Genomic DNA, 72,089 nt, shown 5'->3' on the forward strand with positions numbered 1-72,089 from the left:
GAGAAAGAATTGCTCAGCTCTTGATTTTGCCTAGTAAGCATGATAACTATGCACCTACGGGTCTTCAAAGAAAAGGAGGGTTTGGGTCGACAGGGGATTCTTTAGCATGCTTAACTATGGATATGAAACATAGGCCTATGTTACCCTTAAAGATAAGGGGAAGGAAGTTCAATGGACTATTGGATACAGGAGCTGACAAAAGCATCATTAACCAAAGAGACTGGCCAAAAGATTGGGCACTAGTAAAAGCAAATCAAACACTAAGAGGTCTTGGAGTGGCCACGAGTCCAGACCTTAGTGCCTCTTCATTAGAGTGGGAGGATGAGGAGGGACATAGCGGAGTCTTCCGACCTTATGTGCATCCCCTTCCCGTAACGCTCTGGGGACGAGATGTCTTGGAACAAATGGATATTGTGATAACCACAGAGAAATTATATAGTGATCCTGCAAAGCATATAATGGAGAATATGGGATATAAACCAGGAGAAGGACTAGGAAAGCAAAGGCAAGGAGACCCTAGGCTACCATCTATGGGGGGCCAGGGTTTTTTCCAGCGGCCACTGGGGCAATAAGAATTAAATGGAAGGACGACACGCCTCGGTGGGTGCCTCAGTGGCCGCTGACAAAAGAGAAATTGATGGCAGCTAGAGAACTTGTCCAAGACCAATTGAAGGAGGGTCATTTGCATGAATCCACATCTCCTTGGAATACTCCTATATTTGTCATAAAGAAAAAGTCAGGTAAGTGGAGGCTGTTGCATGATCTCAGGCAGATAAACAAGCAAATGCAGTTAATGGGACCCATTCAATTGGGACTTCCCGTAGTCACTGCATTGCCAAAAAATTGGCCGTCCTTAGTTATTGACATCAAAGACTGCTTCTTCTCCATACCCCTACACTCAGAGGACACAGAAAGGTTTGCATTTACCCTCCCATCTGTTAATCATGCCGAGCCTGATCAAAGATATGAATGGGTTGTCCTCCCACAAGGGATGGCCAATAGTCCTACAATGTGCCAATTGTATGTCAGCAATGCCCTTCAGTCTTTTCAAAAAAGATTCACATATATTCATTGTTATCATTACATGGATGATATTTTTACTTTTGTGGAGAGGATCCGCAGACACTCCCTGAGGCATTGACTTACATGCAACAACAGCTTGCCACATGGGGGCTAGTAATCTCCCCTGAGAAGATTCAAGCAGGAAACCTGAAGGAATATTTAGGTCTGAGGGTTTCAGACACGATGATATCATCCCAGAAAATGAGCATACGAAAGGACCACCTTAAAACCCTAAATGATTTCCAAAAACTCCTAGGAGATATTAACTAGATAAGACCATATATTAAAGTCACCACAAGTGAATTACAGCCTTTATTTGATATTCTACGTGGGGATCCAGGTTTCGATTCTCCTAGATCCCTCAGCCCTGAGGCTGTTAAGACTTTAAATTTGATTGAAGAGAGAACGTCTAACACGACTGCAGATAGATGTAACCTTGCAGCTCCAGTGATGGCTACAGTCATCCCATCGCCAGGCTCCCCTACAGGAGTGCTCTGGCTAGGAGGGCCTCTCCAGTGGGCTTACTTCCCACATAATCTCTCCCGTGCTGCTACTACATGTCCAAATGCTGTTGCTAGCCTAACTGCCAAAGTCATAAGGATGTGTCTTAGCATTCTTGGACGATGACCTGATACTTGCATTATTCCCTATGATAAGGGTCAAGTGAATATCCTTGTAAATTCCAATGATGATTGGGCTATTTTAGTGACTTCTTACCCTGTAAAGTTTGATAATCTCTATCCCTCTCATCCTCTAATTGACTTCTGTAAAGAAGCATATTTCATATGGCCAAAGGTATGTCACTTAGAACCTTTAGCAGGAGCTACCACTTTTTTCACTGATGGTAGCAAAGCTGGAACGGGTGCGTATGTTATAGATGGACAAGTAACACCTGTGGTGGTACCAGCAAATACAGCACAAAGGACAGAATTGCTGGTAATTACTGTGGTCCTACAGTCATTTGCTGACACACCCCTCAACATAATGTCAGAAGCAAATATGCAGTCGCTGTTACTCGCTCGATAGAAACAGCTATTATTTCTCCATCTCAATCTCCCATCTCCTTATTATCAGACTTAAGGAGCACTATAAGAGCCCGATATGCACCCTTTTATATTGGCCATATGAGAGCTCACTCGGGGATGCCTGGACCTTTGACAGAAGGTAACAACTTGGCAGATGCAAATGCTAAGTTTGATCTCTGCTGTACTATAGAAGAAGCAAAGCACTATCATCAAAAATGGCACGTGAACCCTGATACCTTGAAAATGCGATTTAACATATCCAGAGCAAACGCGCGGGAGATTGTGCGAAGTTGTGGTAATTGTTCTGTACATCTTCCAATGCCCTCATGGGGTGTTAACCCTAAAGGCCTGCTCCCCAATCATTTGTGGCAGATGGATGTGACACATGTTCCATCCTTTGGACTTCAGAGATAGCTGCATCTGTCCATAGATACTTGCTCGGGAATAGTAACGGCCACACCACTAAGAGGAGAAAATGTTAAAAATGTAATAACCCATTGTTTACGAAGCTTTGCATGCAGGGGTGACCCAAAAGTTTGAAAACAGATAATGGGCCTGTTTATACGTCTAAAACATTCAAGAGCTCTTTAACCTGCTACGGTATTCAACATAGCACAGGAATCCCTTATAATCCACAAGGCCAAGGAATAGTGGAGAGAGCCACTTTACCTTCAAGACCACATTACAAAAAATAAAAAGAGGGGGAGCAGGGGAAGAATACACCACCCCCAGAGATCTCACCAATTTAGTAACATTTATTTTAAATTTTCTGACGCTAGATACGGATGGCCTGTCCGCCGCAGAAAGGCACTGGGGCCAGCACAAGCAGTCACAGATGATGGTTAAATGGAAAGATATCCTTACTGGGATATGGAAAGGCCTGGACCTGGTGCTCCGGTGGCACCGAGGATGTCTCTGTGTTTTTCCACAGGATGCCGCGACTCCTGTGTGGGTTCCTGAGAGGCTCATGAGGATGGTGGCAATGGAGCCTGTGGATGACAATGGTGATGATCCTGAGCCAGGACAGCACGATAGAGGCGAGCCAATGACAGATGTGGGCGCTGGTGAAGGCCTGGCCTGTCCCAATGCCACTGACAAATGAGCCGGAGATCCTCCCTCCTATCTTCACAACCAATGCTACTACCGGCGTGCCTTGGGTGACAGGTGCTGGTTGTCTGAATGTTGGAACAGCTCGACAGGGGACTCTGCTTTGATAACAAGAATACCAACATACATTCCTATGCCGGTGTTGGTTAACACAGACGAACGGCCTGTGTTGCTGCGACCTAGAAGGGACTTTGGAATTACAGCCACAATCGTGGCTGCAATAGCAGCTTCGGCAGCTGCAGCCACGGCAGCTATAGCCCTGACTACATCTGTACAGACTGCCGCAGCACTCAACAATGTGACAACTAACAGAGGCATTGGCTACCCAGGAACAGATCAATGGACACTTACATGCATGGATCCTAATTGTAAATCAGAGAGTGGACTTGCTACAAGAACAAATGGAGATTCTAGAGGGACTTCTGGCGGTGGGATGTATAAGCAATATGAAGGGAATCTGTGTTATGCCAGTAGAGTATCATAACTTCACCAGAGCTGCCAATATCTCCAAAGAGTTAGGAAAAATGCTCAATGGGACTTGGTCCACCAAATTTCATAACCTTACGAGGCTGCTTAGATCCCAAATTGTAAGCCTAAATGCCACCAAAGTGTCCCTGGCTTCCATAGGAGACTGGGTTAAATTGATTCAAAGCTCATTGACCTTCCTGAAGGAATGGGCAGGCATAGGAGTATTTTGTGCTCTTATGGTGGGAGCGTCTGTACTTATGCTAAGATACCTCTGCCGTCTAGGCCGCCAACAACGACATCAACAAGAAATGATTGTACAAGCTATAATGGCCCTCGAGGCTGGGACCTCCCCCCAAATATGGCTCAGCATGCTGGACCGGTAGTCAAAGACGGGTAAGACTGGTCCCACATCCATAGCAACCTAAGACGGGCTCCTCGACCAGGGGGAGTACCCAATGACCGGTAAGCATGGAAAGTGAGGATCGGCAACCTAAGACAGGCACGGTCCCTGCCATATATATAAAAGAAAAGGGGGAGCTGTCAGGGGCAGCTATGTACATAATACGCAACATGGCGCTTGCGCCTGCGGCCAGGCAGAGGACCTGCGCACCACCTGAAAGATGATTGGCTATGCCCAGAACAGGAAGCCCGTGGACACTGCGTGCTTTCTATCATGCTAAGTGTTGATCACGCTCCCTTTCACGTGTACAGCCTGCTGATTGGAGGAGAGGGGATATAAATAGGGGTAAACATCGGGGTAGAGAGAGAACAATAAAGATTCGCAAGCTTGTCACTCCGTGGCTCCTGATCGTTCTTGCTGGCGAGAGTGACAAACAGACACATGAAAAATCATCAACTTCATCCAGCATCAGGGAAAACAAATCAAAACCACAATGCAATCCCACTTCACCCCAGTCAGAATGGCTAACATGAAGAAGTCAGGAAATGACAGATGCTGGCGAGGATGCGGAGAAAGGGGAACCCTCCTACACTGTTGGCGGGAAAGCAAGCTGGTGCAGCCGCTCTGGAAAATGGTATGGAGTTTCCTCAAGAAGTTGAAAATAGAGCTATTCTATGACCCAGGAATTGCACTACTGGGTATTTACCCCAAAGATATAAATGTAGGATCCAAAGGAGCACCTGCACCCCAATGTTCACAGCAGCAATGTCCACAATTGCCAAACTATGGAAAGATTCCAGATGTCTACCAACAGATGATTGGATAAAGAAGATGTGGTACATACATGCTATGGAAGACTATTCAGTCATCCAAAAAGTGAAATCTTGCCATTTGCAATGATATGGACAGAACTAGAGGGTATGATGCCAAGTAAAGTAAGTCAATCAGAGAAAAACATTATTGGGGCGCCTGGGTGGCTCAGTGGGTTAACACCTCTGCCTTCGGCTCAGGTCATGATCTCAGGGTCCTGGGATCGAGTCCCGCATCGGGCTCTCTGCTCAGCAGGGAACCTGCTTCCTCCTCTCTCTCTCTCTCTGCCTGCCTCTCTGCCTACTTGTGATCTCTGTCTGTCAAATAAATAAATAAATTCTTTTTTAAAAAAATGAAAAAAAGAAAGACATTATCATATGATCTCAGTGATATTTGGAAGTTAAGAAACACAACAGAAGATCAGAGGGAAGAGAAGGAAAAATAAAACAAGATGAAACTAGTGAGAGACAAACCGTAAGAGACTCTTAATCGTAGGAAACAATCTGAGGGCTGCTGGAAGGCGGGGAGGGGAGGGTGGAGTCACTGGGTGATGGGCATGAAGGAGGCGTCTGGTACAATGAAATTAATTAAATTCAATTAATTATTTTGTTTTTTTTTTTTTTAAGATTTTATTTATTTATTTGACAGAGAAATCACAAGTAGATGGAGAGGCAGGCAGAGAGAGAGAGAGAGGGAAGCAGGCTCCCTGCCGAGCAGAGAGCCCGATGCGGGACTCGATCCCAGGACCCTGAGATCATGACCTGAGCGGAAGGCAGCGGCTTAACCCACTGAGCCACCCAGGCGCCCCAAATTCAATTAATTAACATAAAATGTATTATACGTATATTACCTAAGACTGATGCGGGGCGCCTGGGTGGCTCAGTCGTTAAGTGTCTGCCTTCAGCCCAGGTCATGATCCCAGGGTCCTGGTCAGCAGGAAACCCGCTTCTCCCTCTCCCGCTCCCCCTGCTTATGTTCCCTCTCTCGATGTGTCTTTCTCTGTCAAACAAATAAATAAATAAAATATTTAAAAAAAAAAAAAGACTGATGAGTTACAAGCATGTACCTCTGAAACGTATAATACATTTTATGTTAATTAATTGAATTTGAATTTTAAAAACGTTTTAAAAAAAGAAGTTTGACTACCATGTCTGAGGGATTATGTGGAGAGGTCCTACGAGAACAGGTGGGTGGAATGGAATCCAGAAGAACCAAGACTTACGGTTGAACACACCAAGGTACTAATCATAGGAGTAAAGCTGTCTTTGGCTCTGGAGCAGTCCATTTCCTGGCCGAACCCCTCCAAGTGATCCCAGATGATGCTACAAAAGAAACACCAGCCAAACATTCCCCGTGTCTGGCTCACATTATGAGATACCGTTAAATAGTTGTTGGCCTAAGTCACCAGTTTTGGGAGCAGTTGGTTACGCAGCAGTAGGCAACTTGGAACACCCCCAGGGCAGCCACCGGTGTGAGTAAAGCGAGGGGTAGAAGCAAGAATGTGGAGGGCGAGGAGATCTGACCCACCTGCTCACAGGCCTTGTGCAGCATTCGGCTGCTCGTTTTTGATCTGGGACATGGAATTTCTATCCAGCGGTGATTCAAGCTGGAACTCCTGAGCGTATCCCTTGATTGGTCTGCTAGAACCCAGCTCATCATGGGCAGTTCCCAACGCCCCCATGGGTACTCGCTGTCCCGTGTCAGGAGCCCTGTCTCTGCTAAAGCCCAGTAGTGGGCCAGGAGCTCTCCCCTAATAGGACACGCCCCTTCGCAGTAGACAGCACGGCTTGATCAGGAACCTGGGGGTGTGTGTCGTGCCTCTCTGTTGGGGGCCTTACCAGCAGGAACACCACACTGCCTCTTGTCCCACCTCGGCGACCTCTACAGCCTGGGCGTCTCTTGGCTGTGGTGGAGCTCCTCCAGAGCCCCGTTCTGTTCTGGGCTCCAGTCAGTCCCTGGAAATGGTCTCGTGAACGCAAACATGGAGGGTGTCCAGGCATTAGTGGTGTTACCATCAACTGTGTTAAATATGACAAGGAATAATCTGTTATTTACCTTAGAGCAATGACCTGGCATGCTCCAGACCACTGGCCTTCTAGAAACTTCAGGGATGTGGAGGGCCTTGAAACATAACAGGGTTTCTCTCCCAATCTCAGGAGCCCACTGCCTTACCAACACCACCAACATATTCACCAATCCTGGCTCATCCTGCTTGTGTAATTATATATCATCAATCTGGTGGAACCAAGTGAGGTTCTGTGGCATGTCCAGAAGGCCCATACCCGGAGGCCGCCCGAGTGGCCTCATATTTTCTCATGAGAGCAGTTAGATTTTCAGGCATTTTGCAAACCACTTGTTAAAACAGCCACTATTAAAAACAAGTCATTATAAACTTTGTAAATTATATTAAAAGCAGAGATAATATTTTAAAGTCATCATTTCCTAGTTATTTTTACTATATTTTGTTTTTTTTTTTTCTTTTATTTGTATTTATTTTATGCAGAATTTACTCCCAGGCCATACACTGTTGCTTCTTCAGTTCTTCTGGGACAGCTTTTTCTTCTGGGCAGCCTCCTCTTCTGCTTCAGGAGCAATCTGCTCTTTCTCAGTAAGGATCATCTCAGTGTGGCAGGGAGAGCTCACGTGTGGTTGAATCTGACCATGAACCCAGTAACTTCTGTGCCACATCTTGGGGCTTTGTTCACCTGGATGTGCTCAGGGGGCCAGAGAATCTACTAAACTCTTAAGCTCAGCATTACTCTCTGCAGTTTTAAGCGTGTGCAGTAAAATCTGGCACTCTTTTTGGGCCACTGGCCCTGTGTCCACCCCACTGTTTGGCCTGGCGACACCTCCCAACACCACCATTGTACCCAGGGAGCCGTGCACGCTGCTTCTGCAGTGACGTCCTTCAGATACTTGGTGGCTTTCCTGATACGCATATTTCTGATGATCTGGGCAGTTTCGGGTGTGATCTTAAAGTAAACACAAAGATTCGAGCTTCTTTTTTTTTTTTTTTTTTTTAAGAATTTATTTATTTATTTGTCAGAGAGAGAGAGCGAGCACAGGCAGACAGAGTGGCAGGCAGAGTCAGAGGGAGAGGCAGGCTCCCTGCAGAGCAAGGAGCCCGATGTGGGACTCGATCCCAGGACGCTGGGATCACGACCCGAGCCAAAGGCAGCTGCTTAACCAACTGAGCCACCCAGGCGTCCCAAGATTCGAGCTTCTTGATTTGCATCATTTTGTAGGGTTTTCTGGGTCAAGTGAATAGTGAACTATTTTCAGAGATAACCTCAGACTGCTTATGGGACGAGCTATATTTTATGCTAAACTATACTTATTGACATCTATTGTGTCTGTATGATTAAAAAAAATACAAGAATACACTGGATGGGGGTGTGTTACTGTGTACAGCTCTCCAAATCTGCATTTTCAGCAAAGTCACACTTTTACTGGCAGCTTAAAATCAGATGTGGTAGAAACAGTCACACTACAAGGGCACCTGGGTGGCTCAGTGGGTTAAGCCTTTGTCTTCAGCTCAGGTCACGATCCCAGGGTTCTAGGATGGAGACCCACATCAGACTCTTTGCTCAGTATGGAGCCTGCTTCCCTCTCTCTCTCTGCAAACCTCTCTGCCTACTTGTGATCTCTCCCTCTCTGTCAAATAAATAAATAAAAATCTTTTTTAAAAATTAAAAAAAAAAGAAACAGTCACAGTACAGAAATCACCAAACAGGACAAATGATGCTTTTCTGCCTATAGTACCAGCACATGCTGTCCACGTCCCTTTGGGCCACATTACGATGCCAGAGTTGATACAGTAACATAAATGTGTAGTTGTACACATGTCATGCAGAGGCGAACTGCTCCTCATCCTCCATCCTGACACTATTTAAAAACACATTCATCAGTAGCCAAGAGCCACATGTCAGAGCCCCAAACTCTGTTAATGAGGCATGACAGCTACCATTAGGACAACCACCTGGTTGAGTTCCTCATGGCCTACTGTCACCTTCCAGGATCTGGTCTGGTATTTGTAGGGACCAGAGGGTCAATGAAGGAGACAGGACAGGAACAACCACCTCCTGCATCCATTTAGGCGGCATCAACCTCCACCATTTCCTTTGGACTGTGATATTGCTCTAGACTTAGTGTCTTTGTGGAGAAGGAGGTACAGATTTGGGGCTCCCACTCAGCCTCCTCCTACCATATCACTTACTCCACTGGTCCAAGAACAAGTGTGGCGATTCTGCCAAATACCGGGTGTTCCAACTAGACATTCAGGGACTGTAAGAATGACTACTAAGGGGCGCCTGGGTGGCTCAGTTGGTTAAGCGACTGCCTTCAGCTCGGGTCATGACCCTGGAGTCCTGGGATTGAGTCCCGTATCAGGCTTCCAGCTCCATGGGGAGTCCAATTCTCCCTCTGACCTTCTCCCCTCTCATGCTCTCTCTCTCAAATAAATAAAATGTTAAAAAAAAAAAGAATGACTACTAGGTAGGTCCACAGACTTCACAGAGCCACTGTGATTTGGGCCAGGGTGCCACTGATCAGCCGCTCCCATGATTCCCTACTGCAATGAAGGACAGGCATGTTCATGACTCAGCTACGCTGTATGACCTTTAGACTGCTCCAGCCCTAGGGTTTTGTAGTTCTGTGCTGCTGCAATCAGTCCGACTCAGAAAGAAGTCAATGGGACAGGAGGAAGTTGAGCACTTTAAAAAGTAGGATCCTACATAGTTGGATCAGAGTCTTTGAGGAACATCTAGAAGCCCGGGGGAGTCTCTGGAGTGGGAGGGTGGAGACCTCCTCGTTCTTCCTGACAGAAAGAAGCAGTGGGGGACCTCTTTACCCTCCACGGGGATAAATGCTGGCACGGTTCCTCTAGATAGTCCCCTGCCTCTCTACAATAATCAGGGGCTAATTGTCTTTTGACTATGGGACCCTAGGGTCTTAATAACATTAATGAGCTCTTTCCCCCATGGGATGGGGGTCATGCAATCTCTCCCTCCGGCACCAGATCAACACTTTTTCCTCCTACACCCATGAAACAGCCTACCTTCTCCCCAGCCAAGGGAAAAGGCTGCTCACAAGCAGGGGCCTCGGACCCCTGGGGCCTCCCCTTCCCTGGAGGGACGCAGTGGGCTGAGGTTGGCACGCAGCCCCTGCAGCCAGCCCACTGAGGTTCAGATGTCAGCTCTTGAGCTCACTGATCAGACTGAGGCAAGGGATCTCATCTGTCTCTGCTTCAGACTCTACGTCAGAGGGAGAGGGTGCCCAGAGTCGCTGTGTGGGTGATGAGGGGCGTGCTGATGTTTGGCAACCAGCTTAGCTGGGGCAGATACAGCCCCCCATTGAAGGGCTGGCCAATTTCTGTGGCATAAATGTTCCCACAATGGCTAAGCCAAGCTACCAATGGTTTAACTCTCTCACAAAAGTCCCCAAAATTTAACAGTCAAGAGCTGTTACGAGCAGTTCCAACACATCTCCTGTCCGTGTGCCTAGAGAAGTGCCTGCTGGCAAGCATTAGCAGCCCTCCATACGACCAGGGACCCAAGGGCCCATTCCAGGCTACCCACTCCTGTCTGGTACGTCTCCCTCTTGATGTCCACAAGGAGGCACCAGTGGAGAGTTTTGCCATCACAGGCAGCAGAGGGGACTTCTTTTCACCCTCTTAACATTTTTAATAACAATAAACCACTCAAAAGAAGAGATATAGGGCTTACACTTTTATATTACAAAGGTATTTCATTTCTTCATCAATATTGGTATTTACATAATAGCCTGGAATTGTGAAATGAAAAACCAAGCCAAAGCAAATCAAAAGAGAAACAATGTTAAAGTAAAAGGCAACATGGTGATACTTTACATATGAAATAGAAAATGAAGTTGATGGGCAGACAAATTCTGATTCTGCAACAGATGAATACGAAAACTTCTAAGGGATTCACATCAATCAAACATGTTAGTTAATGAAAATAACAGCATTGTCTGGAGGCAAACGTTCTGGACTCAGTAGGTAGAAGTAAGGACCGCAAATCAACCAAACATCATCATCAGGACCCTACTTCCCTTCTACTATCTTTTTTTTTTAAGATTATTTATTTATTTATTTGTCAAATAAATAAGAGAGATCACAAGTAGGCAGAGAGGCAGGCAGAGAGAGGAGAGGAGGAAGCAGGCTCCTGCTGAGCAGAGAGCCCGATGCGGGACTCGATCCCAGGACCCTGAGATCATGACCTGAGCCGAAGGCAGCGGCTTAACCCACTGAGCCACCCAGGCGCCCCCCCTTCTACTATCTTTAATGAAGGAAGAAGTGAAAGAGGTGGTAATCCATCTTCAGGATGGGTGAAAAGGTTCAGGACCCTTAGCAGGAAATGCTGGAAATTCCAAAAGACACATCATGCCCTTGCTTATTTCTTATTTTGTTACCCGTAGCCTATCCATACTCACAGACAACCAGACTATGCTCAATGGCCTAGCAATGAACTTGTAAATTACTATATACTGGTGCTATGGATAAGTATTATTTGGGGTATACAGATACTAATAAGCAGGACTAAACCACAGAATTTATGACAAATCTCGCAGCCTTCCAAAGGCAATACGTTTTTTAAAACATACTCAGGGTAAATATTAAACAAAAAAGTTTAATAAAACATATTCATTTTTATTCCCAGCTAAATCTTATTTCATTTTCTTCTTATTATTATTATTATGTTCAGTTAGCTAACGTACAGTACATGATTAGTTTTCGAGGTAGTGTTCAATGTTTCACTAGCTGCATGTAACACCCAGTGCTCGTCGCACACGTGCCCTCCTATTGCCCATCACCCGGCTACCTCACCCCTCCACCCAGCTCCCCTCCAACAACTCTTTGTTTCCCGGGGGGGGTTAAGAGTCTCTCGTGGCTTTTTCTCCCGCTCTGACGGCTTCCCATTCCGTTTTTTCCCTCCCTTCCCCCGCGCTCCTCCACTCTGTTCTTTCTGTTCCACATATGAGTGAGACCATACAGTTGTCTTTCTCTGCCTGACTTATTCAACTCAGCATAATAACCTTCCAGTTCCATCCACGTCAGAGTAAATGACAAGTATTCATCCTGTCTGATGGCCGAGGAATAGCCATTGTATATATGGATCACATCTTCTTTACCCACTCATCTGTTGAAGGGCATCTCAGCACCTTCCACAATTTGGCTATTGTGGACATGGCTGCTATGAACATTGCGGTGCAGGTGCCCTTTCAAATCAGTACATTTGTATCTTTAGGGTAAATACCTAGTAGTGCAATCCTGGGTCATAGGGTAGCCTATTTTTAACATCCTGAGGAACCTCCATACTGTTTTCCAGAGTTGCTGTACCAGCTCACATTGCCACCAACAGTGTAAGAGGATTCCCCTTCTCCACATCCTCACCAACATTTGTTGTTTCCTGTCTTGTTAAATTTTGCCATTTCAACTGGTGTAAGATGATATCTCAATGAGAGGTTTTGATTTGTCTTTCCCTGACAGCTAGTGATATGGACGATTTTGTCATGTGTCTGTTGGCCATTTGTATGTCTTCTTTGGAGAAGTGTCTGTTCATGTCTTCTGCCTCTTTCTTGAGTGGATTATCTGGTTTTGGGGTGTTGAGTTTGAGAAGTTCTTTATAGATCTTGGATACCAGCCCTTTATCTGAAATATCATTTGCAAATATGTTCTCTCACTCCGTACATTGTTTCTTTGTTTTGTTGATTGTTTCCTTTCTGTGCAGAAGCTTTTTTTTTAAAGATTTTATTTCTTTATTTGACAGACAGAGATCATAAGTAGGCAAAGAGACAGGCAGAGAGAGGAGAGGGAAGCAGGCTCCCCACTGAGCAGAGAGACTGATGCGGGGCTTGATCCCAGGACCCTGGGATTGTGACCTGAGCTGAAGGCAGAGGATTTAACCCACTGAGCCACCCAGGCGCCCCTGTGCAGAAGCTTTTTATCTTTTTGTTTCCCTTGCCTTTGAAGATGTGTCTTGCAAGAAGTTGCTGTGGCCAAGGTGGAAGAGATTGCAGCCTGTGTTCTCCTCTAGGATTTTTATGGATGCCTGTCTTACAGGGAGGTCTCTCATCCATTTTGAGTTTATCTTTGTGTATGGAGTCCGAGAATGATCCAGTTTCATTCTTCTTCATGTGGCTGTCCTATTTTCTCAGCACCATTTATTGAAGAGACTGTCTTTTTTCCATTGGATATTCTTTCCTGCTTTGTCAAAGATTAGTTGACCATAGAGTTGAGCATCCATTTCTGGGCTCTCTATCCTGTTCCATTGATCTATGTATCTGTTTTGTGCCAATACCATTCTGTTTGGTGACCACAGCTTTGTAACAAAGCTTGAAGTCAGGCATTGCTATGCCCTTAGCTTTGGTTTTTTCTTTTTCAGCATTCCCTGGCAATTCAGAGTCTTTTCTGGTTCCATACAAGTTTTAGGATTTTTGGCTCGAGCTCTGTGAAAAATGTCAATGGCATTTTGATAGAAATGGCATTGAATGTGTAGTTTGCTCTGGGTAGCATAGACATTTTCACAGTGTTTATTCTTCCAACCCATGAACACAGAATATTTTTCATTCCCTTTGTGTCTTCATCAATTTCTTTCATAAGTGTTCTGTAGTTTCTAGAGTAAAGTATGTTTACCTCTTTGGTTAGATTTATTCCTAGTTATCTTATGGGATTTTATGCTATTGTAAATGGGATGGATTCATTAATTTCTCTTTCTTCTGTCTTGTTGGTGGTGTACAGAAATGCAACTGATTTCTGTGCATTGCTTTTGTATCCTGCCACATTGCTGAACTGCTGTATGAGTTCTAGTAACTTAGGGGTGGAGTCTTTAGGGTTTTCTACATAGAGTATCATGTCATCTGGGAAGGGTGAGACTTCTTGACTTCTTCTTTGCTGATTCAGATGCATTTTATTTCTTTTTGTTGTCTGATTGCTGAGGCTAGGGCTTCTAGTACTATGTTGACCAGCAGTGATGACAGTGGACAGCCCTGCCATGTTCCTGACCTTAGGGAAAAGCTCTCAGTTTTTCCCCATTGAAGATGATATTCACTGTGGGTTTGCCATAGATAGCTTTCATGATATTGAGGTATGTACCCCCTACCATACACTGTGAAGAGTTTTGATCAAGAAAGGATGCTGCACTTTGTCAAATGTTTTTTCAGCATCTATAGAGAGTATCATATGGTTCTTGTTCTTTCTTTTACTAAATGTATTGAATCACATTGATTGATTTGCAGATGTTGAACCAACTTTGCAGCCCAGGAATAAATCCCACTTGGTCATGGTGAATAATCCTTTTACTGTACTGTGGGATCCTATTGGCTAGTATTTTGGTGGGAATTTTTTCATCCATGTTCATCAAGGATACTGGTCTGTAATTCTCCTTTTTGATGCAGTCTTTGTCTGGTTTGGGGATCAAGGTAATGCTGACCTCATAAAATGAGTTTGGAGGTTTTCCTTCCATGTCTATTTTTTGGAACAGTTTCAGGAGAACAGGTATTCATTCTTCTTTAAATGTTTGGTAGAATTCCCCTGGGAAACTGTCTGGCCCTAGGCTCTTGTTTCTTGGGAGATTTTTGATGACTGCTTCCATCTCCTTACTGGCTATGGGTCTGTTCAGGTTTTCTATTTCTTCCTGATTTAGTTTTCATAGTTTATATGTCTCTAAGAAGGCATCCATTTCTTCCAGATGGTCAAATTTGCTGGTGTATGTTGCTCATAATATGTTTTCATAGTTGTATTCCTTTGGTGTTGGTTGTGAACTCTCCTCTTTCATTCATGATTTTATTTATTTGGATCCTTTCTCTTTTCTTTTTGATAAGTCTGGCCAGGGGGTTATCAATCTTATTCTTTCAAAGAACTAGCTCCTAGTTTTGTTGATCTGTTCTATTCTTTCAGTTTCTATTTCATTGATTTCTGCTCTGATCTTTATGATTTCTCTTCTCCTCCTGGACTTCAGCTTTCTTTGCTGTTCTTTCTCTAGCTCCTCTAGGTGTAGGGTCAGGCTGTGTACTTGAGAGCTTTCTTGTTTCTTGAGAAAGGCTTGTATTGATATATACTTTCTCCTCAGGACAGTCTTTGCTGCATCCCAAAGGTTTTGAACAGCTGTGGTTTTATTTTCATTTGTTTCCATTATTTTTTTTTTAAATTTGCTTTGATGATTTTTTTAATTCTTCTTTAATTTCCTGGTTGACTCATTTTTTTCTTTAGTAGGATGTTCTTTAATCTTCATGTATTTGAGTTCTTTCCAATTTTGCTCTTGTGGTTGAGTTCTAGTTTCAAAGCATTGTGGTCTGAAAATACACAGAGAATGATCCCAATATTTGGTACCAGTTGAGTCCTGATTTGTAACCCAGGATGTGATCTATTCTGGAGAATGTTCCATGTACACTAGAGTACACTGTGTATTTTGTTGCTTTGGGATGGAATGCTCTGAATATATCTGTAATGTCCATCTGATCCAATGTGTCATTTGAAGCCTTTATTTCCTTGTTGATCTTCTTTAAAAAGATTTTATTTATTTCTTTGAGAGTGAGATCACAACTAGGCAGAGAGGCAGATGGGGGTGGGGGAAGCAGGCTCCTTGCTGAACAGAGAGCCCAACATGGGGCTTGATCCCAGGACCCCAAGACCATGACCTGAGCTGAAGACAGGGGCTTAACCCACTGAGTCACCCAGGCCCCCCTCCTTGTTGATCTTTTAATTAGATGATCTGTCCATTTCAGTGAGGGGAGTGTTAAAGTCTCCTACTATTATTGTATTATTGTTGATGTGTTTCTTTGATTTTGTTATTAATTGGTTTGTATAATTGGCTCCTCCCATATTAGGGTCATAGACATTTAAAAAATTATTGATGTATTCTTGTTGGATAGACCCTTTAAGCATGATATACTGTCCTTCCTCATCTCTTATTATAGTCTTTGGCTTAAAATCTAATTTATCTGATATAAGGATTGCCACCCCAGCATTCTTTTGATGTTCATTAGCATGGTAAATGGTTTTTCATGGTTTTTCACCCCCTTACTTTAAATCTGGAGGTGTCTTTGGATCTGAAATGGGTTTCTTGCCAACAGCATATTGGTTGGCCTTGTTTTTTAATTTAATTTTGTATATTTATTTGACAGAGAGAGCAAGAGACACAAGCAAGCAGAGCAGCAGAGGGAGAGGGAAAAGCAGGCTACCCACTGAGCAGGGATCCCAATGCAGGGCTCAATTCCAGGACCCTGGGATCATTACCCTGGGATCAGGACCCTGGGATCATGAACTAAAGGCAGTCACTTAATCAAATGAGCCACCCAGGTGCCCCTGGGTCTTGTTTTTTTAATCCATTCTGATACCTCATGTCTTTTGATTGGAGAATTTAGCCCATTTACATTCAGGGTAACTAAAAAAATTTATCAATTTAGTACCACTATATTGCCTGTAAAGTGACTGTTACTGTATATTGTCTCAGTTCCTTTCTGTTCTTGGGCTCTCTCTTTGCTAAGAGGATCACTTTCAATATTTCCTTTTGGCATTTGCAAATTATTTTCATTTTTGATTGGCCTAGAAGCTTTTTATTTCTCCTCTGATATTCAATGACAGCCTAGCTGGATATATTATTCTTGGCTGCATGTTTTTCGCATTTAATGCTCTGAATATATCATGCCAGTCCTTTCTGGCCTGCCAGGTCTCTATGGACAGGTCTGGTTCCAATCTAATATTTGTACCATTGTATGTTACAGACTTCTTTTCCTGGGCTGCTTTCAGGATTTTCTCTTTGTCACTGAGACTTGTAAGTTTTACCGTTAGATGATGGGGTATTGACATTTTTTTATTGATTTTGAGGGGCGTTCTCTGTGCCTCGTGGGTTTTGATGCTTGTTTCATTCGCCAAATTAGGGCAGTTATCTGCTATAATTTTCTCCAATATACCTCTCTGCCCCTCTCTCTCTTTCTTCTTCTTCTGAGATCCCAATTATTCTAATATTGTTTCATCTTATGGCATCACTTTTCTTTTGAATTCTCCCCTCATGATCCAGTAGTTGTTTATCTCTCTTTTTCTCAGCTTCTTTATTCTCCTTCATTTGGTTTCCTATATCATTATTAGTTCTCTCTTCTGCCTCATTTATCCTAGCAGTAAGAGCCTCCATTTTTTATTACACCTTCTTAATAGCTTTTTAAATTTCAATTTGGTTAGATTTTAGTTCTTTTATTTCTCCAGTAAGGGATTTTATTTCTTCAGAAAGGGATTATCTAGTATATTCTATGCTTTTTTCAAGCCCAGCTAGTATCCCCTTTTTTTTTTTAAAGATTTATTTATTTATTTATTTATTTGACAGAGATCACAAGCAAGCAGAGAGAGAAGAAGCAGAAGCAGGCTCCCTGCTGAGCAGAGAGCCTGATGCTGGACTTGATCCCAGGACCCTGGGATCATGACCTGAGCTGAAGACAGAGGCTTTAACCCACTGAGCCACCGAGGTGCTCCCAAGCTAGCATCTTTATAATCATCATTCTTTTTTTTTTTAAGATTTTATTTATTTATTTGACAGAGAGAGATCACAAGTAGGCAGAGAGGCAGACAGAGAGAGGAGCAAGCAGGCTCCCCACTGAGCAGAGAGCCCGATGCGGGACTCGATCCCAGGACCCTGAGATCATGACCTGAGCCGAAGGCAGCGGCTTAACCCACTGAGCCACCCAGGCGCCCTATAATCGTCATTCTTAAGTCTACTTCTGACATCTTACTAATGTCCATATTGATTAGGTCCCTAGCAGTCAGTACTCCATCTTGTTTGTTTGTTTTTTTTTTTAAGATTTTATTAATTTACATTCCAGAGAGAGCTCAAGATTATAAGCAGGATCCCTGCTCTTGTGGGACTTGATGTGGAGGAGCCCAATGTGGGACTCAATCCCACAGCCCTGGGATCATGACCTGAGCTGAAGGCAGATGCTTAACCAACTGAGCCACCCAGGTGTCCCAATTGTTTTTTTTTTTTTTTTTTTTTTAAGGTAAGTTTTCCACCTTGTCATTTTGTCCAGAGAAGAATAGATGAATGGGAGAAAAAAATGCTAAAATGGTAACAACTAGCCCAGAAAAATATACACTAACCAAATCAGAAGAGACTCAAAACTGGGGGCAGAAGAAAGGGGAAGAAAAAAAATATTTAGGCTGGTGAATAGAACAGAGCCACAGGCTTGATTTTGAATGTAGTATGGTCTGTTAGAAGAATTTGCCTCCCAAAATTTTAAAGAAAGAAAAACTTAAATATATACAAAAATAAGGGTAAACATGATGAAGGGATAAATTATGACTATAAAGATGAAAATTAAAAAGATGTCACAGGGGCGCCTGGGTGGCTCAGTGTGTTAAAGCCTCCACCTTTGACTCAGGGCATGATCCCAGGGTCCTGGGATGGAGTCCTGCATTAGGCTTTCTGCTCAGCAGGGAGCCTGCTTCTTCCTCTCTCTCTGCCTGCCTCTCTGCCCACTTGTGATCTCTGTCTGTAAAATAAATACATAAAATCTTTTAAAAAAAGATTTTATAAAAAGAACTGGAAAATAAGTTGGCTGGAAAAAAAAAAAAAAGTAGAGAATGTGACCAGGCTAGAGACTAGACCAAAGCCATACATTAGATTTAAGGTATATTATGGTCTGTTGGAAGAAACTGTATCCCAAAATTTAAAGAAAGAAAAACTTATACAAATACAAAAAATAAGGTTAAGTACAATGAAGGGATAGACTATGACTATAAAAATGAACATTATAAAAGGTATCGATAAGGGATGCCTGGATGGCTCAGTTGGTTAAGCAACTGCGTACAGCTAGGGTCATGATCCTGGAGTCCTGGGATCAAGTCCCGTATCAGGCTCTCTGCTCAGAAGGGGTCTGCTTCTGCCTTTGACCCTCTCCCCTCTCATGCTCTCTCTCTCACTCTCTCAAGTAAATAAATAAAACGTTTTAAAAAATAAAAAATAAAAAGTTATTGATAAGATAAACTAGTTAAAATAGAAAAGAGGAAAAATTCAAAAAAATAGAGAGAAAAGTAAAATTTTTAAAAATTTAACTTTGAAAGACTAAAGGATCATGGGGGGAAAATCCATGAATTCTGTGTGCTGCATTCCTGTATCTCTGGAGTTCCACCATTTTCATTGATCTGTGAACTTGGTCTTGGCTGGATGTTCTTGCTGATCTTCTGGGGGCCTGTCACCGTGACTCTCAAATGTCTTTGCAGAACTGCACCGCCCTTGCCAGGGGCCAGGCTAAGCAATCTGTGTGGTTATGGTCTTGGAGCTTTTGTTCCCTGAGCGCTTTCTGTAGAGTTCCCGCGGACAGGAATGAAAATGATGGCCTCCCAGTCTCCCACCTGGAGGAGCCAAGAGCTCAGGGCCCCAGTCCTCAGTGCGCGCTCAGAGAAAAGCGTTCAATCCCTCCCATCTCCCTGGTTTCTGGCCACGCGCTGAGCTCCCCCGGCATGTAGCCGAGCATTTCTGTCTCAGGCGCACGGCCCTGTTTGGAGTCTCCAAACCCAGCAGATTCCTGCCACGCCCTCCTGCACCACTCCTCCTGGAAAAGGAGGGGGTGTCCCCAGATCTGCCACTTGTGGGGTCCCTGCTCCAAGAGCAGGGGTCAAATGTGCCTTGTATCACAGTTTAAGGTAATCCTGAGCTGAAAGCCCCCGCCTTGGCTCTGTCTCTGGAGCCGGCTTCCCTACTCTGATGCCTGGGGTCTCTGTCACACTCAGACACCCCTGGTCTTTCTGTGACCCCACGGGTCCTGAGACCACACAGTCCCCACGAGGGCTCCGCCCCCACTTAGCCTCTGGGGCCGCGTCTCTCAGTGGAGCAGACTTCTAAAAGTTCAGATTTTGTGCTGCCCTGCTCTCTACCACTTGCTGGGAGCTGGCCCCTCCCCCTCCCCAGGTCTATCTTCCTGTATGTCACTTTGGCTTCACTTCACACATCCTACCTACCAAAAAGGGGTCACTTTTCTGTTTCAAGAGTTGTTGATCTTCTCTTCACTCTCTTGTTGAGTTTGTAGGTGTTCAGAGTGGTTGGATAACTATCCAGCTGGATCCCTCGGACCAGATGAAATTTAGGTCTCCTACTCCTCCGCCGTCTTGCTCTTCCTCTGAAAAGCTCTCAGCTTTTCCCTGTTGAGGACCATACTTGCTGTGGGCTTTTCATAGATAGCTTTTATGTTATTGAGCTATGTGCCCTCTATCCCAATATTTTGAAGAGTTTTAATCAGGAAAGGATGCTGTATTTTGGTCAAATGCCTTTTCTGCTTTAATTGAGAGGATCATAAGGTTCTTATTTCTTCTTTTGTTAATGTGACCCATCACACTGGCAGAGGGGATTTTAATCTGACTGACGGTGAGTAGAGAATTTGTTTTTTTTTTTTAGGAGACCTCAGCTCCTACCAGCCCCCAGCAGTGGAGCACCAGAGTGGAAGTTAACCACGGTCTACACTCCTGGCCCTGGGCACCCACTGGCTGGGTCCCCTCAGCCATGTCTTAACCTCTGAAACTGTTTACTTCCTGATACAGATAGAGTAAGAGCGTCTTGTTTGCAGGGCTGCTGAGAGATCCAGGTGACTGGGCAGCTGTGAGGCACGTAGGGAGCATTCCACACCTCCTGGTTACTGATAGCTCTGGATTATCACAAACTCCTTTGTGTTGGTCCCCACCCGCCCCTGGTGCCTTGGCTCCCAGTACACGGCTGGCGGGTGCTCGTGGAGCCCAGGGAAGGCTCAAATGCAGAAACCACTGAATGACTGTGTCACGGGCAAGAGCCAGGAGCAAAATGGTAAGTGAGAGCGTGGAGAAGACAAAGACAGGGAGAAAAGGTGAGGGGTCACTAAGGAGAGGCCGTTCTACAGAGACTCGGGAAGGAGGTAGGGGAGCACCAGGAGAATGAGAAATTCAGAAATGCAAACAAAGCGATTAGGGTGAGAGCTGAGGAATCACAAGAACCACGGGCTGCTGTTTCAGTGATAGTAACTGCCTATTACAGAGCAAGCAAAGGAAGGGAGACTGCTTCTTGGCATGAGGTTTTGTTTGGGGGTGATGAGATGTTCTGGAGGCTGACAGTATTGCTTGCACAATAGCGAATATACTAAAACCACTAAATTATACATTTTTTTAATTGGGTCTATGTAAACTCTATCTCCAGACAGTAAAAGGAATAAGGGGAAATGCAGCGTGCTGGTCCCATCTGGGGTGTGTGCGCGCGGGAGCACTGAAGATACTCGAAACATGTGCTCGGTTCTTCATGGTCATGCCAGGGGTTGATTTTCTTACTCATTAAACTGTAGAGATATGCTTTACTTATGCTTTTTTGATTGTATAAAAATATGACAAAAAGTTAAAATGCGTCCTATAAGGGAGAAAAGCATGGGAGAAAACGAACAAACCGAGGAAGATACCGGAGCAGAAATATCTAGGAGAAGAGATGGAGCGGGATGGGAACCTGCGTCAGGAGATGCTCAGGCCACCCTGTAGGCTGCCCAGGCACTTCTGCCAGCCGGCCCCACCCCACGCCCTCCCTGAGGCTGGAGGTCGGCTAAGCTTAGCTGGGGAGCTGCCAATGGCCTCAGCCTCCTGCCCCAGCTCTCACTTGGCTTTCTATGCCCAATGTTCCTCTTTTTTTATATAAAATATACAGCCACCTCCTCCAGGATGTTTTCCCTGATATAGCCAACCAAACTGGTCCCTTGCCACCTTATAGACCCTACTCCCTCACTCGGGATGCTGGTGTCCCGACCTTGAAGGCTTGGGGTCTTTGATATTGTCTCTGTGAACTGCTCAGTGGTTTTAATATGCTCGGGGTCATGCCTGCCTCCCACCTGTAAGCGTCTCAGGGCAGTGACTGAACATGTGGGCCAGTCCCCCCAGCCAGACAGCCAGCTCAGCTACTTGAGCAACCAAACGGCTCTGTGAATGGTGTCCTTACACACAAAGGGAAAACCTCTCTCCCAGATACAACACTCTGTCTCTAAGGCTCCCCTGCAAAAAAGATGCACAGAATATAATGTGGTATAAAGAGCTCCACAACAGTCACCTGACAGAGAAATGATGAACTCTATGTAGATAGCTTATAACCTGAAAATCCACTTGAAAATACATGACTTTGCTGGCTCTTCCAACAAACATAAGGACAACGAAACACTTAACACTTAGAACAGGATGCAGAGGCGCTCCGTACAGGCGGTGCTGAAGTGCTCCGTCAGCTCACACCTGCTTGCTTTCCACCAGCCTCCTTTATGCTCAGCCAGCAGCCCAGGGCCCCAGCAGACAGCTCTGTCCATCTGCCAGCATGTCCTGCTGCCCCCACGCCTGCTAGCCCACACTGACCAGGAGGGATGAGAAGGGACGAGCTGCTGAGGGTGGTGTCCAGGAGAGTACACTGGTGGGACGATGGGAAGAGAAAGGTGCACCTGCTGTGGCCTGACCAGTACCAGCTGGGGTCTCAGACGATAGACGTCCCTCCAGACTGGGGCAGGAAGAGGTCATGGCCACCCAGAGCTCCCCTGGCGGCTTCCTCCTTCGGGGTTTCTCTGAACGCCCAGGACTTGAAAGAATCCTCTTCGCGGTTGTCCTACCTTCTGAATCAGGTGGGCAACACCCTCACCATTCTGCTGTCTGACCTTTTTCCTCTCTGACCTGTCCTTCTTGGACCTTCTTGGGTGAGTTCCATCCTCCAGATGCTGGTCAACCCCTGGGGCCCAAAACCCATCAGCTTCCTTGGCTGCTCTGTTCAGCTCTTCATCTTTCTCTTCCCGGGGACCACTGAGTGCACCCTCCTGGCAGTGATGGCCTCCGACTGCTATGCGGCCACCTGCCAGCGCCCCCACTACACCACCATCATCTAGCCCTGCCGGTGCCAGCAGCTGGCATCCGTGGCCGGGGTCATCGGGCTGCTGGAGTCAGTAGTCCAGACACCACCCCCTCTCCGCCTGCCCCTCTGTCCCCATCGGCAGATGGATGACTTCGTGTGTGAGGTCCCAGCTGTAATCACATTGTCCTGTGGGACCACCACCTACAATGAGACCCGGAGGGCTGTGGCCAGCGTCCTCATTCTGGTCGTGCCCCTCGGCCTCATCCTTGTCTCTTACTGTGCCATCGCCTGAGCAGTGCTGAGGATTAACTTGGCGCAAGATGTTTGGGACTTGGAAGATGTTTGGGACCTTCCTCTCCCATCTCACAGCGGTCACCCTCTGGTACAGCTCAGGCATTGTCGTCTCCCTCCAGCCCCAGAGTTCCTATGCTCGCAAATGGGGCAAGTTCTTTGGTCTCTTCTATGCCGTGGGCACCCCAGCACTTACCCTCTCACCTGAGGAACAAGGAAGTCAAGAGAGCCTTCAGGAGACTGCTGGGGAAGGACAGGGACACAAAGCGGAGCTGAGTGCGGTTCCATGTGCTGCCCAGTCCAGAAGAGGTCCTCGTGCCGCTGGCAGGAAGCCTGTGTTCCCCGCACCTGTGCCCTCCCCCACGGTGCCACGCCAGTGGATGATGGCCACGTGTGTGCACGCAGGGGTGCTTGCATGTGCCCTATCTGTAAGGCAGGGACAGGAAGTGGGCTGAGGTGCGGAAGGCACCGATACGTGAAACAGGAGAGATTTCAGATGATCTCCTCTTTGATCTATTTTGTCTTTAATGGTCTTTGCCTTCACCACGATGTGTCTACACCATCTGTCCTAATGGTTTCACACCCATTTCTGATCCCTGCCACACCATTGTGCTTCTCCCTTCAGTTTTTCCCACACTTCCTGGAGTCAGTAGTCCAGACACCACCCCCTCTCCGCCTGCCCCTTCCTTCTGTGTGTTTTGCATTGTTCATTCATTTCATCCTCCCAAATGACAGCAGGAGGGGGAGCTGAGGTCAGGCAAGCTCTGAAACCAGCCCAGGAGCACAGACTTTAGATCTAAGATCTAAGCCACGCAACCTCTCTTAGGGTACTCAGATGTCCTCGCACCATCAGCCTGGGAACAGAGCAGCCTCGGGACAGAGAGGGGAGTCACTTAATGCCTGCATTTCACACACACACACACACACACACACGCGCACACACACACACACACACACACACACACCATGGGTCACATCAGCACCTGCATTTTACCCCCCCATCCCCACCCTAGAGGTCACCTCGGCCCCAGCATTGCTTTCCCTGGTGTCCACAGGAAACCTTGGTGTGGACATTCTTTCCTCCAGCATTCACAGGTCACCTCGGTGTGGACATTCCTTCTCTCAGTGTCCACAGGCCACTTTGGTGTAGACATTCCTTCCCCTGGCATCCATGGGTCACCTCAGTGTGGACATTCACTCCCCTGGTGTCCACAGGTCCCCTAAGTGTGGACATTCCTTCCCTTGGTGTCCAAGGGTCACCTCGGTCCCTCCATTCCTTCCATCAGCATCCACAGGTCTCCTTGGCTTCTCCATGCCTTTCCCCCAGTGTCCACGTGTCATCTCAGTGCAGGCATTCCTTCCTCCAGCATCCATGGGTCACCTAGATTTCTCCACTCCTTCCCCAGCACCCATGAATCACTTTGGCATGGACATTCCTTCCCCCCACGTGCACGGGTCACCTAGGTGCGGGTGTTATCCTCTGGGCAGAGGAAAATCTCAGAGCCAGGAGCGCCCCCACCGTGGGCACTGAGCAGGAACGTGTCCACCAGGTGGACCCACAGGGATTCTCCTGGAGGTCATCATCAGCCCCGCATTCTGCTCAGACCGTTGTCGTCACTGAGTGTGCACTGATTAGGTACCAGGTACCATGTACGTGATTTACGCGTATCAATGCATTGTACCATGTACGTGATTTATGCGTATCAATGCATTGTACCATGTACGTGATTTACGCATATCAATGCATTTAATCCCTGTCACACCATGAGGTGGATCCTAGCTTTTTCAGATGCACAGAGTCTTTTTCATAAGACACAGAGCTAAGCAGCAGCTTCAGGTCAGCAATCTGTCCCCAGGAGGCTGACTCAAGTCTCTACGTCCTTAACCCTGTCTTTTGGTAGAAACAGTGCTTCTACTGCCCAGGTAAGAAGTCTCAGCTTCTCAGTAAACTTTGAGGAACTCATCCCAATCTAGAAACAAATCTAAACCAATTTTGCATCCAAGGGAAGTTTCCTTCCTGGGAATAAGAAATTATTGAAGGCCTCAAAGCATCCCATGTGATCAAGACGCCGCAGTAAGTGGTTGGAAGTTTTGTTACGGCTCATGGTATGCATTCCTGGCTTAGATGCCCCAGAAGGCTTCAGACTCCCAGAAGGCAAGGGCCAAAATGTTGTGGAAAATTGGCACCCAATTAATTCTATGAATGAACGAATGAATCTCTCCAAAGAATGCATATGGCTTTCTGGAGATCCTAATCGCACACATGCTGTCTCTCAGCTTTTCCGTGGCAATGACAACACCAAATTCTCTTTGGCGCATGCTGATGAAATAAGAAAATGGGAAAATCCTACTTTTATTCTAACCCCAGCACAAAATGGCTTTGGCGGAACATTTTCTCCCTGCAGCAGCAGCACACCACAGCAGACTTAACTCCGTGTTCATCTTGAGCCTCCCAGCAAGCCACGGGCAGTACCCTTATGTCCCTCATGCTCCTCTCAGACCACGTCCCGCTCTTAATGTAGATCCCCCAGCTGGTAGTAATATCCTCATCTCATCCCTGCAAGTACTACTGACCCTGATCTCACTTTTCAGATCATGTCATTTCTTTTTCTCCTGACCCACCACCTTTTCTCGCCTGCACCCGCTCTTCAGCTCTGGTCGTACAGAAGCCTGTGGGGGACACAACAGAGCCTGACATGAAGCAGTCTGAAAGGAACTGTTTTAATGAAACCTGACGTGTTTGAATAAAGGGCTTAACACAGGCTTTAGAACTAGCATTTCAGTCTGAATTAATTCTCCCTGTGACGTTATCTACTCAAAACGTCAGGAGGAAATCTATGCTAAACTTAACAATAACCCTCGAAGTGTGCAGGGAAGACAGAGGTGGTCGGAGACAGATTTCCAGCTTATGTAACTGAGTGTGAGGCTGTTAGCCTTACGAGTCAAACCCATCAGTTATCTCACCAGCACGAGATGGGTTTACTCAGGGATTAAAAAAAAAAAATGCAGGGGCGCCTGGGTGGCTCAGTGGGTTAAGCCTCTGCCCAGGTCATGATCCCAGGGTCTCAGCAGGGATCCTATGTCCCCCTGTCTCTGCCCACTTGTGATTTCTGTCTGTCCAATAAATAAATAAAGTCTTTAAAAAAAAAGAATTATAATCCAGGACAAACGAGATTCAGCAAAACGGTACGCAAGTCCAGGAAACACAGGAGAGTTACACTTTTTTCTTCTTAAGGATTAAAGGACTGAGTGGAGAATGCTGTTAGGAACTACCAGTCCCTTGCGGTAAGCTGGGGATTCAAAGCGTGGTTGCTTTTCACTGCCTGAGCGGCTCTAGGGGCGGGGCTGAGAAGGCTCCGTCCATCCTGCTGGAATAGTAGAGGGGCGTCCACAGAGAGCTCCCCTCCCTGTCTTCCTGTCAGGTCTGCTGGTCACCAGGAGAGGCGGGGCTGACAGCTCACACTGTTGGCCTCCCAGCCCAGTGGGGGTGAGCTGTCCCATCACCCCTCACAAGAAGCCCAGAACAAAAGAACAAAGTGTGTGAGTGCCTAGGTGTGTGGGAAGCAGAGGTTTCTTCCTAGAGGTCTGAACCTCTGCAGAGGGAACAAAATTAATACAAAATATTTGCCAATGCCTCACGTGTAAAGAGCTAAACGGTCTTGCGCATGAGTGACCCCGGAGTGGCAGGCAAGCTGAGGACAAAGCGGGCGCTGGCGCCCCACCATCCCCCTGCCGTGGGTATGTGTGACATTCAGGCACTCTGGTGGCCCTAAAGGAAGAACTAATAGTTAGCTTGTAGATCACAGTCCTGCAAGACGAGTCTCCTTCAGTTTACAAATGTCTTAGCGATCCACAAGAACAAAGTATTTCTGTCAATGGCTTAGCTTCCAGAAGGAAATGTAGATACAGTTAAATGTCCTTGGAACCTGCAGCCCATGACAGATTCTTGAAGCAGGCATAGTGCAGTGTTTCTCCAGGAAGCTTCCTACTGTCTTCTTGTTAATGCCTTGCTAGAGGGGGAAACAACCTTAACTTGACAATGGCAAGGCCTCCCAGCGTCCTGCAAGTCTTCTTTAACACAGGAAAATCCTTTTGAAACCCCCCTCTTCCTTACCTCCCCAGCCCCATAGTATATAATCACCAGCCCTGGAAACCCCAGGGCAGCTGCTCTTTCTGCCCACAGGTCCTGTCCCTGTGCTTGGTACCAGCACAAAAACAGACATGTAGACCCACCATTTTGCACCAAAGATGTCTCAAGAGTTCATTCTTGGCTCCAGACCTCACCCCAGTGAACCCCACCTATATTCTGAAATCCCATCATGAGGCTGGGATGCTGTGGGAGAAGGGTCACACCAGGAACCCAATGATTGAGGAGGAAGGTAGGGATTGTGAACTGGATTGTGAATTGGTCCCTCCTCAATGCTTGAAGCCTGTAAGATTTAGGTCCCATGAGGACAGGCACGTAGCTGCCCAACTCAAGTACAGTACTTGAGTTGGAAGCCTTTGAGGGATGGCCTTCAAGAACTCGGTTTTAGCTGCCTACTCAAGTAGGGACAGCAGCTCCTTCCGACGGCCTCCCTGAATCATGAGTAGACACGGGTGCACAGAGCCCAGTTCACACTGCACCCCCTGGCCACTGTGGAGCCAGGCTCCTATTCTATGCAGAGTTAATCATGCTGGAGAGTACCAGAGGTCACCTCCAAGAGAGGCCTCTTTGGCATGTGGATTATTTTGAGCTAAGGCCTGTTGAGGATTCAATAACAGGCAAAGTCTCCCTTTTGCAAAGCAAAATCACATTTCTAAAAGGGCCTTCCTCCCTGAACTCCTGGAGGAATCTTCACACCTTCTGTCAATGGGGAAGTCATCAACTTAAATCTGGGTAACAAACCTAACTATGCAGCCCTCTTCACAACTACTTCCCTGACTTCCTTCCTTAGCTGTCCTCAACCACCCTTTCCCTTTGTTTGGCCTAAAGTGGTTAAGCCCCACCAGTAACTGGCCGCTAGGGTCCCTCATCACTGGGGGCTCCTTGTGTGTGTGTGTGTGTGTGAGAGAGAGAGAGAGAGAGAGAGAGATGCAGGGTTCAAGATGTATTTGACCATAGCATTGAGGGTCCATATCTGGGCTCTCTACTCTGTTCCACTGGTCTATGTGTCTGTTTTTTGTGCCAGTACCATGCTGTCTTGGTGATCACAGCTTTGTAATAGAGCTGGAAGTCAGGCAACGTGATGCCCCCAGCTTTGGTTTCTTTTTCGACATTTCCTTAGCAATTCGAGGACTTTCTGGTTCCTTACAAGTTAGGGTTGCTTGTTCCAGCTCTATGAAAAATGCTGTTGATATTTTGATCAGGATGGCATTGAAAGTGCACATTGCTCTGGGGAGCACGGACATTTTCACAGTATGTATTCTTCCGATTCCCTCTCCTGGTGACCAGCAGACCTGAGAGGAAGACAGGGAGGGGAGCTCTCTGAGGACGCCCCTCTACTATTCCAGCAGGATGGACGGATCTCCCTGATATGAGGAAGTGGAGATGCAACATGGGGGCTTAAGTGGGTAGGAGAAGAATCAATGAAGCAACATGGGACTGGGAGGGAGACAAACCATAAGTGACTCTTAATCTCACAAAACAAACTGAGGGTTACTGGGGGAGGGGGGTTGGGAGAAGGGGGTGGGGTTATGGACATTGGGGAGGGTATGTGCTTTGGTGAGTGCTGTGAAGTGTGTAAGCCTGGTGATTCACAGACCTGTACCCCTGGAGATAAAAATATATGTTTATAAAACATCCATGTCGATAAAAAAAGGGGTATTCATCATTTCTGATGGGATGCTCTTCCATGTCTTTCACGAGACAGATCCTTTACCTCTTTGGTTAGGTTTATTCCCAAGTATCTTAGCTATTGTAAATGGAATTGATTCTCTAATTTCTCTTTCTACAGTTACATTCTTAGTGTACAGGAACGCAACTGGTTCCTATACACAATGGAATAGTCCTCAGTCATCAGAAAGGATGAATACCCAACTTTTTTTATTGACATGGATGGGACTGGAGGAGATCATGCTGAGTGAAATAAGTCAAAGCCTGGATAAGGGGATCCCGGTCCCTGTGCCCAAGCACGCAGCACCTGCCTGACAGGGATGCCCGGGGCCTGGGAGCTGATGACGGCCGAGCCCAGCACACCAGGTCGCTCTCCCACCAACCTTGTTTCTTTTTTTTTTAATGATCTTTAAATTTTTTTTATTTTTTATAAACATATAAAATGTTTGGGAAGAATCCTGGTTTGGGCAGAACGCTCGTGAGAATAGGCGGGAAAACGCCCGGCGAAGTAATTCGGGCGCCGCACGTCTGCTGGACCGCCCCCCCCCGGGGGCCTTGAAGGGCATTGTGAGTGCCCGCACCCGATCGCCGCCAAGAGGCACTCCACAAGATGGAATGCAGCGTGGTCAACGCCCGTGGAACCTCGACCTGCGGGGGTCCCATCCCTGGCCCTCAACCATGGGGCCAGGCCCATCACGAAGTCCGGTCTGGAACGCTCGCCTGCTTCCCCAACCTTCTGCGTCCGGGGTCCTGTCCCTCATAGCCTCCATATCGGAAACCCTTAGTCCCACAACCACGCATTTCCAAACAACGCAGTCTCCATCGGCGCCTCCTGGTTCTTCGGACAACCCTCAGAGTGAGATAAACCTTTATGACCAAAATGAGGTCATCCCCATCCTTGGCCGGCCCATCTACCCGAAAGACAGAAGCGCACACCAGGCCACCACCCGTTTTTCAACTCTGCTCCGGACGCTCCACTGCGCCGGTGTGCCGGTGTGGGCCGAGTCTTTTCCCAGCCATTTCATGGCGGCAGCAACATGCCCTGGGGGAGAAAGGGCCCTGGGCCATGGAGAGCACGGCGGTCCGCAGGGCTGACCTACGTCGGCCAATTCTCACGAGCGTTCTGCCTGGTTTGGGCAGAACGTTCGTGAGAATTGGCCGGAAAAAGCCCGGCAAAGTCATACGGTCACCGCACGTCTGCTGGGCTGCCCCCCCCCCGGGGCCTTGAAGGACATTGTGAGTGCCCGCGCCCGATCGCCACCAAGAGGCACTCCGCAAGAAGAAATGTAGCGAGGACAATGCCCGTGGATCCTCGACTTGCAGGGGTCCCATCCCTGCGCTCTACCATGGGGTCAGGCCCATCACGAAGTCCGGTCTGGAACGCTCGACTGCTTCCCCAACCTTCAGCTTCCGGGGTCCTATCCCTCATGGCATCCATATAGGAAACCCTTAGTTCCGCAGCCACGCATCTCCCAACCACGCAGTCTCCATCGGCCCCTCTGGTGCTTCGGACAATCCTCAGAGTGAGATAAACCTGTATGACCAAGATGAGGTCATCCCCATCCTTGACCGGCCCATCTACCCGAAAGACAGAGGTGCCCACCAGGCCACCACCCGTTCGTCAACTTGCTCCGGGAATGCTCCAATGCGCCGGCGTGCTGGGGTGGGCCGCGTCTTTTCCGAGCCATTTCTTGGCGGCAGCAACATGCCCTGGGGGAGAAAGTGCATGGCTGCACTATGCCGGCCAATTCTCACGAGCGTTCTGCCCAAACCAATCCTGGTTTGGGCAGAACCCTCGCGAGAATTTGCCGGAAAACGCACGGCGAAGTCATTCCGGCGCCGCATGTCTGCTGGTCCGCCCACCCCCCGGGGCTGTGAAGGGCATTATGAGTGCCCGCACCTGATCGACGCCAAGTGGCATTCCACAAGATGGAATGCAGCGAGGACAACGCCCGTGGACCCTCGACCTGCGGGGGTCTCATCCCTCGCGCTCTACCATGGGGCCCGGCCCATCACGAAAACCGGTCTGCAACGTTCGCCTACTTCCCCAACCTTCTGCTTCCAGGGTCCTGTCCCTCATGGCCTCCATATCGGAAACCCTTAGTCCCGCAGCCACGCATCTCCCAACCACGCAGTCTCCATGGGCCCTCTGGTGCTTCGGACAACCCTCAGAGTGAGAGAAACCTGTATGACCAAGATGAGGTCATCCCCATCCTTGGCCGGCCCATCTACCTGAAAGACAGAGGCGCACAGCAGGCCACCACCTGTTCTTCAACTCTGCTCCGGGAACGCTCCAATGCGCTGGCGTGCCGGGGTGGGGGCGTCTTTTCCGAGCCATTTCTTGGCGGCAGCAACATGCCCTGGGTGAGAAAGGGCCCTGGGACATGGTGAGCAGGGCGTTACGCAGGGCTGCCCTACGCCGGCCTTTTCTCACAAGCGTTCTGCCCAAACCAGGATTGGTTTGGGCAGAATGCTCGTGAGAATTGGCCGGAAAACGCCCGGCGAAGTCATTCTGGCGCCGCATGTCTGCTGGTCCGCGCACCCACCCGGAGCTGTGAAGAGCCTTGTGAGTGCCCGCGCCCGATCGCCGCCAAGAGGCACTCCACAAGAAGGAATGTAGCAAGGACAATGCCCGTGGATCCTCGTCTTGCAGGGGTCCCATCCCTGTGCTCTACCATGGAGCCAGGACCATCACGAAGTCCGCTCTGGAACGCTCGCCTGCTTCCCCAACCTTCAGCTTCCGGGGTCCTGTCCCTCATGGCCTCCATATCGGAAACCCTTAGACCCACAGCCACGCATCGTCCAACCACGCAGTCTCCATCGGCGCCTCCTGGTGCTTCAGACAACCCTCATAGTGAGATAAACCTGTATGACCAAAATGAGGTCATCACCATCTTTGGCCGCCCCATCTACCCGTAAGACGGAGGCACACACCAGGCCTCCACCCGTCCTTCAACTATGCTCTGGGAACGCTACACTACGCCGGCGTTCCCGGGGGGGGGGGGCGTCTTTTCCGTGCAATTTCTTGGCGGCAGCAACATGCCCTGGGTGAAAAAGGGCCCTGGGCCATGTTGAGCAGGGCTGTACGCAGGGCTGCCATACGCCGGTCCATTCTCACGAGCGTTCTGCCCAATCCAATCCTGGTTTGGGCAGACGCTCGTGAGAATTGGCCGGAAAACGCCCGGAGAAATCATTCCGGCGCCGCACGTCTGCTGGGCCGCCACCCCCCACCGGGGCCTTGAAGGGCATTGTGAGTGCCCGCACCCGATCTACGCCAAGAGGCATTCCACAAGATGGAATGCAGCGAGGACAACGCCCGTGGATCCTCGACTTCCAGGGGTCCCATCCCTGCGCTCTACCATGGGGCCAGGCCCATCACGAAAACCGGTCTGCAACGTTCGCCTGCTTCCTTAACCTTCTGCTTCCGGGGTCCTGTCCCTCATGGCCTCCATATCGGAAACCCTTAGACCTGCAGCCACGCATCTCCCAACCACGTAGACTCCATCGGCCCCTCTGGTGCTTCTGACAACCCTCAGAGTGAGAGAAACCTGTATGACCAAGATGAGGTCATCCCCGTCCTTGGCCGGCCCATCTACCCGAAAGACAGAGGCGCACACCAGGCCACCACCCGTTCTTCAACTCTGCTCCGGGAACGCTCCAATTCGCCAGCGTGCCGGGGTGGGCCGCGTCTTTTCCGAGCCATTTCTTGGCGGCAGCAACATGCCCTGGGTGAGAAAGGGCCCTGGGCCATGGTGAGCAGGGCGGTACGCAGGGCTGCCATACGCCGGCCTATTCTCACGAGCGTTCTCTCCAAACCACGATTGGTTTGGGCAGAACGCTCATGAGAATTGGCCGGAAAAAGCCCTGCGAAATCATTCCGGCGCCGCATGTCTGCTAGTCCGCCCACCCCCCAGGGGCTCTGAAGGGCATTGTGAGTGCCCGCACCTGATCGACGCCAAGAGGCATTCCACAAGATGGAATGCAGAGAGGACAACGCCCGTGGATCCTCAACCTGCGGGGGTCTCATCCCTGGCGCTCTACCATGAGGCCAGGCCCATCAAGAAGTCCGGTCTGCAATGTTCGCCTACTTCCCCAACCTTCTGCTTCCGGGGTCCTGTCCCTCATGGCCTCCAATTCGGAAACCCTTAGTCCCGCAGCCACGCATCTCCCAACCACGCAGTCTCCATCGGCGCTTGTTGGTTCTTCGGACAACCCTCAGAGTGAGAGAAACCTATATGACCAAGATGAGGTCATCCCCATCCTTGGCCGGCCCATCTACCCGAAATACAGAGGCGCACACCAGGCCACCACCCGTTCCTCAACTCTGCTCCGGGAACGCTCCAATGCGCCAGCGTGCCGGGGTGGGCCGCATCTTTTCCGAGCCATTTCTTGGCGGCAGCATCATGCCCTGCGGAAGAAAGGACTCTCGGCCATGGAGAGCACGGCGGTCCACAGGGCTGCCCTACGCCGGCCAATTCTCACGAGCATTCTGCCCAAACCAGGATTGGGCAGAATGCTCCTGAGAATTGGCCGGAAAAAGCCCGGCGAAGTCATACGGGCGCCGCACGTCTGCTGGGTCGCCCCCCTGGAGAATTGAAGGGCCTTGTGAGTGCCCGCGCCCGATCGCCGCCAAGAGGCACTCCACAAGAAGCAATGAAGCAAGGACCATGCCCGTGGATCCTCGACTTGCAGGGATCCCATCCCTGCGCTCTACCATGGGGCCAGGCCCATCACGAAGTCCGGTGTGGAACGCACGCCTACTTCCCCAACCTTCAGCTTCCGGGGTCCTGTCCCTCATGGCCTCCATATCGGAAACCCTTAGTTCCGCAGCCACGCATCTCCCAACCGCGCAGTCTCCATCGGCACCTCCTGGTGATTCAGACAACCCTCAGTGTGAGATAAACCTGTATGACCAAAATGAGGTCATCCCCATCTTTGGCCGCCACATCTACACGAATGACGGAGGCACACATCAGGCCACCACCGGCCTTCAACTATGTTCCGGGAACGCTACACTACGCCGGCGTACCGGGGGGGGGCACGTCTTTTCCGTGCAATTTCTTGGCGGCAGCAACATGCCCTGGGTGAGAAAGGGCCCTGGGCCATGGTGAGCAGGGCGGTCCGCAGGGCTGCCCTATGCCGGCAAATTCTCACGAGCGTTCTGCCCAAACCAGTAGTGGTTTGGGCAGAACGCTCGTGAGAATTGGCCGGAAAAAGCCCGGCAAAGTCATACGGGCGCCGCACGTCTGCTGTTTCGCCCCCCCCCCCCGGGGCCTTGAAGGGCATTGTGAGTGCCCGCGCCCGATCGCCGCTAAGAGGCACTCCACAAGAAGGAATATAGCGAGGACAATGCCCGTGGATCCTCGACTTGCAGGGGTCCCATCCCTGCGCTCACCATGGGGCCAGGCCCATCACGAAGTCCGGTCTGGAACACTCGCCTGCTTCCCCAACCTGCTTCCAGGGTCCTGTCCCTCATGGCCTCCATATCGGAAACCCTTAGACCCGCAGCCACGCATCTCCCAACCACGCAGTCTCCATCGGCCCCTCTGGTGCTTCGGACAACCGTCAGAGTGAGAGAAACCTGTATGACCAAGAGGAGGTCATCCCCATCCTTGACCGGCCCATCTGCCCGATAGACAGAGTCGCACACCAGGCCACCACCCGTTCTTCAACTCTGCTCCGGGAACGCTCCAATTCGCCAGCGTGCCGGGGTGGGCCGCGTCTTTTCCGAGCCATTTCTTGGCGGCAGCAACATGCCCTGGGTGAGAAAGGCCCCTGGGCCATGGAGAGCATGGTGGTCCGCAGGGCTGCCCTACGCTGGCCAATTCTCACGAGCGTTCTGGTTTGGGCAGAACGCTCATAATAATTGGACGGAAAACGTCCGGCGAAGTCATACGGGCGCCGCACGTCTGCTGGGCCGCCCCCCCACCCGGGGCCTTGAAGGGCCTTGTGAGTGCCCCCGCCCGATCGCCGCCAAGAGGCACTCCACAAGAAGGAATGTAGCGAGGACAATGCCCGTGGATCCTCGACTTGCAGGGGTCCCATCCCTGCGCTCTACCATGGGGCCAGGCCCATCATGAAGTCTGGTCTGGAACACTCGCCTGCTTCTCCAACCTTCTGCTTCCGGGGTCCTGTCTCTCATGGCCTCCATATCGGAAACCCTTAGTCCCGCCGCCACGCATCTCCCAACCACGCAGTCTCCATCAGCGCCTCCTGGTGCTTCGGACAATCCTCAGAGTGAGAGAAACCTGTATGACCAAAATGAGGTCATCCCCATCCTTGGCCGCCCCATCTACCCAAAGACGGTGGCGCACACCAGGCCACCACCCGTTCTTCAACTCTGCTCCGGGAACGCTCCACTGTGCCGGCGTGCCCGGGTGGGCCGCATCTTTTCCGTGCCATTTCTTGGCGGCAGGAACATGCCCTGGGCGAGTAAGGGCCCTGGGCCATGGAGAGCACGGCAGTCCGCAGGGCTGTCCTACGCCGGCCAATTCTCACGAGCGTTCTGCCCAAACCAATCCTGGTTTGGGCAGAACGCTCGTGAGAATTGGCCGGAAAACGCCCGGCGAAGTCATTCGGGCGCCGCACGTCTGCTGGGCCGCCCCCCCTCCGGGCCATGAAGGGCATTGTTAGTGCCCGCACCCGATCGCCGCCAAGAGGCACTCCACAAGATGGAATGCAGCGAGGACATCGCCCGTGGAACCTCGACCTGCGGGGTTCCCATCCCTGGCGCTCTACCATGGGTCCAGGCCCATCACGAAGTCCGGTCTGGAACGCTCTCCTGCTTCCCCAACCTTCTGCTTCCGGGGTCCTGTCCCTCATGGCCTCCATATCGGAAACCCTTAGTCCCGCAGCCACGCATCTCCCAACCACGCAGTCTCCATCAGCGCCTCTTGGTGCTTCGGACAACCCTCAGAGTGAGATAAACCTGTATGACCAAAATGAGGTCATCCCCATCCTTGGCCGCCCCATCTACCCGAAAGACGGAGGCGCACACGAGGCCACCACTGGTTCTTCAACTCTGCTCCGGGAACGCTCCACTGCGCCGGCGTGCCGGGGTGGGCCGCGTCTTTTCCGTGCCATTTCTTGGCGGCAGCAACATGCCCTGGGCGAGAAACGGCCGTGGGCCATGGAGAGCACGGCGGTCCACAGGGCTGCCCTATGCCGGCCAATTCTCACGAGCGTTCTGCCCAAACCAATCCTGGTTTGGGCAGAACGCTCGTGAGAATTGGCCGGAAAACACCTGGCGAAGTCACCTCGGGCGCCGCACGTGTGCAGGGCCTCCCCCCGGGGCCTGGCTGGGCATTGTGACTGCCTGCACCCGTACCCGGCCCAGAGGCACTCCATGAGACGGACTGCGGTGAGGATAATGCCTGCAGACCCTCTGCCTGCGGGGGTCCCGTCCCTGGCGCTATACCATGGGTCCGGGCCCATCATGAAGCCCGGGCTCGAACGCTCGCTCGATAGCCCAGCCTTCTGCCTCCGGGGTCCTTATCTTCGTGGCCTCCATATCGGGAAACCTGAGTCCCGCAGCCACGCATCTCCCAACCACGAAGGCGCCAACAGCGACTCCCGGCGCTTTGGAAAACCCTCGGAGTGAGAGAAACCTTCATGCCAAAATGATGTCAACCCCATCCTCGGGTGCCCCATCTTCCCGAAAGACGGAGGCGCATGCCCGGCCGCCATCCTTCCTTCAACTCTGCTCCCGGAACGCTCCACTGCGTTGGCACCCCCGGGTGGGCCGCGTCTTTTCTGTGCGATTTCCAGGCGGCCGCAACATGCCCTGGGCGAGAAAGGACCCTGGGCCCTGGAGAGCAGGGAAGTCTGCAGGTCTGCCCAATGCCGCCAATTCTCACGAGCGTTCTGCCCAAACCGATCCCAGTTTGGGCAGAACGCTCGTGAAAATTGGCCGGAAAACGCCCGGCGAAGACACCTCGGACACGGCACGTCTTCACGGCCGCACCCCGGGGCCTGGCCGGGCATTGTGAGTGCCCGTACCGGAACCCTAAAAGAGGCACTCCGTGAGACCGACTGTGGCGAGGACAAAGCCTGCGGATCCTCGGCCTGTGGGGGCCCCATCCCTGGCCCTATACCATGGGTCTGGGCCGACACGAAGCCCAAGCTCGAAGGCTCGCTCGCTTCCCCATCCTTCTGCTTCCGAGGTCCTGTTCCTCGTGGCCTCCATATCGGGAACCTTGAGTCCCGCAGCCACACATCTCCCAACCACGCAGGCACAATCGGCACCTCCGTCGCATCTGACAACCCTCGGAGTGAGATAAAACTGCGTGCCAAATATGAGGTTATCCCATACTTGGGCGCCACATCTTCCCGAAAGACGGAGGACCACGCCCGGCCGCCATCCGTCCTTCAACTCCGCTCCCGGAACACTCCACTGCACCGCCGCACCCGGGTTGGCTGCATCTTTTCCGTGAGATTTTCGGGCGGCCGCAACATGCCCTGGGCATGAAGGGCCCTAGGCCTTGGAGAGGAGGGCCGTCCACAGGGCTGCATAATGCCGGCCAATTCTCACGAGCGTTCTGGCCGATCTGATCCCGGTTTGGGCAGAATGCTTGTGAGAATTGGCTGGAAAACGCCCGGTGACATCACCTCAGGTGCAGCATGTCTACAGGGCCACCCCCCCCCGGGGCCTGGCTGGGCATTGTAAGTGCCCGCTCCCGCACCACACCAAGAGGCACTTCGTGAGACCGACTGTTTGTAGTACAAGGCCTGCGGATCTTCGGCCTGTGGGGGTCCCGTCCCTGGCGCTAACCATGGGGCCAGGCCCATTACGAAGCCCTGGGCTCGAACGCTCGCTTGTTACCCCAGCCTTCTGCTTCCAGGGTTCTGGTCCTCGTGGCATCCATATCGGGAACCCTGTGTCCGGCAACCACACATCTCCCAACCACGCAAGCACCAACGGCGTCTCCTGGCCCTTCAGACAACCCTCAGAATGAGATAAACCTGAGTGCGCAAAATGAGGTCATCCCCTTCCTTGGGCGCCCCATCTTCCCAAAAGATGGAGGCGCACGCCCGGCCGCCAGCTGTCCTTGAAATCTGCTCCAGGAACGCTCCACTGCTCCGTTGACACCGGATGGGCCGTGTGTTTTCTGTGCGATTTCCAGGTGCCCGAAACATGCCCTTGGCGAGAAAGTGACCTGGGCCATGGAGATCAGGGTGGTCCACAGGGCTGCCCATCGTCGGCCAATTCTCACGAGCGTTCAACCCAAACCAATCCCAGTTTGGGCAGAACGCTCGTGAGAATTGGCCGGAAAACGCCCGGCGAAGTCACCTCGGGCGCTGCACGTCTGCAGAGCCGTCCCCCCGGGGCCTGGCTGGGCATCGTGAGTACCCGCTGACTCACCCCGACTAGAGGCACTCCGTGAGTCAGACTGTGGCGAGGACAACGCAAGTGGATCCTCGGCCTGCGGGGTCCCGTCCCTGGCGATATACCATGGATCTTGGCCCATCACGAAGCCCAGGCTCGAGCGCTCTCTCGCTTCCCCAGCTTTCTGATTCCGGGGTACTGTTCCTCGTGGCCTCCATATCGGGATCCCGGAGTCTCACAGCCTCGCATGTCCCAACCACGAAGGCGCCAACAGCGCCTCCCGGTGCGTCGGACAATCCTCGGAGTGAGATAAACCTGCGTGCCCTAAATGAGGTCATCCCCATCATTTGGCGCCCCATCTTTCTGAAAGACGGAGGCACACACACGGCCGCCTTCCGTCCTTCCACTCTGCTCCCAGAACGCTCCACTGCGGGAGCACTCCCGTGTGGCTGCGTTGTTTCCGTGCGATATTCGTGCGGCCACAACATGCCCTGGGCTAGAAAGGGCCCTGGGCCCTGGAGATCAGGGCAGTCCGCAGGGCTGCCCAACGCCGGCCAATTCTCTTGAACGTTCAGCCCAAACCGATCCCGGTTTGGGCAGAACGCTCGTGAGAATTGGCCGGAAAACACCCGGCGTATTAGCCTCGGTCGCCGCACTTCTGCAGGGCCGCCCCCCCGGGGACTGGCTGGGCATTGTGAGTGCCCGCTCCCGCACCCCTCCAAGAGGCACTCCGTGAGACGGACTTTGGCGAGGACAACGCCTGGGGATCCTCGGCCTGCGGGGGCCCCGACTCTGGCTCTATACCAAAGGGCTGGGCCATTACGAAGCTCGGGCTCGAACGCTCACTCGCTTCCCCTGCCTTCTGCTTCCTTGGTCCTGACCCTCGTGGCCTCCTTATCGGGCACCCTGAGCCATGCAGACACGCATCTCCCAGCCACGGAGGCGCGAAGGGCACCTTCCTGTGCTTCGGAAAACCCACGGAGTGAGATAAACCTGCGTGCCCATAATGAGGTCATCCAAATCCTTGGGCACACCATCTTCTCCAAAGACAGAGGTGCACGCACTGCCGCCTCCCGTCTTTCATCTCTCTCCCGGAACGCTCCACTGCCCCAGAGGCCCCGCCTGGGCCGCGTCTTTACCGTGCGATTACCGGGCAGCCGCACATGCCCGGGGCGACAAAGGGCCCTGGGACATGGAAAGCAGGGCGGTCCGCAGGGCCGCCAATGCCGGCCAATTCTCACGAGCGTTCTGCCCAAAACGATCCCGGTTTGGGCAGAACGCTCGTGAGAATTGGCAGGAAAACGCCAGGCGAAGTCTCTTCGGGTGCTGCACATCTGCAGGGCCCCCCCCCCTGGGGCCTGGCCGGGCATTGCGAGTTCCCGTTCCCGCACCACGCCAAGAGGCACTCCGTGAGATGGACTGCGGTGAGGCCAACGCCTGCTGATCCTCTGCCTGCGGGGGTCCCATCCCTGGCGCTATACAATGGGTCTGGGCCCATCACGAAACCCGGGCTTGAACACTCGCTCGCATCCCCAGCCTTCTGCTTCCAGGGTCCTGTTCCTTGTGGCCTCCATATCAGGAACCGTGAGTCTTGCCGCCACGCATCTCCCAACCACGCAGGCGCCAACGGCGCCTCCAGATGCTTCGGACAACCCTCGGAGTGAGAGAAACCTGCGTGCCCAAAATGAGGTCATCCCCATCTTTGGGCGCCCCATCATCCCGAAAGACGGAGGCGCATGCCCCGTCGCCATCAGTCCTTTAAATCTGCTCCCGGAACGCTCCACTGCGCCAGCGCCCCCGTGTGGGCCGCATCTACCCCGTGCGATTTCTGGGCAGCCGCAACATGCCCTGGGTGAGAAAGGGCCCTGGGCCCTGGAGAGCAGGGCGGTCTGCAGGGCTGCCCAAGGCCGGCCAATTCTCACAAGCGTTCTGCCCAAACCGATCTCGGTTTGCGCAGAACGCTTGTGAGAATTGGCCGGAAAACGCCCGGTGAAGTCACCTCAGGCGCCGCACGTCTGCTGGGCCGCCCCCCCGGGGCCTGGCTGGGCATTGTGATTGCCCGCTCCCACACCCCACCAAGAGGAACTCAGTGGGACAGACTGTGGCGAGGACAACGCCTATGGGTCCTTGGCCTGCGGGTGTCCCGTCCCTGGCGCTATACAATGGGTCCGGGCCCATCTCGAAGCCCGGGCTCGAACGCTGGCTCGCATCCCCAGCCTTCTGCTTCCGGGGTCCTGTTCCTCCTGGCCTCCATATCGGGAACCCTGAGTCTTGCTGCCACGCCACTCCCACCACGCAGGCACAAACGGCGCCTCCCGAAACTTCGGACAACCCTCGGAGTGAGAGAAACCTGCGTGCCCAATATGAGGTTATCCCCATCCTTGGGTGCCCCATCTTCCCGAAAGACGGAGGCCCACGCCCGGCCGCCATCTGTCCCTCAAATCTGCTCCTGGAACTCTTCACTGCGCCGGCGCCCCCGGGTGGGTCACGTCTTTTCCGTGCGATTTCCGGGCAGCCGCAACATGCCGGGGCGACAAAGTGCCCTGGGCGATGGAGAGCAGGGCGGTCCGCAGGGCTGCCCAATGCCGTCCAATTCTCAGGAGCGCTCTGCCCAAACCGATCTCGATTTGGTAGAATGCTCATGAGAATTGGCCAGAAAATGCCCGGCGAAGACTCCTCGGGCGCCGCATTTCTGCAGGGCCATCCCCCCGGGGCCTGTCCAGGCTTTGTGATTGCCCGCACCCAAACTCTGCCAATAGGCACTGCGCGAGACCAACTGCAGCGAGACCAACGCCTGCGGATCCTCAGCCTGCGGGGGTCCCATCCCTGGCGCTATACCATGGGGCGGAGCCCATCACAAAGACCGGGATCGATCGCTCACTCGCTTCCCCAGCCTTCTGCTTCCGGGGTCCTGTCCCTCGTCACCCAAAATCGGGAAGCCTGAGTCCCGCACCCACGCATCTCCCAGCCACGCAGGCGCCAATGATGCCTTCCGGATCTTCGGAAAACCCTCGGAGTGAGATAAACGTGTGGCCCAAAATGAAGTCATCCCCATCATTGGGCGCCCCATCTTCCCGAAAGACGGAGGCGCACACATGGCCGCCATCTGTCCCTCAAATCTGCTCCCGGAACGCTCCACTGCGCCGGGGCTCCATGCGAGCCACGTCTTTTCCGTTTGATTTCCGGGCGGCCGCAACATGCCGGGGCGACAAAGGGCCCTGGGCGATGGAGAGCAGGGTGGTCCGCAGGGCTGCCCAGTGCCGTCCAATTCTCACGAGCGTTCTGCCCAAACCGATCTCGATTTGGGTAGAATGCTCGTGAGAATTGGCCAGAAAATGCCCAGCAAAGTCATCTCGGGAGCCGCACGTCTGCAGGGCCGCCCCCCCAGGACATGGCTGGGCATTGTGAGTGCCGCTCCGGCAACATGCCAAGAGGCACTCTGAGACGGACTGTGGCTAGGACAACGCCTGGGGATCCTCGGCCTCTGGGGTCCCGTCCCTGGCACTATAACATGGGTCCGGTCCCATCACGAAGCCCGGGCTCGAACGCTCGCTCGCATCCCCAGCCTTCTGCTTCCCGGGTCCTGTTCCTCGTGGCCTCCATATCTGGAACCCTGAGTCTTGCCTCCACGCAACTCCCGAACACGCAGGCACAAACGGCGCCTCCCGGCGCTTCAGACAACCCTCGGAATGAGATAAACCTGCGTGCCCAATATGAGGTTATCCCCATCCTTGGGCGCCCCATCTTCCCGAAAGAAGGAGGCCCACGCCCGGCCGCCATCCGTCCTTCAACTCTGCTCCCGGAACGCTCCACTGTGCCATCGCTCACGGGTGGGCTGCATATTTTCCGTGACATTTCTGGGCGGCCGCAACATGCCCTGGGCGAGAAAGGGCCCTGGGTCTTGGAGAGCAGTTCACTACACAGGGCTGCCCAACACCGGGATCAGTTTAGGCAGAATGCTCCTGAGAATTGGCTGAAACATGCCGGCGAACTGGCTTCAGGTGTAGCACGTCTACAGGGCCGCCACCTGGTCCTGGCCTGGCATGGCAAGCTGTCCTGTCTGAAACATGCCAGAAAGCCATCCGGTAGTCAGTCTGTGGTGAAGCTATCGCCTCCTACTCCTCATCCTCCGAGCATCCCATCCCTGATACTGTCCGTTGGGGCTCGGCCTGAGCAGAGGCCTGGACAAGAACCCTGGCCTGCTTCCTCAGTCTTCCATTTCCAGGGACCTGTCCTTTGGTGCCTCCAACTGGGGAACCCTGAGTCTCCTGCCACGCCTCCCTATCCCACCCCAGTGCACACGGTGCCTTTCCGCTCTTTGGACAAGCCTCAGAGAAAGAGAACGCTTGTGAGAACTGGCTGGAAAACACCTGGCAAAATCACTTTGGGCGCCACACGTCGGCAGGGCCGCCCCCGAGTCTTGCCGGGCACCACGAGCAGTCATGTCAGAACCCCACCAGAAAACCCTCCAGATGGCAGGCTCCAGCGACGCTGATGCCTCCTGCTCCTCAGCTTCCGGGGGTACCCTCCCTGGAGCTGTCGATGGGGCTAGTCCAGCCACAGGCCCGGGCATGAAACCTCTCCTGTTGTCCCTGCATTTGGTTTCCAGGGGGCTGTCCCTCCGGGCCTCCACCTGGGGAACAAGGAGTCCTGTGCCACACCTCCGCAACCCTCAACTCTACTCCAGGAACGGTCCCATGGGCCAGTGCCCCCGGATGGGACACATCATCTCGGCAAGTTTTCTGGGTCACTGTGACATGCCCCGAGCAAGAAAGGGCCCTCGGCCATGTGGAGTAGAGTGGTCCGCAGGGCTGCCCAATGCCAGCCAATTCTCATGAGCGTTCTGTCCAAACCCATCCCGGTTTGGGCAGAATGCTCGTGAGAATTGGCCCGAAAACGCCAGGCCAACTCACTTTGGGCACCACGCATCTGCACGGCAGCTCCCTGGGCATGGCCCGGCATCATGAGTCCAGCCACCACCCGTCCCTCAACTCTGCTTCAGGAACGCTCCCCTACACCAAGGCCCCCAGGTGGGCCTTGTCTCGGCGCATTTTCCTGGTGGCCATGACATGCCCCCAGCGAGAAAGGGCCCTCAGCCACGGGGAGAAGGGTGGTCCAGAGGGCAATCCAACACCAGCCAATCCTCATGAGCATTCTGCCCAACTGGGATTGGTTTGGGCAGAACGCTCGTGAGTATTGGCTGGAAAAGGCCCGCCTAAATCGCTTTGGGCGCCGAAAGTCTGCAGGGCAGCCCTGTAGGTATCGGCCGTCATCCCCAGTCGTCACGTCAAACTCTGCTGGAACGTCTTCTGAGGCTGGCACAGGCCAAGCAGATGCTTCCTGCTCCTCAGCCTCCAGGGGTACCCTCCATTGCGCTGGCCCATGGGTCTGGGACAGCCCTGATGCCCAAGCACAAGCCCTCGCCTGCTTGCTCAACCTTCCGTTTCCTGTGTCCTGTCCCTTGGTGCCCCAACTGGGAAAGCCTGAGTCCTGCGCCACGAGCATCCTCAGATCCTATGTCAAGGTGCCTTTCGGAGCTGCAGACAAGCCTCTGAGTGAGACATACATTCCTGCCTCCACTGAGGCCAGACCCATCCTTGGGCTCCCAAGTCACCCAAAGAGTCGGGTGCAGATGCCCCGGCACAAACACTCCCTCAACTTTACTCCTGGAACACTCCCCTCCGCCAGGGCCCCCGGGTGGGTCACTATGTCTCGGCACGTTTTCTGGGTGGCCGCGACATGCCCTGAGCGAGAAAGGGCCCTCAGCCATGGGGAACGGGGCAATGTGCAGGGTTGCCTATCGCCAGCCAAATCTCACGAATATTCTGCCCAAATCGATCCCAATAAGAGCAGAATGCTCGAGAGAACTGGCCGGAAAATGCCCGGCAAACAAGCTTTGGGCACCACACGTCTGCAGGGCTGCCCCCTGGGCCTGGCCTGGGATCCCGAATGTTACGTCTGAACCCGGCCAGAAAGCCCTCCGTGAGTCCGGTTCAGTTGAGTCTGACACCTCCTGCTCCTTAACCTCTGGGGGTTCCCTCCATTGCACTGTCCAATTCGACTGGTACAGCCCCGTGGCCCAGGAATTAACCCTTGCCTTCTTTCTTGGCCTTCTGTTTCCAGGATCCTCTCCCTCGGGCCCTCCAATTGGAAAACCCTGAGTCCCATGCCACATATCCACCTGCCACCCAGGTGGAAATAGTGCCTTTTAGAACTTTGGAAATGCCTTGGGGGCAGAGAAATCTTCATTCCCCCACTGAGGCCACTCCCAAGCATCAGTGCCCCAGTGGCTGGAAAAGTCAGAGGTGGATGCCACAACCTCTTACTCATTCTGCTCCGGGAAATGTCCCCTGCACTAGGGCCCCTGAGTGGCCCTCATCGTCTCAGTGCCTTTACTGGATGACTGCGACATGCCCCGCTTGAGGAAGGGCCCACGGTCATGGGGACAGGGCGGTCCTCAAGGCTGCCCAACCCCGGGCAATTCTGATGAGTGTTCTGCCCAAATTGATCCAGATTTGGGCAAAACGTTCTTGAGATTTGGCCGGAAAACACCCTGCGTTCTCGATTCGGGTGACACATGTCTGCAGGGCCGCCTGTTGGGCCTGGCCCAGGATCCCATGTTGTCATGACTCGGACCCTGCCAAAAAGCCCTCCATGAATCAGTGGGAGATGAGGCCAATGCCTCCTGCTCCTTGGCAACCATGGATTCCCTCCCTGGAGCTGGGAGATGGGGTCTGCCATGCCCCTATTCCTTGGTCCTAACACTCACCTAGTTTTCAGTCTTACCTTCGCAGGGTCCTGTCTCTCGAACCCTCCACTGCAGGAAATCTGAAACCCACCCCATTAGTCCTCTTGCCACCTATTTGCAAACCGTGGCTTTTGGAGCCTGAGTCAACCATTGTATGTGGAGACCCATGCCTGCCCTCCCCTCAACAAGGCCTTTCCACACCATCAGCAGCATAGTCTCTGCATGTTTTCCTGATGGCTACGCATGCACTGTGCAAGAAACAACTATAGTCCACCAGAGACGGGTGGTCCAAATAACCCATGAATGCCAGCCTATTCTCACCATATGGGTTTAGGTAGAATGCTCATGAGAATTGGCAGGAAATTCCCTGGAGACCTCACTTTGTGCAGCTCGTGTCTGCCTGAACACGGCCTTTTCTAGAATCCTGTCCTCAGTGAGCTTGGCAAGAACTCGGGGAAAGCCCTCCACAAGCCAGTGGATGCAAGGCCAATGACTCTCCCTACTGAGCCCTGGGTGACTGCCTTGGTCCCAGAAGATCTGACATACCATGCCCCTAGGCTCTAAATAAACTGTAGTTTCATTATTCATGCTTCCATTCTAAGGCTCCTGGCCCCTAATCCCCTCAGATAAAGGAGGTCTGAGTGACACCCCACCACTCCACCTGCCACGTGGTAGGGATTCATGCTGATTGGAGTTGTGTCAAGCCCTCCAAGGGGGTGAAACCTGCTTGCACCCATAAAGCTTCCCTGACCATCACCCCCCCCCCCTCGGCCATAAAGCCATATACTTGTGATGGAAGAGGTGTGTCCCCACCCAATTCATCCCTGTGGGCAGGCCCCCTCAGATTCAGTATATATGGCCTGCAATGTTCCAAGGCCTTAACTCTAACCTTTCTTTGGGTTTTCGGGCTTCCATTCTAAGGGGCCTGACCCCCAGGCCCCCTGAATTAAGGACCCCTGAGCAACACCTCAGGAATCCGCCCTCCACATGGATGGAACCCATGCCACTTGGAGCTGCGCTGAACCTTCAGAGGGGCAGAAACCTGCATGTCCCCCTAAAGCCACTCCTACCATCAGTGGCCCCCCAGAGACAAACCCTGATTCTTCAGGTGGCCAGATGAATGTCCTAAACTCTGCCTCGATGGGAGCCAATTTCAGCGTTGCCAATTTGGGCCTGCCATGTCCCTAGGTTCTAACCCGAACACTAGGTGGGGTATACAAGCTTCCATACCCTGAGGCCTGGCACCCACACCCCCCAGATTGGGGATGCCTGAGACTCACTCTGACACTCCCCTGGTTCCTAGGGTGCAGTAGTGCCATTGGGAGGTGCACACATTCCTCAGAGCTATGAAACCTGCATGCCCCCCCCAAGGCCACACCCAGCATTGTTCAACCCCTGAACTCAAACCCGGAATCCAACCCCCTGCCTGGTGCCTGTTCTCAACTCAGCACACCAGGGACCCCACCTCAGCAAGAAATGTTCAGACCTGCCATGACCCTAGGCCCTTACCATAACCCTAATTTGGGTTTTTAGGTTTCTATCCAAAGAGACCTGGCTCCCACATCCCCAAGATTAAGGACAGCAGAGTGACACCATGTGACTCCACTGACCATGTGGGCAGACTTCTTGTGGTTTGGGGCTGCACCAAACTCTCAGACAGGGAGAAACCTGCAAGCCCCCCTAAAGCCTCCCTCAACATGAGAGGCCTTATGGCCATAAAACAGGATTCTGCTGTGCCTCCAGATGTATGGCCCGGACTCAGCCCTGTGGAGAGCCCGCATCAGCACCAGTACATTGGGCCTGCTGTGCCCAAAGGCCCTAACACTAACCCTATGTGGGTGTACAGGCTTCCATGTCCAGAGGTCTTTTCCCTAAGCCTGATGATGGGCACCTGTGAGACTCACAGTGGCATAAAGCATGCCTCAGTGACACCCAAGGGCTGCGCCCCACACACATGAGGAAACTGTGCCCTTTGGAGCTCAGCAGAACCCTCAGACTGGGAGAAACTTGCATGCCACTCTGAGGATGCTCCCAGTTTCTATAGCCTCCCTAGACACAAACTTGGAATCTGATATGCCTGATGCCCAGCCTGACGTCAGCCCACTGGAAAGCCTGCCTCAGCACCAGCAGTTCAAGCCTGCCTTGCCCTGAGGCCCTACCATAACTCTAGTTTCTGTTTTCAGGCTTCCAATTCAAGAGGCCTGGCCCCCAAACTCCCCAGATTAAGGACCCCTCTGTGAAAACCCAAGAATCCGACTGCCATGCGGGGGGAGACTGTGCCATTTAGAGCTCTGCAGTGCCCTCAGAGAGGAAGAAACATGCACACCCTTCTAAAACACTCTCAACATCAGTAGCCCCCCTGGCCAGAAACCACGATTCTGCCACACTGCAGGATGAGCTCCCTCAACTCAACCCTGAGGGGAATCTGAATCAGCGCTGGTGGATCAGAGCTGCAATTCCCCAAGGCCATTACCCTAACCCTAAGTTGCGTTTTCAGGCTTCCTTCTACAGGGGTCTGTTCAGCAAGCACTCTGGGTTGGGAACCCTAGAGTCACACCATAGGAGTCCACCTGCCACCTAGAAGGAAACCAGTCTGTTTGGACCTGCAAAGAACTGTCAGAAAGAGAGAAACCTGTGTGTCCCCATGAGTACTCCCCTATGTTCTTCAGCCCCCCCCCAGCCTCGTACGCCACCTGAACCCCATTTTCAACGCAGCTCCTCAGAGTTCCCGCCTCTGGACCAGCAGTTTGGACCTGTCACACCCACAGCTCAGCTCTCCTCAGTGAACCCTGTCAGCTCTAGGAAGACCTGGAACTACCCTGCCTGCTGAAAAGCTGGGATCCCCTCTCCATCTTCTCAACATAAAAACTGGCCCAGGGCTTTCTTGAGAAAGGGGGAAGGATGGGGAGCCTGGGTGACTCAGTGGGTTAAAGCCTCTGACTTAAGCTCAGGTCATGATCCCAAGGTCCTGGGCTCGAGCCCTGCTTCGGGTTCTCTGATCAGTCTAGAGCCTCCTTCCCTCCCCCCCTCTCTGCCTATTTGTGATCTCTGCCAAATATATAAAAATAAAATCTTTTAAAAAAGAAAGAAACAGGGGAAGGCTACCTCCTGAATGTTCAGCCCCTCCTTTCCTCTTCTGCCCTATTTCTCTCCACTTACCATTGTACCTGCAAACTGGAAGGAACATATCAATGGAACATGGACATGTTCTGAGGTCTAAATTTTTCCTGGCAGCTTTCTGAGGGCTCCTTATGCAAGCAGAAACTAGTGTATCCCACCACAGTGTTTTTGAAAATGATCATTGGCAGAAAAGGAGAAGAAAAATCACTCCATTTTTACCTCGCTCTTCATGAAGTAAAACATGGTCTTCTTCTTTCCTTCATTTCAGTTCCAATATGTTTCCATGCAGTGTTCATTCCTTTGCTTCAGCGGTAGGATTTTGTGATTCCTCACCTGCACAGAACACCCAGAGCTCATCACAGTGTGTACCCTCCCTTATAGGAGATACCTAGGAGGGCAACTGCTGGATTCTAGGGTTGTTCAGTTCTTAGCTTTCAAAGGAACCACGGTGCTCTTTTCTAGAGTGGCTGCAACAACCCGCATGCCCACTGACAGTGCAGGAGGGTTTTGCTGGAAGCAGAACATTCCCTGCCAGCAATTTCCTAAGGAGGAAACAAAAAACCTTGGGGATAACATGACTCACTCAGCGTCCAGCAAGCAACCCCAGAAATTCAACCCAGGGTTCCTGATGCCATGCCCTGTGAGGCCATCAGAATGCCTCTATCCAGGGGAATTACCAAAGACTCTCCTGACTTCACCACCAATGAAACTGCAGAGAAAGGATGCCATGTCGAACTCTCTAAATGGTCCACCGAGTGAAACTAGACAGCCAAGCTTCTCTTTTAAATCATCCAAGGCTCCTTGGAATCCTTTTGAATTTTCCCTCTGCCCTCCTTGAAACTCTTTGGATAAAAAACATGAATCCCTTAGGATACATCATGATGGACAAAGGAGAGGCCATCATCCAAGCTTCTCTCTGACCACAAACATTCACCTAACTCTAGATGCTGGCCATTCCACCACAGCCTAGGACCCATGGAATCAACACTGTTAGATGAAGGAATGAGGTCTATGTTTCAAACACACACCAAGTTCATCTCATCTTCCCCCTTTGAATCCAGGGGATTTGATTAGAAAGAGATGTTCCAAATACCGTGTAAGCCAGAAGCCAACAGAGAAAATGAGATCCCCTGCCAGGTGCTCCCTGCAAGGAAACTCAGGAACCCTAGCACCCACTCTCCATTTCTGACAGCTGCGCTCATGTGACTTTTTGGCTCCATTGGAGAGGAGAGAAAACCCAGGATGTTTGGGGTGAAAGAGAAATTTTACCTCCCATGCTGGCATGGATGTGCCACTGTGCCCCACCGGCCTGCTCTTTTCTCTGAATGCTGACGTCCTGGGACAAGCTGCATGATGGATTCAGACGCTGATTTCCAAACTTCACGTCTCATGGAACAAGAGCAAAGAAGGGTCGTCAGGTGCGGATAAGTAGGCACCTCCCACCTAAAGCCTACACACCTGCTCTGATTCCTGGGAGGAGGAAGGAGAGACACATGCTTGATTCTTAAGTGTTCTTTCACTTCCTTCTCAAGCCGGCCAATGCCTTTGTCCTTTTTAGAGAAGCAAATAGACTCTTCTAAGTAGACACTCAAGTCCTCGGTTCCAAAGGCACCATGAAACGGGTTTGGTTCTCCCTGGCTGCAGACACCCACCAGGAGGACCCTCCGGAACTATCCAGACAGCACATTACCAGCAAACCTGGGGCAATGTTTCACAATGCTGAGTGGGGGCCCGGCTCCAGCGGTTGTTACCACCACTCTTGAGACTGGGGAAACAGAGAGTCTTCAGCTCAGCACTACGTCCTGTAAAAACAAGCTGCAGTGACTCACGTTTCAGGGTTTCTCACCCAGCACCTCACCACTGCCCTCAGAGCCAGCAAGCTGCACAGACTCCTCTTCTGGTGTGTTTCCCACAGCAGCTCGGCACTGCCTCCAGTGCCTCCAGTGGTGGCAAGCAGCATTGGCACCCTTACTATGCTCTCTCGCACCACAGCTCACCTCTCCCTCCAGTGGCGTTAATCGGCACTGCTGAGGCTTCCACGAACTCCTAATGCAGCTCCCAAACCCTCCACAGGTCTAAAGCCACATTGGCACTGCCCCTCCAGCTTAGGACCTCTATATCACACCCCACGAGTCTGTCTGCAATCCAGAAGAAAAGCGTGCCATTCTAAGCTACGCAGAACCCTAGGAACAACCCACATGGAGCAACCTGCATGCCTCCCTGAGGACATCCCCAACCTCAGCACCAACCCCCAGTCACAAACTCACAGCCTTACGTGTTTCCTGATTCCTGGGCTCGACTCAAACCCCAGGGTTCTCACCTCAGGGCTGGAAGATGTGGCTTGGATACTCCTAAGTCCTAACCCAACCCCCAGTTTGTGTTTTCAGGCTTCTGTGCCCAGAGACCTTGCCAACAAGCCCTCCAGATTAGGAACCATGAGCCACACCTAAGGACTCTGTCTGGCATCGAAGGGAAACCCTTTCATTTGGAGCTTTCCTGAACCCTCAGACCGTGAGAGACCCGCATGGATTCCTGAGGCCACCCTCACCACAGATGGCCCACACAACAAAAAAATCCGGAGTCTGACATGCCGCTTGACCCCCACTCTCAACTCAGCCTGTCAGGGAACCTGCCTCAGCACCAGCAGATTGGATCAGTCGTGCCCCATGCCCTAACCCTATGTTGACTTTTCAGAATTCTGTCCCCACAGAACCGGCCCCCAAGCGCTTCAGATTGGGGACACATGAGCCACACCCCAGGACTCTGGCTGCTACCCAGGAGGAAACAATTCCCATAGGAGATGTGCATAACTCTCAGAGCAGGAGAAATCTGCATGTCCCTCAACCATCAGCAGTCCCCAGCCATAAAGCCGGATTCTGCCACAGGGCTGGAGAAATGGCCTCCACTCAGCCCTGAGAGGAGCCAGACTCAGTGCTTGCAGATTGGGCCTGTAACGCCGCAGGCCCTAATCCTTACCCTAGGCGTGTTGTGCAGAGGGTAAGCACCAAAGTCCTGCATATTGCAGATGCCTGAGACTCATGCAGGCACTCCGCTGGCCACCTAGGGAGAAATGGTGCCATTTAGAGCTGCACAGAAACCTCAGAGCGGGAGAAACATGCATACCCCCAGAGGCCAATACCAGCATCTAAGCCCCATGGACCCAAAACCTCAAGACTCTGATCTGCCGCCTGATGCCCGCCCTCAACTCAGCCCTTCAGGGAGCCCTCCTCAGTTCTGAGAGATCAGTCATGCCATGCCTCTATGCCCCAACCCTAACCCTAGGTTGGGTTTTCAGGCTTCCATCCCAAGATGCCCGGCCTCCAAGCCCTCCAGACTGGGGACTCTGGAGCCACATCACAGCACTCAGCAATGCCTTCCATAAGTTAACCATGCCCTATGGATCTGCACAAAACTCCCAGTTTAGGAGAAACCTGCATGGTCCCCAAGGCCACCCCCATTTATGGCGGTCATCCCTGGATAGTGATTCACATTTGGACAGAGTTTGAGCCTCGTCCTCCAGTCAGCCACCCAAGTAGCTGGTCCCAGAGCCAGAAGATTAGACTTTTCATGCCACTAGTCCTATCCTTACCCTAGCTTCTGTTTTCAGGCATCTGTCCCCAAGGCCTGGTCTCAAATACGTCCACATGTGGGACCCCCTTAGCCATAAAACAGAGCTCCTCTGTTCCCCAGAAGAAGGAAACCTTCCTATTTGGAGTTGTGCAGAACCCTCAGAGTAGGGAAACCTACATAGCTCCTGAGGCCACCCCCACTTTCAGAGCCTGTTCTGGACACAAACCTGCATTGTGACCCTCAGCCTAATCCTGGTTGTTAACTCATCCCTCTGAGGAGCTATCCTGAAAGCCAACATATCTGGCCTGCCAATGCCCTAGGCTCTAAGCCAGCAATAGGCTGGGTTTTCCGGCATCCATACCTGGAACCCTGCACTTGAAATCCCTCAACATGGTGTACCCCTGATGCCGAAAACACGGCTCCTCCTGTCCCCCAGAAGGAAATCTTGCTATTTGGAGCTGTGCAAACTCCCTGGAGCAGGAGAAACATCCATGGCCCCATGAGGCCAGCCCCAGTATTTGGTGTCCCTCATGGACATCAACTCCCGCCTGAGTGACCGCCTGACACTCGTCTTAAGTTGAAATCCCGGGAGCTCTTCTCAGCATCTGCAGATCAGGCCTGCCATGCCCTAGTCCCTAACCCTAAACCTAGGTTGGGTATTCAGACTTTTATCCCAAGAGTTTTGCCCAAAAGCTCTCCAGATTGGGGACCCTGGAAAACACCACAGGACTCTGCCTGCCCTGCAGAAGGATACCATGTCCTATGGAGCTGCACAGAAACTCCTGTTTAGGAGAAAGCTGCAAGGCTCTCAATTCCAACCTCGAATTTAAGCCAACCTGGACACTAACTTGCAGTCTGGCACAGCCTGTGCTCCTCAAATTATCCTCTTGGGTATCTCGCCCCAGAGCCAGCAGATCAGGTCTGCCATACCTCTAGGCTGCAATTCTAACTCCAGGGTTTTCAGGCGTCCATAGGGTTTTTAGGCATCCATACCCAGTGCTCATCTCTCGAATACTTCCATACAGGGGACCGCTGAGACATAAACACTACTTCTTTCCTCCAGAATGAAACCGTGCTATTTGGAACTACACAAAACCCATAGAACGGGAGAAATTTCCATGGCCCCATTTGGCCAGTTCCATATGGACATAAACTCAAGCCTGAGTGACCACCTGACACATGACCTAATTTCAGATCCCAGGGAGCTAACCTCAGCATCTACATATCAGGCCTGCCATCCCTAAGCCTTAACCCTATCCCTCGCTTGGATTTTCAGACTTCTTCCCCAGAGTCCTGATCCACAAGCCCTCCAGACTGGGGACTCTGAGCCACACCACAAGACTTTGCCTGCCCTCCAGAAGGAAACCCTGCCATATGAAGATGCACTGCCCCCAGATTAGGAGAAACATGCACTACCTCCAATTCCACCCCACATTTGTAGGCCACCACTGTCACTAATACAGTCTGGCACAGCCTGGGATGCGCCCATCAAATCAACCCTTTCTGTAGCTCACCCTAGAGCCAGTAGATCAATGTTGCCATGACCATAGGCCTTACTTAACCCTAAGTTGGGAATTCAGTTATCCATACCCAGAGCCCTGTTCTCAGTATATCCACATGGGGGATAATTGAGCCAGAATTCAGGACATATCCTGTCTCCCAGAATGAAACTTTGCTATTTGGAGCTACAAAACAAACAAAAACAAAAAAACAAAACAAAACAAAACAAAAATCCCAGAGTGGGAGAAATCTCCAAGACCCCATTAACACAACCCCACATTCAGTGCCTTTCATGAACACAAACTATAGCCTGAGCAAACACCTGACATTCTCCCTAACTTCACATCCCAGGGGGCTCACCTCAGCATCTGAAGATCAGGCCTGCCATGCCCAATGCCCAAACCCTAACCCTAGCATGTGTTTTTGGGCATCTGTCCCTAGAGGCCTAGTCTCAAATCCCTGCATATGGGAATGCTGAGCCACAAAACAGAGCTTGCCCTGCCCCCCCCCAGAAGGAAACCTTACCATTTAGAGCTGTGTAAAACCCTCAGCATAGGAGAAACATACATGTACCCTGAGGGCAGCCCCACATTCAAAGGCTGCCCTGGGCACAAATCCACATTGTGACTCTCAACCTAAGCCCAGTATTCAACTCATTCCCATGGGTAGCTCACCCAAGAGCAAGCAGATCAGGCCTGCCATGCCTCTAGGCCCTAAATCTAAACCTCGGTTGGGTTTTCAGGCATCCATACCTAGAGCCATGCTCTCAAATCCCTGAATTGTGGGACCCCCGAGCCATAAAACAGGACTCTTCTGTCCCCCAGGAGGAAACCTTGCTATTTGGAGCTGCACAGAACCCCCAGAGTGGTAGAAACATCCATGGCTTCATGAGGCCACCCTCACTTTCGGCGTCCCTCATGGACCCAAACAGCAGCCTAAGTAACTGCCGTCCATGCATCCTAACTGCACATCCTGTGCAGTGTGCCTCAGCTTCTGCAGACCGAGCCTTCCATGCCCTAGGACCTGACCTTCACCCTAGCTTTGGTTTTCAGACTTCCGTCCCCAGAGTCCTGGCCCACATGGCCTCCAGACCGGGGAGTCTCCAGCCACAAAACAGGACTCTGCCTGCCATCCAGAAGGAAACCATGCCCTATGGAGCTGCACAAACCCCCCATATTAAAAGAAAACCACACGGCTCCCGAGGCCACCCCCATTTACAGAGACCATCTCTGGACAGTGATACGCATTCTGACACTCAGCTTGAGCACTGATCTCCACTCAGTGTCCCTGGTAGCTGGCCCCATAACCAGCCAATCAGATCTGCCATGCTCCTAAGCCCTAAAGCTATTGGGTTTTCAAGCATTCATACTCAGAGGGCTGGTGTCGAATCCATCCATATGGAGGACCCCTGAGTCACAAAACAAAACTCCTCCTGCCATCCAGAAAGAAACCTTGCTATTTGGAGCTGTGTAAATCCCTCAGAGGAAAAGAAACCTGCATGGATCCTGAGGGCACCCCCACTTTTGGAGACCATCCTGGACACAAAACCACACTGTGACCCTCATCTGAGCTGCTTTCCTTGGTAGCTCTCACCAGAGCCAGCAGATTGGGCCTTACATGTCCCTAGACCCTAAAGCTAACCCTCAGTTGGGTTTTCAGGCATCTATACCCAGAGAGCTGGTCTCGAATACCTCCAAATGGTATATCCCTTGAGCCATAAAACAGGACTGCTCCTGTCCCCCAAAAGGAAACCTCGGTATTTGGAGCTGCACAAAATGCCCAGAGGGGGAGAAACCTTCATGGGTCCATGAAGCCAGCCCCACATTCGGTGGCCCTCATGTTCACAAACGCTACCCTGAGCAACCACCTGACACTTTCCCCAACTCCAGGTCCTGGGGAGCTCATGTCAGCATGTACAGATCAGGCCCTAGGCCCTAACTCTCACCCTACCTTGGGTTTTCAGTCTGCCATCACCAGAGTCCTGGCTGACAAACCCTCGACATTGGGGATTGTGTAGCAACACCGCAGAACTTCTGCCTTCCCTCTTGAGGGATACAAAGCCCTAAGGAGCTGCAAAAGCCCAAAGATTAGGAAAAAACTGCACAAACTCTGAGACCACCCTCATCTATGGAGGCCATCCCTGGATAGTAATGCACATTCCTACACTCAGCTTGAGACCTGACCCCCAGTCAGCCACCCAGGTAGCTGGCCCCAGAGCCAGCAGATCCTACCTGCCATGCCCCTAGGGCCTAATCCTAACCCTACCTTTGGTTATCAGGCATCTGTCCTTAGAGGCCTGGTCTCGATTACCTCCATACAGGCGGCCCATGGGCCACAAAAATCTCCTCCTGCCCCCACAGAAGGAAACCTTGCTATTAGGAGCCATGTAAATCCCTCAGAATAGAGGAAACCTGCATGAACCTGAGGCGACCTTCACATTCAGAGGCCGTACTGGACACATACCCGCATTGTGACCCTCAGCCTGAGCCCCATTCTCAACTCAGGGCCCCGAACCTTGGTTAGCTTGCTACAGAACCAACAGATCAGGCCTGCCATGTCCCTATGCCTTAATCCTAACCCTAGGTTGGATTTTCCAGCATCTATATCCAGAGCCCTGCTCTCAAATCCCTCCATAGAGGGAACCCCTGAGCCATAAAAGAGGACTTTGCCTGTACCCCAGAAGGAGTGCTTCCTCTTTGCAGCTGCACAAAACCCTCTAGAGCAGGAGAAACCTCCATGGCCCTATGAGACCACCCTCACATTTTTCAGCCCTCATAGAAACAAATTTCAGCCTGAGCAACTGCTTTACACTTGCCATATTTGAGATTCTGGGACCTCGCCTCAGCTTCTGCAGATTGGGCCTGCAATGTCCTAGGCCCTAATCATAAACTTAGCTTGGGTTTCAAACTTCTGTCCCCAGAGACCTGAACCACAAGCACTCTAGTTTGGGATCTCTGGAGCCACACCACAAGACTCTGCCTGCACTCCAGAAGGAAACCATGCCATATGGAACTGCACAGAATCCCAGTTTAGGAGAAACCTGAACGCTCCTGATTCTAACCCCATTTAAGGACGCCATCCCTCGACAGTAAAACACATTCTGACATTTACCTTGAGCCCTGACCTCCAGTCTGTCACCCAGGTAGCTGGTCCCAGAGCCAGCAGATAGGACCTGCAATGCCCCTAGACCTTAATCCTAAACCTAGATTGGGGATTCAGGCATCCATACCCAGAGCCCTCCTCATATCCCTCCATATGGCACACACCTGAAACATAAAACAGGACTCCTGTACACCAGAAGGAACCTTGCTTTTTGCAGGTGAACATAAACCCCAGAGCAGGAGAAAACTCTATGGCCCCATGAGGCCACACCAACATTCAGCAGACCTCATAGACACAAACTCCAGCCTCACACTTGCCCCTACATCAGATCCCCGGGAGTTTGCCTCAGCATCTGCAGATCAGAGAGTCATGCCCTAGGCCCTAACTCAAACCCTAGTTAGGGTTTTCAGACTTCTGTCTCCAAACTCTTGGCCCACAAGGCCTTAAGAATGGGGACTCTGGAGCCGCACCACAAGATTCTGCCTGCCATCCAAAAGGAAACTGTGTCCTATGGAGCTGCAAAAAAAGCCCAGATTAGGAGAAACATGCATGGCCCCTGAGGTTGTCCCCTAGTTCAGAGGCCACATTGGACACAAATCCATATTGTGACCCTGAGCCTGGGCCCCGTTTTCAATTCAGCCCCCTGGGTAGCTTGCAACAGAGCCAGCAGATTTGTCCTGGCATGCCGCTAGGCCCTAATCCTAGGTCTAAATTGGCTTTCAGGCATCCATACCCATAGGCCTAGTCTCCAATCCTTCCATATGGAGAACCCCTGAGCCATAAAATGGGACTCCTACTGTCCTCTAGAAGGATACCTTGCTCTTTGTCCCTGCTTAAACCCACCAGAGTGGGAGAAACATCTATGGCTCCATGAGGCAAGCCCCACATTCTGAAACCCTCATGGATATAAATTCCAGCCTGATCGACTGCCTGACTAGTCCTCTATATTAAGATCCCAAGGAGCTCACCTCAGAGTTTGAAGATCAGGGCTGCCATGCCTTAGGCCCTAACCCAAACCCTAGCTTGCATTTTCCAACTTCCATCCCCAGAGTCATGCCCCACAAGCCCTCCAGACTGGGGACTCCAGAGCCACACCAAGGGACTCTGCCTGCCCTCCAGAGAAAACTGTGTTCTATAGAGTTGCACAAGTGCACAGATTAGGAGAAACCTGCATGGCTGCCGAGGCCACCCCCATTTATGGAAGCCAGCATTGGACCTAATACATTCTGGTACAGCCCCAACCAATAGTCATCCACCCAGGTAGCTGGCCCCAGAGCCAGCAGTTTGGATTTGGCATGTGCCTCGGCCCTAATCCTAATCCTAGCTTGGGTTTTCAGACATCTGTCCCCGGAGACCTGGTCTAGAATCCCTCCATGTGGAGGACCTCTGAGCCACAAAACACAACTCGTCCTGACCCATGCCCCCCAGGAGGAAATCTTGTAATTTGGAGCTGTGTAAAACCTCAGAGTAGGAAAAACCTTTATGGTCCCTGAGGCCACACACACTTCAGAGTCTGACCTGGACATAAACCCATATTGTGACCCTCAGCCTGAGCCCCCTTTTCAATTCAGTCCCCTGGGGAGCTCACTGCAGAGCTTGCAGATCAGATTTGCATGTACCTAGGCCCTAATCTTAACCCAAGATTTGGATTTCAGACATCCATACCCAGAGCCCTGCTCTTGAATGCCTCCATATGGAGGGCCCCTGAGCCATAAACTAGGAGTCCTCCTGACCCCCAGAATGAAACCTTGCTATTTTGACATGTGCAGAAACCCTACAGTGGGAAAAAAACCCATGGACCCATGAGGCTACCCTCACATTCAGTGGCCTCCGTGGACATAAACTACAGCTTGAGTGACCACGTGAAACTCCCCCCTAACTTCAGGTACTGGGGAGATCATTTCAAGCTCTATAGGTTGGGCATGCCATGCCCTATGCCCTAACCCTAACCCTAACCCCAGCTTGGGTTTTCAGACTTTCATCCCCAGTATCCTTTCCCACAAGTATCCTCTCTGTTAGCTACAGCGTACAAAGAGAATACAATACAGAAGCATGCTTTTTGTCTCCCAGAATGGCCATGCCATGTGGTTCCATAATGATCCTGGAAGGAAGCCACCTTCACAGAACAAACTTCATCTGGGAGGACTCCCAAATCCCTTGTCCTGGACACTAGATCCCTCTGAGGCTGGGGTCACACAGAGGGACAGAGATTCCCCCTGCCCGTCCAGATTTAAAGGACGCCTGCTGTTCCAGGACAAAATATTCTGAAATAATTAATGGGCCTGCCATCCAGCCAGGCACCTGGGAGAGAAATCTACTCCAAGCATGAAGGACAGACCGAGAGACAAAAACTGACAGCCTTGTGTGACATGTACCATGACATGGGACACTCAGGATGACTGTGGGTTTGCTGGGTTGGCCAGAATGGAGGTCAGGAGGACTGGGAGTGCTCCGAGAGGATGTGGCAGCTGTGCCCTTGGGTGGCTACATGTGACAGTGTGACTGGGCATTTGCAGGACCAGAAAAAACAGTGCAGGCGAGGGGCAGTGTCCCTAATCTCTCCCTAAACTGCAAGGCAAACGTTCAGGAATCATCTTTCAGTAGGATTTCATGTCACATGTGTCTGGGAGACCCTAAAGCTGATTGTGTAGAACATGAAGTATGTAGTTGACTGTGGCTTTCAAGCCTGAGGGGTGGGGGTCAGAGCACAATGGATATTTCATGCTCTACTTTCAGAGTATGATGACTTTTCCCGCCTTCATCTCCAACACAAGCACAGGAAACAAAGGAAGCTCAGATCTACACTTCGACATGTCAACAAAAATCTGAAAACCCAAGTTCTCCCAGGAGCTAAATCTTCATGACCGACATGATGGACAGGGGAGGCAGACACCAAGGAAACAAAAGAATACACATCTTGTGCATGTGAACTGGCCCACTTATCTACCTGTCGGAAGCAAGCCATGCCTGCCTGGAGGGAATCCCACCTGCACCTGGTCCATCTGTCTGCTGCCCTTGAGCAGAGCAGAGGATGGGCTGAGCTTGATGTGGGTGTCATGGGGTGATGGCCAGTGGGCAACAGATGCTACCTCCTGAGGACCTATATAGCACCAGCTCCTAGTCCTCAGCTAAGATGAAACAATATTTATGATTAGTGACCTATTTCTGGGGACAGGGAATGTGCTCAGTGCTTTGGTGACTATATTTTTTTAAAAGCCCCTTAGGTATCTAGGACAATAAACAGCCTCCAGAAACAGAGAAAGAGCCACACCCAAGAACCAAGAAGACAGACCAGAAAGGCTCTACACAGGCCAGTTTGCATTTCTGTAAGTCTTCTGGAGCTAGACTGCCCCCAGTGCCCCTGGGGATCGTGGGTCAGGCCCGGCGCACACCCTGATGCTGCACTGTTGGAACCCATGACAAGCCTCCTGGTCCCTTCCTCCGTGAGACACCCCCTATCCCTGCACGACCCCAGCCTGCTTCTTGGAACTCCCATTCCCCTTTTTGACTCGATCATTCACTTTTCCCATCACGGCCATAATACAGAGTACAGTTGAACTACTTTCTATTCTATCATTTAAATCTAATTTTATCATAGTTGCTCTAAAACTAAACCTTGCATCATTTATCCTGAAGTAGAATCACTTGTTGCTTTGCATGACTGAACTGTGGATTCTGAGTGCCCTCACAGTGTCATGGGTCTAGTGTCCAGGGCTAGGTCCTCACTAAGCCAACCCAGATGGCTCAGTGAAGGCCTGACGCAGGCACTGCTGTTTTTGTGCAAGTAAGGCAGCACAGCCAAAACCTGGGTTTTGGATCACAATGGCTCATGGCCTCTCAACCACTTCGGATGTTATGGGGGCACACCCTGAAGACACTTGCTAGTCCAGTGTCACCCTGGGAAATTTACAAGGAGTAGCCATTGTGTCAAAAGGGGGAAATTAATAGGAGTGGGGACGATGGGAGTCAGAACTCCTGAGAGAGAATCCACCTTGAGGACTGCCCAGAAATTCCTAGGAGTTCATCCAATTGTCTTGCATGAATCAATTCATCTAAATACATTTCCTCATTTTAGAAATGATGAGTCTCGGGATGCCTAGGTGGTTCAGTTGTTTAAGTCGCTGCCTTCCCAGCATCAGGGATCGAGTCCCACATTGGGCTACTTGCTCGACAAGGAGCCTGATTCTCCCTCTGCCTCTGCCTGCCATTCTATCTGCCTGTGATCACTCTGTTTCAATCTCTAACTAATTAGTAAAAAAATCTTAAAAAAAAAAGAAATGATGATCCTCAAACTCCGATAAAATGACTCTCCTAGGTCATAAGGGAAATCAGTGAAAAGCCAGACTGAGCCTGGAGATGGCCTCCAGCAGGTTCCCCCAGAGCGGTTTCAGCTAGAGATGCAATCACCTATATATCTTTGCTGGACTCACCGATTCTCATAGGACTCTTCATGGGACCTATTCTGGGAACAAGGGTCATGTCAGTGCCACAGAAACCTCTGACACTGGTTCTAATGAGACTCTGCGATGTCAAAGGAGTCCCAAGCCACAGGCCATCTCAGAGTTTGTTTGCAAAGATACAGTTGGTGGGAAAGCAACATGCTGACAGAAGGTGGAGGAAAATGTAAAAGCTGGGGAAAGAAAGGTTGCTCACGTCCCATCTGGCCCTTCATGATATGTGGTGTTCAGCAGTGTAAGCCCCCCAAACACCTCCCAGTGATTTCACAGAAATCACCCCTAAGGTTTGAAGTTGAGCTTCATACATGCGTCATGAGCATCTGGTCAGCTCATGGAAGCATGACACAGAACATAATGAAGCCACAGCCTTGACAGATGTATAGTCATGGAGCAATAGCTTTCTCCAAATATATTCTGAAATGGTTAAAAAAATCATTGATAAAACATGGATATTTTTGATTAAAAAGAAAACCATACTTGTTTAACTAGTAAGTATGTATGCAGTATCTACTTAGTGCAAATGTATAGCTCTAGTCCCACCTGGGAGCTTCCAATGAGTGTAGGATATAATTAATAAACCAACCATAGGAAGGAATGCAGGCTAAGGGCTAAGAGAACCATTCCATTCAGAGACACCCATTAAGGAAGCCCAATGAGAAGATGCTTTTGGCCAAGACCGGAAAGACAGGGCCAGCAAATTCATCTGTGAGAAGAGTCACAGAGAAATTCAATTTTTAATTATTTTGATGATAAAACATAAATGTCAGGAAATATTGTCTTAAGTGTTGCTTTGGAACATTCCGTTCTTCTCCATAACTATTTGGGTTACATGCTAAATTTACTCAATGTAAAATACTCTCAGAAAATGTCTTATTTAAGCATGGGCATCTTGTGTTAAAGTCAAACATATTAATCCTAGAAAACCCCTCAACCCTAACCCTAACCCATGACCCTAAATCCTGAACCCAACCCTGTCCCTCGGGTGGTCTACCAGGGGTATTTCCTCAGAGACCTGGCTGGCGCCACAGTCCCAGGGACTGGGGAAACCTGAACAATTTCAGAGGAATCCACCTGCCTCCCAGAAGGAAACCATGGCATTTGGAACCCCGAAAATGATTCAGAGCAGGAGAAATCTTCATGGCCACCTGAGGCCACCCCCACATTCCATGGCCTGTTGGACACAAACCACACCCTCAACTCAGCCCTCTGGGAGTCTTGTCACACAGCTGGAAGGTTAAACCTGCCATGATCCTAGGCCCCAATCCTAACCCTAGGTTTGGTTCCTAAAGGACCATACCTAGAGGCCTGACTCCAAATCCCCAGGGAATGGGGACACCTGAGCAAAGCACAGTCTCATCCTACAACAAAGTCAGAAATCATGCCCTTTGGAACTGCAGAAAGGACTTAGAGCAGGAGAAATCTGAATGACATATTGAACCACTCCCTGCTTATTTATATTTTCATACCAGACTGAACACAGAGCCTGGGCCTGATACTCTCCTTAACTCTGGCCTTCAATTCAGATGTCTCTGAAGGTCTCCATACCTAAGCAGATCACACCTTCCATGATCCTGGGACTACCCCTAATCTAGCTGAAGACATAGGCAAAAACACGAACATACCTTTCTACTAAGAGGACATACAAGTGACCAAGAGACACACAAAAAAGTGTTCTACAGCAATCGCCATCAGTAAAATACAAATCAAAACCACAGTGAGATACCACCTCACAACATCTGGCATGTCTAAAATGATCAAGGCAGGGAAAACAAATGCTAGCGAGGACATGGTTAGAGGGGAACACTCTTACACTGCTGGTGGCAATGCACCCTCGTACAACCACTCTGCCACATGTTATCGAGTTTCTTCCCAAACTTAAAAATAGACAACACAGCAATTGCACTGCTTGGTATTTAACCCAAAGATACAGATTGTGGGGCATCTGGGTGGCTCAGTGGGTCAAGCCTCCAGGATCTCAGGGTCCTGGGATCAAGCTCCACATCAGGCTGTCTGCTCAGAAGGGAGCCTGCTTCCCCCCGCCCTCTGCCTGCCTCTCTGCCTGTTTGTGATCTCTCTCTATCTCCGTCAAGTCAATAAAGAAAATCGAAAGAAAATACAGATTGAGTTAAAAAATAGTGGCATCCCCCCCCGCAGTGTTCATTATAGCATTATCCACTCTAGCCAAACTATGGACAGAGCTGATGTCCATGGACAGATGAATGGATAAAGAAGATGTGGTTCATATCTACAACAGAATATTATTCATCCATCATAGAGGATGAAGACTAACCATCGCATCCACCTGGAAGGAACTGGTGGGTATTACGCTGAGTGAAATAAGGCTATCAGAGAAAAGCAAGCGTCACATGGGTTCACCTATGTAAAATAGAAGAAACAACACAGAGGATCAGAGGGGAAGGGGGGATCTGAATGTGAAGTCGTCAGAGAGGGAGAAAAACCACGAGAGACACTTCATTACAGAAACGAACTCAGGATTCCTGGAGGGCAGTGGCGTGGGGGATGGGGCAACTGGGTGGTAGGCCTTAAAGAGGACCCATGATACAATGAGTACTGGGCAGTATACACATTTGATCTATTATTGAACACTATAGGTGTCCTATAAGTTGGTGTCCTATAAGTGTTATAGTGTCCTATAACACTAATGGTGTCCTATAAGTTGGCTCATTGAATTAAGTTAAACAAAAAGAAGTCAAGCAAACACTCCTAAAAATTTGTATGGAGCCACCAAAGATACTGAACAGCCAATGCAATGTTGAGAAGAAAAACAATGCTGGAGGAATCACAATTCCAGATTTCAAGTTATACTACATAGCTGTGGTCATCCTAACTATGGCACTGACACAAAAATACACACAGTGACCTAGGGAACAGGATAGAAGCTCAGATATAAAAGCTCAATTCTGTGGCCTATTAGTCTTCCACAGAGCAGGCAAGAATATAGAAAGGAAAAGAACAGTCTCTATAGTGTTGGGAAAACTGGACAGATATGCACAGAAGAATGCAATTACTCTGCTTCCTTATGCCAAACAGACACAGAAGTTCAAAACAGTTTCAAGACCTCAGTGGGAGACTGGAAACCATAAAAATCCAAGAGGGCACAGACCGTAAGTTCCTGACATGGACCAAAGCAAACATTTTCTAGACTGTCTCCTGAGGCAAGGAAATAAAGGCAAAAATAAACAACTGGGACTGTAACACAATAAAGTTTCCACACAGCAGAAGAGCAAGGAAGAAGTAATAAGGGTGTTGGAGGTTGGGGTACCAGGTGGTAGGTACTGTAGAGGGCACGGACTGCATGGAGCACTGGGTGTGGTAAAAAAATAATGAATACTGTTATGCTGAAAATAAATATATTTAATTTAAAAAAAGACAACATACTGAAAGGGAGAAAATATTTATTAAAAAAAAAACAAAACCCTATGCAGTATGGGGATAGTGTCCAAAATATGTGGAATGGCTACAATTTAACACCCCGAAATACAAATAATCCAGTTAAAAATGGTTTCAAATTATCTTCTCCCATTCCATCGTTTACCATTGTTTTCTTGAATGTTTCCCATGCTGTGCAGAAGCTTTTGATTTTGATGAATTTCCAAAGTTCATTTTCGCTTTGTTTCCTTTGCCTTTGGAGACATATCTTCTTTTTTTTAATTAAATTAATTTATTTTCTCAGAAAAAAAGTATTCATTATTTTTTCACCACGCCCAGTGCTTCATGGAATCCATGCCCTCTATAAGACTATGATACTATCAGACTATGGACTCTGAAAAACAATATGAGGGTTTTGAAAGAGCGGGGGGTGAGAGGTTGGCAGAAGCGATTGGTATGCATAAGAGAGAGGGCAGGGATTACATAGATCACTGACCGTGGTGGAAAAACAAAGAATAATGTTACACTTAAAAGAAATTAAAAAAAAAAAAAAAACAGTTGTATGCTAATATGCTAAGCAACCTAGGTGAAATGGCTGCATTCCTAGGAAAGTATAAAATTCCAAAATTGAACCACTAAGCAATGTAGAACCTGAATAGACCATTATCCAGTAACGAGATTGAAGTAGTGATCAAAAACCTCCCAAAAAACAAGAGCTCAGGAACAGACAGCTTCCCTGGGCATCTCTACCAAACTTTCAGAGTAGAAATAACACCTATTCACCTGAAGATCTTTCCAAAAATGGAAGCAGAAGAAAACTTCCAGACTCTTCTTATGTAGCCAGCATTACCCTGATCCCCAAACCAGGAAAAGACCTCACCAAAGAGGAGAATTTCAGACCAATATCACTGATGAATATGGATACTAAGATTCTCAACAATATGCAAGCTCATAGGATCCAACAGTATATTCAAAAGATGATCCACCATGACCAGGTGGGATCTATCCCTGGGTTGCAAGGATGGTTCAACATTCCCAAATCAATCAATGTCATAAACAAATTAATAAGCGAAGACAGAAAAACCACATGGTCATCTCAATTGGTGAAAGAACACATTTGAGAAAATCCGGCGTTTGTTCCTGAATAAAACACTTCAAAGTAGGGATAGAGGGAACCTTCATCAGCTTCCTTAAGTGTATCTATGAAAACACCACAATGAATACCATCCTCAATGGGTAAAAGCTGACAGCCTTCCCTTAGAGATCAGGATCATGACAGGGATGCCCACTCTCTCCACTCTTATTCAACATAGTATTTGAAGTCCTAGCAACAGCAATCAGACAACAAGGAGAAATAAAATGTATCCAAATTGGCAATGAATAAGTCAAACTCTCTCTTCACAGATGACATACTTTATATGGAAAACCCAAAAGACTCCACCCCGAAACTACTAGAACTCATACAGCACTTCAATAATGCGGGAGGATACAAAATCTTTGTACAAAAATCAGTGGTTTTCTTATCCTTTAACAATGAAAATACAGAAAGGGAAATTAGAGAATCAATTCCATTTACTACAGCTCCAAAACCATAAGATACCTGGGAATAAACCAAACCAAAGTGATAAGCAATCTATACTCAGGGAACTACAGAACACTCATGAAATAAATGAAAGAAAACCATAAAGATGGAAGACCATTCCATGTTCATGGATCAGAAGAATAAACAGTCTTAAAAAGTCTATAGAGCCTAGAGAAATCTATCCTTTTAATGCCATTCTGATCAAAATTCCTCCGGTATTTTTCAAAGAGCTGGAGCAAACACAAGCCTAAAATTGGTGTGGAATCAGAGGAGATCCCGTATTGCTAAGGAAATGCCAAAAAGAAAAGAACAAAACTGGGTGCACCCTGTTGCCTGGTTTCAAGGGTTACTACAAAGCTGTGATCACCAAGACAGCAGGGGACTGGCATAAAAACAGGCCATTAGACCAGTGTAACAGAGTAGAGAGCTCAGATATGGACCATCAATCTATAGTCAAATAATTTTCAAGAAAGCAGGAAAAAATATGCAAAGAAAAAAAAATCTTTTAAATAAATGCTGCTGAGAAAATTGGGACAGCTTTGTGTAGATGAATGAAACTCGACCATTCTCTGACACCATACACAAAGAGAAACTCGGAATGGATAAAAGACCTCAACCTGAGGCAGGAATCCATCAGAATCTTGGAGGAGAACATAGGCAGTAACTTCTTCAACAGTAGCCATAGCAACTTCTTTCAAAATATGTCTCCAAAGGCAAAGGAAAAAAAAGTGAAGATGAACGTTTGGACTTCATAAAGATCAAAAGCTTCTACACAGCAAAGGAAACAGTCAAAACAATGAGGCAACCCACGGAATTCAAGTAGATATTTGCAAATGACAGTATTGACGAAACATTGATATCCAGGATCTATAAAGAATTCCTGAAACTCAACACACACAACACAGATAATCCTATTAAAAAATGGGCAGAAGATACAAAGAGACATTTCTCCAATGAAGACATACAAATGGCTATCAGACACATTAAAAAATGTTTGTCATCACTAGCCATCAGGGAGATGCAAATTAAAACCATATTGAGATATCACCTTACACCAGTTAGAATGGCCTTAGAAAGATAGGAATCAACATGTGTTGGAGAGGATGTGGAGAAAGGGGAACCCTCTTACACTGATGGTGGGAAAGCAAGTCGGTGCAGTCACTCTGGAGAACAGTGTGGAGATTACTCACGAAATTAAAAATAGAACTTCCCTAAGACCCTGCAATTGCACTACTGGGTATTTACCCCCAAAGAAACAGATGGAGTGAAAAGAAGGGCTATCTCTACCCCCAAATTTATAGAAGCAATGTCCATGGTCGCCAAACAGTGGATAGAACCAAGATGCCCTTCAATGGACGATTGGATAAGGAATATGTGGTCCATATACACTATGGAGTATTAGGCCTCCATCAGAAAGGATGAATACCTAACATATGTAGCTACATGAATGGGACTGGAAGAGATTCTGCTGAGTGAAATAAGTGAAATAAGTCAAGCAGAGAGAATCAATTATCATAAGGTTCCACTTATGTGTGGAGCATAACAAATAGCATGGAGGACAAGGGGAGTTAGAGAGGAAAAGGGAGTTTGGGGAAATTGGAAGGGGAGGTGAACCATGAGAGACTATGGACTCTGAAAAACAATCTTACGGTTTTGTAGTGGCGGGGGTATGGGAGGTTGGGTACCAGGAGGTGGGCATTATAGAGAGCACAAATAGCATGGAGCACTGCGTGTGGTGAAAAAATAATGAGTACTGATTTTATGAAAATAAATCAATTGTAAAAGAAAAAAAAAGCAAATGGGGGCATCACATTTCCTGATTTTAAGCTTTACTACAAAGCTATGATAACCAAGAAAGCATGGTAATGGTAAAAAAATAGACCTATAGACTAGTGGAACAGAGTAGAGAGCCCTGATATGGACCATCAACTCTATGGTCAAATAATCTTAGACAAAACAGAAAAAAATATACAGTGGAAAAAAGTCTCTTCAATAAATGGTGCAGAGAAAACTGGGCAACTATACGTAGAAGAATGAAACTGGACCATTCTCTTACACCGCACACAAAGATAAACTCAAAATGGATAAAAGACCTCAATGTGAGACAAAATCCATCAGAATCATAGAGGAGAATATAGGCAGTAATCTCTTCGATGTCAGCCACAGCAACTTCTTTCAAGATATGTCTCCAAAGGGAAAGGAAACAAAAGCCAAAATAAACTTCTGGGACTTCATCAAAATCTAAACCTTCTGCATAGCAAAGGAAACAGTCAACAAAACAAAGAGCAACCCAAGGATTGCGAGAAGATACTTGCAGATGACAGGACAGACAAATGGTTGATATCCAGGACCTATAAAGAACTCCTCAAACTCAACACACACAAAACAGACAATCGTATTTTTAAAAATGGTCAGAAGATATGAAGAGACACTTCTCCAATGAAGACATACAAATGTCTATCAGACACATGAAAAAAAGGTTCATCATCAATGGCCATCAGGCTGATGCACATTAAAACCACATTGAGATACCGCCTTACACCAGTTAGAACAGCCAAAATAAGCAAGACAGGAAACAACATGTGTTGGAGAGGATGTGGAGAAAGGGAAACCCTCTTACACTGTTGGTGGGAACGCAAGTTGGTGCAGCCACTTTGGAGAACAGTGTGGAGATTCCTCAAGAAATTAAAAACAGAGCTATCCTATGACCCTGTAATTGTACTACTGGGTATTTACGCCCAAGATACAGATGGAGTGAAACGAAGGGTCATCTGTACCCCAATGTTTATAGCAGCAATGGCCATGGTCAACAAACTGTGGAAAAAACGAAGATGCACTTCAAAAGACGAATGGATAAGGAAGATGTAGTCCATATACACAATGGAGTATTATGCCTCCATCAGAAAGGTTGAATACCCAAATTTTTCAGCAACATGGACGGGACTGGAAGAGATTATGCTTAGTGGAATAAGATAAGCAGACAGAGTCAGTTATCATATTGTTTTACTTAAGTGTGGAGCATAAACAATACCATGGAGGACAAGGGGAGATGGAGAGGAGAAGGGAGTTGAGGGAAATTGGAAGCGGAGGTGAACCATGAGAGACTATAGACTCTGTAAAAGAATCTGAGGTCTTTGCATGGGTGGGGGTGGGAGTTTGGGGGAACCAAGTGGTGCTTATTAGAGACGGTATGGAGTGCATGGAACACTGGGAGTTGTGCTAAAACATTGAATACGGTTACACTGAAAATAATTTAAAAAATTAAACAGTTGTATGCCAATATGCTAAGCAACCTTTGTGAAATGGATGCATTTTTAGAAAAGTATAATCCCAAAATTGAACTGGGAAGAAATTCACAACATGAATAGACTTTTACCCAGTAACCAGATTGAAGCAGTGATCAAAAACCTCCCAATAAACAAGAGCCCAGGACTTGATGGATTCACAGGATAAATCTACCAGACTTTCATAAAAGAAATAACATGTTTTCTCCTGAAGCTCATTCCAAAAATTAAGCAGAAAGAAAATTTGCAGACCCTTTTTATGAAGGCAGCATTACCCTGCTCCACAAACCAGGCAAAGACCTCACCAAAAGGGAGAATTTCAGACCAATACCACTGATGAATATGGATACTAAGATTCTCAAAAAGATCCTAGCTCACAGGATCCAACAGTACATTCCAAAGATGGTCCACCATGACGAGGTGGGATCTATCCCTGGGTTGCAAGGATGGTTCAGCATTCACAAATCAATCAGTGTCATAGAACAAATTATGAAGCATAGAGAGGAGAACCACATGGTCCTCTCCATTGATGAAGAAAAAGCATTATACAAAATCCAGCATCCGGTCCTGATTAAAATGCTTCAAAGTATAGGGATAGAGGGAACATTAGTCAACTTCATAAAATGTTTCTATGAAAAACCCACAGTGAATATCATCCTCGATGGGTAAAAGCTGACAGGCTTCCCTTTGCGATCAGGAATATGACAAGGATGCCCACTCTCACCACTCTTGTTTACAAACTATTTGAAATCCTAGCAACAGCAATCAGACAACAAAGAGAAATAAAAGGTACCAAATTGGTAATGAAGAAGTCAAACACTCTCTCCTCACAGATGACATACTTTATATGGAAAACCCAAAACACCCCACCTCCAAACTACCAGAACTCATACAGCAACTCAATAATGTGGCAGGATACAAAATCATTGTACAGAAATCAGTGGCATTCTTCTACATTATCAATGAAAATACAGAAAGGGACATTAGAGAATCAATTCCATTTACTACAGCACTGAAACCATAAGATACCTGGGAATAAACCATACCAAAGAAGTAAAGGATTTTTCTCAAGGAACTACAGAACACTCATGAAAAAAATTGAAGAAAACAAAAAAGACAGAAGACCATTCCATGCTCATGGATCAGAAGAATAAACATTGTTAAAATGGATCAAAGACCTCAACATAAGACAGGAATCAATCAGAACCCTAGAGGAGAACATAGGCAGTAATCTCTTCTATATCAGCCACAGCAACTTCTTTCAAGATATGTCTCCAAAGGCAAATGAAACAAAAGCCAAAATAAACTTTTGGGACTTCATCAAAATCAAAAGCTTCTGCACAGCAAAGGAAACAGTCAAAAAAACAAAGATGCAACCCACGGAATGTGATAAGATATTTGCAAATGACAGTACAGACAAAAGGTTGATATCCAGGATCTATAATGAACTCCTCAAACTCAACACATAGGAAATAGGCAAACATATCAAAAAATGGGCAGAAGATATGAACAGACAATTCTCCAATGAAGACATACAAATGGGAATCAGAAACATGAAAAAATGTACATCATCACTAGCCCTCAGGGTGATTCAAATTAAAACCACATTGAGATATCACCTTACACCAGTTAGAATGGCCAAAATTAACAAAACAAGAAACAACATATGTTGGAGAGGATGTGGAGAAAGGGGAACCCTTTTACACTGTTGGTGGGATTGCTAGTTGGTGCAGGCTCTTTGGAGAACAGTGTGGAGATTCCTCAAGAAATTAAAAATAGAACTTCCCTATGACCCTGCAATTGCACTCCTGGGTATTTACCTCAAAGATACAGATGTTGTGAAAAGAAGGGCCATCTGTACCCTAATGTTTATAGCAGCAATGGCCACAGTCGCCAAACTATGAAAGAACGAAGATGCCCTTCAACGGACGAATGGATAAGGAAGATGTGGTCCATATACACTATGGAGTATTATGCCTCCATCAGAAAGGATGAATACCCAACTTTTGTAGCAGCATGGACGGGACTGGAAGAGATTATGCTGAATGAAGAAAGGCAGAGAAAGTCAATTATCATATGGTTTCACTTATTTGTGGAGCATAACAAATATCATGGAGGACAAGGGGTCTTAGAGAGGAGAAGGGAGTTGGGGGGAATTGGAAGGGGAGGTGAATCATGAGAGACTATGGACTCTGAAAACAACTGAGGGGTTTGAAGTGGCGGGGGGGTGGGAGCTTGGGGTACCAGGTGGTGGGTATTATAGAGGGCACAGACTGCATGGAGTACTAGGTTGGTGAAAAAAATAATGAATACTGTTTTTCTGAAAATAAATAAATTAATTTAATTAAAAAAAAACATTGTTAAAATGTTTATACTGGAGACAAGATGGCGGAGAAGTAGGAGGAGGCTCCCTTTCAACCTGGACCCTAAAGTGATCTGATTACTTCTATTGAACTCCACTCACCGACAAAATCAGCCTGAGACCCGAATTATACACATCTGGATCTCTACCGGAGCAGAAGACTCCAGTGGGCAGGTAAAGTGGAGTGGGAACGTCGGACTGATATTGGAAGATAAACAAAAGGGGGAGGGTGCTCCCAGAGGTGACCCATGGAAAGTAATATCCCAATACGAGAGTGCCCTGCATCTGGGGACCAGCATTATCTCAGAAGTATGGTAGAAAGAACTCAAGAAGAGCAAAGGATCACTGGGGAAAAATTGCAGGAATCGGCATGTTAGGGTCAGGGGCTTAAGTCCCCAGACCCATGAGAGCGACCCCTGGTGCAGAGCCAGAAAGAGTGCGGCAGAGAAACCAGGTCTTGGTCCCTGAACCACCAGGAAGCTCAGCTGAGAGCATGTGGCGCCCAGCTCACATGAGGGGCTGGGAGCCTCGCCAGCCAACAGAAGCACAGCCTTTTTGCAGTCCCCATGCAAGTGCCCTGCCATGCCATCAGAGTCCGAGTCATGCCCTGCGCCCTCACCAGAGAGAGATGGCACAGGCACCAGCCTGGTACTCTCGGACCTGGAAAGACCAGGCACTCCCAGCTTGTGCCAGTGGGAAAATCTCAGTGTGCGATTGCTGCTTGGAACTTCTCTGGCAGTCTGGAGCTGCCCAGACAGCCGCCACTGCTGTGGTTTTGGGTACAAGCTAAAAATCTTGTGTCCCCAGGGACCGCGACTGGGAACCTGCTCTGCCAGTGTT

General features: G+C 49.8%; 1 pseudogene; it reads left to right on the forward strand.

The window, feature by feature from the left end:
• Positions 1-22,376: 22,376 nt before the first annotated feature.
• LOC123389912 lies at positions 22,377-23,270 on the forward strand (annotated as a pseudogene).
• Positions 23,271-72,089: the final 48,819 nt, after the last annotated feature.

This window comes from Mustela putorius, unplaced genomic scaffold (assembly GCF_011764305.1).
Source record: "Mustela putorius furo isolate JIRA1106 unplaced genomic scaffold, ASM1176430v1.1 tig00004179_pilon_pilon_pilon, whole genome shotgun sequence".
In the NCBI taxonomy this organism is placed as follows: Eukaryota; Metazoa; Chordata; class Mammalia; order Carnivora; family Mustelidae; genus Mustela; species Mustela putorius.